This window comes from Rhea americana, unplaced genomic scaffold (genome assembly GCF_003343005.1).
Source record: "Rhea americana isolate MKP2758 unplaced genomic scaffold, rheAme1 scaffold_7, whole genome shotgun sequence".
NCBI classification, from domain to species: Eukaryota; Metazoa; Chordata; class Aves; order Rheiformes; family Rheidae; genus Rhea; species Rhea americana.
Genome location: NW_028186867.1, coordinates 6,808,717 through 6,875,176, shown reverse-complemented (window position 1 = coordinate 6,875,176; position 66,460 = coordinate 6,808,717). Strand labels below are relative to the sequence as shown.

Genomic DNA, 66,460 nt, shown 5'->3' with positions numbered 1-66,460 from the left:
AAAAAAAAAACCTAAAGCTGTTCAAGATAACCTCATTTACACATTTTTGGGTTCTTTCTTTAGGATTCAGTTTCTTTAGCTGCCACTAAAATCAGGAACCTAGATCGCCCCCTCTAAGGAAAAGCCATGGAAAGAGGACTCCAACACAATAACAGGAAATAGATCTTTATCAGGTGCTGTCTGTTACGAAGTGGGGACCTAACAATGAGAGAAAAAGTGCTAACATAGACCTCTGAGCTAGCACAGACCTCTTTTCTCTGCATTCAACTTCCATTTTGCAGGAGACTACTTGAAAGTGAGAGCTTTCCTGAGAGATCAAGTCCTGGACTAGCAGGAATATAATGACCTGATGACCTCTCAGGAGGTCCTCTCAAACTGTGTGCCACATGCGAAGAAGAGGTATGAGGATAAGACTGCGTAGGGTTAGAAAGGTGCTGGAGTGAGCGCATAGAGCCTGTAATGAAATGTTTAAGGGAAAGGGRCACTTTCCCTTCAGGTACCAAGGAGAAGCTATGATAACTGCCCAGGTGAGTTTTGTAGCAGAACTCARCAGCTCTGAGGAAGTTAATTCAGTATTTATAAATGCTTTGGAAGAGGGAGATTCTGTTTCTGTTGCTGGAGGTAAGGTTTCTATTGAACAGAGTGAAAATAAATGTGTAATATATTTAATATAACAATACGATCYGGAGAACTTGAGATAACTTTGTTTAGACTCTCTGGCAGGTTGCAGTCTAGTTAATTTTTTAGAGAAAAAAAYGTGCAAAACTTTTACATTTTGGGTTTGGATTAAATTTGTTCACAAACTTAGTCTGTTATTTAACTTTGAATTTCGTGTCAATAGCACATATCTGTAAAAGGGTCTGTTTTAATCTCAATGTCTCCTTTCTTAATATTTCGGTGCTGGTTTGGTCCTAAAACCTATACTTTGTGTAGTAAGATGTTGCGAATGCTTTAGTTATATTTCTGGAGAAAATCGGGAACTTCCTAGTCACATCAAAATTTTAAGATAAATGCTTCCACCATGATCAAAAAAAAAAAAAAGGTAGATATATAGAGAACAGATGATTCTTGCAAGAGAGTATAACGTTGATTAATTAATTAATCTAATTAATTAATTAACTAATGTTACCAGTCAGCATAATTATTAGCCAGAGTTTGGGATAGCTATTGACTAAAGGGTAGGATGGAGCTACTTAACTGTTACTGTTACATGACATATGGCAGGGCAGAGTAGAATAAGTTTATTATATCCACAAGCTTTTTTCCTGTTAAGCAAGTCTTCTTTTAAAGATTAGGCATACTTAATATAATTATCATTCAAAAATATATAGCTGCACTTATCTGTTGAGATAAGAGTGATTTGGATATACTTTTGTATTTGCTGTAACATCTGAACATACTTTAGGAAAGCAGTTACTGAAAGATACTATGATGTAGTTCTAAGCCACAGCAACTTTTGACAAATGGTAAGTGTTTTGTTTAAACAATCAAATACAAAAGTAATTACTATTATAATATAACAAGCAGGAAGTTTTCATCTAAATTCCATAAATACAAGTAAGACACAGGAAAYTGGTCTTCGGGGGCTGTTCCTATAGCAGAGCAGTCCAGATAATTGAGTTTGTTCAGTAAATGAAATATAATATAAAGGGATTGGATTGTTATCCATGCAATCATCTTGGTGTGGATTGGTGTCTCCTTGAACGACTATTGATAGTTCAGTGTGCTGTATAGGAAATCTCATAAGTAAGATTTAAAGATGAAAAATTCAGATATAAGACATCTTCACATTTTCCCTTATAAAATAAAGGTAGGATGAAAAATAGTTGAGTGGAGATGTATATGTTTGAACATCTAGGCTGGAAAAAGTCTTACCTAGAACRTCTTTCCCACTGGAAAAAATAAACTGAAAAATATTCTGAAATAAAATTCAACATGTGCAAGATCTTCTAAAATAACCCCCAAACTATAAATGTCTTTCTAAAAATTTGATCAAACTCAAGCTAATGTTATTAGATTTCCATTGATTGCAATAGAAAGTGGATCAGAAATGATTTTTTTTTCTTAAAACCAAAAGAAATGCATAATTTTAGACACAAGCAGTAGACAATGTTTGCAAACTTATATCTTCTTTTTTTTTAGGAATTAAAAGATCCTTGTATTCAATTTTCACAGGTGAAATAGGCATAGATAAATCTATATTCATAGAGTACTATTTATTATTTAAAATTGCTCACTTTTGTTCAATATAAAACCAAAAACCTTCAAAGGGGGGAAAAAAAAGTGGCAAGTAAACCATACAGGGAATGTACGCTGCTGTCAGAAAACTGAAATTAWTTGAATTTAATTCCTCTGCCTCTGCCACAAACCTTGATTTCTTGGCTACAGTTTTGATAAGGGTCTTCCTTACGATTTTCTCCGTACTTCTGCATCTTGATCTTGATAGAGCTTAGTAGCATAGTTGCTCAAAGGAAAAGTAACAGAGYAAAATTTAAAGATTATTAAAGATGAGTAAACAGAACTTGCATGGAGCTGTTGAAATGCTTGACGGGAGCAGGAGCAYGCCAGGAGATCTAAGAAGGAAGTTCTTGGAGTGTTTCCTCGTCATATTTCTCTCCCAAGAGTTTTCCTCATAATTTGATTCTCAAAGGCAATCTAATCACTTTTGACACCACTAAGCACTTCTGGGTTCAGTTCCCTGGTCTGCCACTTMTGGCAATGTTCAGCAGTCTTAGTGTATCCCAGGTTATTTATTTTAAATAAAAAGTATTTTCGTACTTATTCAGTTCACAAAGATGAAGTGAGATTGAAATATTTTAAATGTTTATATAAATATATAAAATATATTATAATTTTAACATATAATTTTATGTGTTTATATATTTCTAAAGTACATAGACATCTACAAATGAAATGACACACATAGACATGCAAATATAAATATGTGTACAGATTACTCACAATTATATTGGTACTTGTAAATGAAAGAAGAAAGTCTAATATCTCAGTTCAGGTAAGATCTTTGCCTCTTGCTTTTGCATTGATTTATTCCTTTAAAATTCTCTTATTTTTTAAAAGGTATGAAGAAAGGAAATCTCTTGGCTATTCTGCAATTTTAAGGGACCTTCCCATTCAACATACTTGGTTAAAGGAATCATTGGTGTTAGCTGGTCTATTCGCCTGCATTATAGTAAAATGTATTTGTCTCAGATGTGTATACAAATGTATAATGCTGCATATATATTGTGTATATCTTTACACAGGTAACCTAATATTTATGGAGGACATTATTTTTAAAGTGTTTCTAACCAGATGCGCTTTGTGCTCATTTTTTCATTTGTCTGACCATCTCTAAACATTTTATTTTATCCATTTTCATAATGATTCCAYTGACAGGCAACTTCAAAAGCTTTCTACCAGTCGTCTTGTTGTGTAGGATGCAAAGGGATCCGTCATCTCAGCTAGCATCCCTGCCATGAGCCATTTATCGCAACAAAAGGCACTGTGTTAACGACACGGCTCATCATCAGTCAGGCCGGATGCAGAAGATGTCAGATCCACTGCTGGGGAACAAGGACAATTTGGTCTTTGCTTTTTGAAATGGAAAGATGGCAGCAGCTGAGAACAAAGTCACCTGTAAATTGGTTGATGATTTTCTACTTCTGCTCACAGTAAATTCCTATTCTTAACCTCTTCTTTTCCTGTTTTTCTTTTTGTTTTCTTTTCTGTTTTTTTTTTTTTCCTTTTGTCTTCAGTGGTCACCTTAATTTTAATGAGCCTAGGCATTTTAGTTTACACCACATTTTAAATTTGAAGGAATTTTATAAATACAAATTCCTACTGCTTTCATTATGCTGAAGTTCCTCAGTACTGAGGAAATTAGAAATATTTTATAGAAGTCTCCAGAAAACGGTGAGTCTGCCTGCTGTTGATATATTTCCTTTAATGTTTTGGTCTTCCTTTTGGTAAGGTTATCATTAATGTTGGCAAGAAACACCTTTACGCTTTCCTAGAAGAACATCAGTTTTAACAAGTAGTTGGGATTCAGCATTCCAAGACAGGAAATGCTTGTACAGAAATTTCAAATACTTTTCACAATTCTTCTTCGTTGCAAGAATTTGTAAAATGTTTGATTACCGGTATGTTAGCTTATTGTTACATTCTTTATTATTTCATTTTTTTCTTAAATATATTTCCAAGCAGAACTGAAACTTACCTTTCACTGAGGATTTCAACATGACATATGGCTTTTTGCATTGAACTTTGGAGGGATAATATTTCTGAAAACAAAGAACTGATGCACAATAAGACCCCGGATTTACATTAACGGTTTCTGAACTAGGTGAATAACCCATTAGCTTGTGAACACRTGTATGCCTTATTTAATTGCAACCGGCATTTACTTGCACTTACTTTAGACATTTTCTTAAAATTAAGTGTGATCATAAGGGTTAAAGAATCAGMGCCTTCACAGATAAAAGTGAGACATGTAAATTATTCGCATTCAGCTAAAGCGTTCAGTATAGAGTCTCAGGAAAATTGGACTAAAAATTAATTCAGTTTAGTTTGAATATACAAACTCTTCTGTGGTTTGAAGATTGTTCAAAGGAGTTTGGTAAACAGTTAAGTAGCAAGTATCAAACTAGGTTAAGGTGTCTAGTGAGGTACCATAGGGATCTCTATTAGGTTTTATTTATTTAAGTGTCATTAAGATCTAGAAGAGGAATTCTGTTAGGGAGGCATATAAAATGAATGTTAATGGCCATAGTTTAATTAAATTCACAGTTAATGCTAAATTGGAAAGTTGTGAACAATAGAGAAATGATAAAGAAGGAGATAAGTGTAAGGACAGGAGAAAGGAAACAGGATCAATTTGAGAAGATCTGATACATGTGGGGAAAAATATTGTAATGCAGAAGTCAGTGTCTGTCCCATAGGAGGAAGAGGCAAATAACGCCAAGAGATTTAGGAGTGATAGTGCATAGTAAAAAGCTCCCACAACTTTTTCTTTTTAATATATCTGCATTCAGAAATTATATGCCCTGGGTTGTTCTCAGTACTACTTCTATGTGCTGCCATGTGACATTGTTTTTTCTTATGTTGAGATCCCTTTTATTGGGAAGTTACTGATTCATCCATGCAATGGACTTCAAGGTTAAAAAAAAAAAAAAAAAAAAAAAAAAAAAAAAAAGGTAACTTCTCAGAATGTTGGAAGAAACAAGAATTAGCTGTGCAAGGAGTTACTTTAGGCCATAAAGATACGATGTAAGGAAGGGTATTCTTTTGGACAGTAAAGAACATTTTAGTTATGGGTAATAGGATGAAAGTAAAAAAGAAAAAAAAAATACCTGAGCTAATACTGTGAGAATGTATGTGTTGATCTGAGGTGGAGGGCTACGGAAACACTGACTTTTTAACAACACAGTCCTCAGAATTTAGAATGATTCTGCCTGACGGTGAGAAATTTTCCTACCTGCAGAGCAGAAAAGCTTATTGCCAGTAATTTCCTCGACAGAGAACAAACCTGAGCAAGTCTTATCTTTTCTGGCTCTGACTGCTAGGTTTATATGGCACAGACTTCCTACATGAAAAATGCCAAAAAGGAGTCTGTAGTGTCTGGTTTACGTGCTTCTGTGCTCTGCTAGGTGACAATATTTCCTGAGTTTTGTTAATTTGTTTTTGTTTGTCAGCTGTGCATACTACAGCACCCGTAGCCGTATCGCTTGCTTTCCCTTGGAACATGCCGAGCCGATCCTCGCCAGTTTGAAAGAGGTAATTGTAATTGTTCTGTGGCTCTGGGGAGCAGGACGGCACTGATTTCAGCACAAAAGTTAAAAGGAGAATTCATTTGTTATTTTGTGTAYCTTACTGACGTCTATTCCTTCCATAGGCCCCTCTGATTTATCATCCTAAAGCTACAGAATGGCTGTAGCTGATGTTGTGTCAAAGCTGCAAGGGGAATAGCTAACAGCTGTGCAGGGATTGTATTGGGGAGGGGGGAAAAAAGCATCCTATATTTTCACTCGTTCCTTTCTAGTTGTAGTTGGAAATGGTACTAACAGATGCAGTTTAGCAGTTCACATGAATTAGGAGCTTTCTGCCTCAAACATAACTTGTCCAAAGGAACACTTAGATCTGATGATTAACACAAGATGGTTAAGCTACAACCTAAGAGCTGAAAATCATCTAATGTTATCTAATCAGCTCTGTATTTTGCTGTTTAACATATTATTTTCTTTCTCCATTTAATTCTAGAACTTGTGACTCTTCTGTATGTGAATACATCTTTGACATCACTTCCTTCACTTTTGCCCAAAAGCTAAGATAGAAAACACATGAGGGCAGACTCCAAAATAAGGCATTAGCCACTGAAATGAACTGAAGCGACCGAAAACGCTAACACAGCTGCCCGCAACTCTGAAGATGCTACAACTTTTTCTCATTGAACACTCCTAAGAAACTGAAGTTCTGTGTGTGCCAAGAAGCATCTTGGTCATGACAGCACAGTTTAGCTGAGGCCTCAAGCTGGAGCCTGAGAGGGATTGGGAGGGCAGTCTTCCTCTGCCGAAGGCTACTGAAGCATTCAGCAAAGCCTGTGTTCAAGGGTACGCTTAAAGCCCTTAACAGGAGAAAAAAATCTGCAYGGATCACAAGAGCTATTGCCACTTTTTTTCTACAGCGTGGCAATAGCAGGAGATGGTTTGAGCACGCTTGTCRTACAACAGTGTAATAGCTAGAAAGAATTTGTTCAGGATGTGGGAGGACCACATTCAACTTTTTTCTGACAGGATTCAAAAACCCACATAACCACTTCCCCTAGGAGTGCCCTGTTTTTTRCGTTTTTTACAATTACAGTTTCAGATAAAACACATAGTTTATGTGTTTAATCCAAYGACAATTTCAGATAAAACACACAAACAATCCCTTATATCAAACAGTCACTGAATAAAATACAACCAAATACAACAAGCCTCAGATTTCAGTAGATAGACCTTGAAATTTCCTATTCCTCCTCCTCTCTCTCTCCTTTTCCCTCCATCCAATTCCATCACACCTACTAGTTAAGCTCTAGTACACTGTGTGTTTGGACTCACGTTGTAAGATATCCAAATCTGCTTGCAGTGGTTGGATGTCTTTTTTTTTGTGTGTGTATGTCTAATTTATCTTYAAGATTTCATTCTGGGAGGTGAATAAATTTGCAAAATTGGGCAATATAGTTTCTTGATCCTTGTTTGGTATGTAGATACATCTGCTCTACAAGGGGGAGTGCTGGTGGCACAAACAGCATCCCTCTGAGAAAAAAGAGGTAAAGCTGTGTGTAAGCAGCTGAACTGTAACACTGATACATGACTTCAACATCTGTCCAGATACAACTGTGCAAAACATAGCAGAATACCTGCTGTTTACATTTTGAGAGCACTGAGATTGGTATTTTCTAGGAAACTTCGTTATTAAAAGCATGATAGCCAGCTGTAGTCACACACCTTAGTGAGTGAATATTAAAGCTGAAGTGAATAGCAAACAACCTGAATTAGCAAAAACATGCCTACAGCTACTACTTTTAAAGATTTTTTTTTAACTTCTATTTCTTCTGGTGTCTATGATAAATGACAGAAAAAAACATTCTTGCATTTTCCTCCTTATCCTTTTCCTTTCCATGGCTCAAGGACCTCCCCAAGGCACAGTCTGTAGCTCACAGGTATTTGTTCCTTTTATATGAACATAGGCCTTGACATTAGCAGGAGAGAGATATTTTCCTCCTGCAAGTTACAATTAAGAAATCAGGAGCAAGTGCAGACTGTCCTTATTAGACTGATTAAGACTTGCTAAAGTTAGCATCTCATTTTTACGTTATACATCAAGGCCTTATCTACTCAAGAAATTTGGAATGCTGTAGTGAGATCAAGAGAGAGTGTCTTTATCCTAGAACAGCAGTGTCCAAMTGGGTACTCATACCAGTTTATCTGTTTTGAAGAAAATCAAATGCTGGTACTACCATGTGTGTACTGATGTAAGTATAAGTCAGACCTACATAAAATGTGTCATACTCATGCMTGGAAAATTCTGTGGGCTTTGATTAGTATGCAGGGAGGATAAATTCAACTAAAAATGTTTTCCAAATAATTAAAAATATTTCTGACAATCACACTATCATTTGAAAGAATAACATTCCAATTTTCGTATAAAAACTTGGATATGGTCTCCCACAGCTGTGGTTTTGTTTTTAACTTCCAAAGAGGCTTTTTATGAAAAATCAAGCTGAGGTGTCTGCCATTTTTGTTTTGTGCAATTTTATAAAGATAGATTGCTTATAAATTCCCCAATTCTAGTATTGTTCTGTGAAAGTGCTTAAAAATTAATTCTTTCTCATGAACTTTCAAGGGTCATAYTTACTCAACCCTCCAACATAGCAAACCAGGCAAATGTTCTTTGTCATTTAAAAATGATCCCATTTTCAGTGGAAACTGGTCTAGCTCCAAATATTCACCTGACTCAGTGAGATTTTTGCTGATTGCTTCTTCTGTTTCAAAGGACCAAATAGCCTTGAGTTGCAGATGGTTTGACATTTAGCTATGAACGATTCCTCCTGTTGAGAGCATATGTTTTGGGGCCTTCATGCAAGAGGAAAAGTGTAAGTGCAGGGCATAGATTTTCATAGACAGAACGAGTAGGATCTAATGTTGCACTCTAAGGKTACATAGATGCTGAACTTGGACACATAGTGCAGGTGTATCTGAGGTGACTTTAACTTATCAGTGTGCTAAAGAATAGTACTGTGCCTGTGTTCACACTGCTTTCAGCAGTTGAKGACTTAAGAAAGCTCTGAACAATCTTGGAGAGTCTGTACTGAGGTCCCTGCCACTGTAACAAGATAGATATTGATAGTGGAATAACTTGGTTTAAAGTTAGCTTAGATATCTAACTGCACAAGTGACAGTCACCTCCTTGGTCCCAAGATTCTTGTACTGGGTTTCTGGATTTAGAGATGGGACCATGTGCAGGCAGTGGGTTGCCCGTGGCTTTGTCAGGAAGATGCTGCTGGGTGCAGGGCTTCAGAGTAATTCCTGTACTCTAATTTTCTCTAATAAGGGCATACACATACTTCTTTTTTTGTGAAAATCTGCACTACAATGAACCATTTTGCCATGTTTCCCTTGTGATATTTTCCATGCATTATTCTTGGAGGAACAGAAAAAGTAAAGCTATGGCATTTAACAGAAGTAAGGAGGTTGGAGAAAATTTCCTGCCATGCCCACAAGGCATTGCTGGAGACAGGCAGTGAGGTGGATTAGCTTTACTTTCACATTAGCTTTTGGTATTTGGTTATTATAGAGAAATATCATCATCAGTAGCTCTTCAGTCCCTGGTTGTCCCAGAGTCCCTTCTCAGAAGGGTTTCCCAAAGTAGAATGGATGCCATACTTTCATGACTTTCCAAGGCTTTTCCAGTTTCCAGGTAAATAAGCATTTAATTTTGGATGGAACATTAGCCCTTACAAAAAGAATTACTGTATCTTCAGATTCATCATAGCTTCCTTATCAGTGGATTTCTGTAGACTAAAAAGGATGGCCCATGTTTCCTACCTTCATGTCCTGCTTCCTGCCCATCCAATWTATGGAGACTTAGATCTGGGAAGTCCCCAGAGGAATGATGGCACACAGCAGTAATTCAWGGCCTTATTCTGTATCTAGTGAACTTTGAATGAAGCATGACTCTGAAAACTGTTGTTTAGTACAAACATCATAAAAAATAAATACAAAAACAAAACTAGCTTTAAAACTTTAGTCAGTCCTCTAGATTTTATTTGAAAATTCATAAAAGAAAATAAAAAGAAAGAATGAAAAGAGTGAGGGGAAATAGTGGCATGCAACAGAACATTTCACGCTTCAATTTAAAACATTGTTTTTCAAAGGAAATGTAACTTGAAATAACCATGCAGTTAGGAAGCAGAAGCAAGTGTTGTACAAACACRGAGTTGTATGTGAAAGTAATTCTTATCTTACTGCCTGTACTAGTTTCATRATAAAATAAAACAAATTCAGATCAGATACAAAGGGAAAATGGAGCTCAAACCTCTGGAGTGCGTGGGTCAGGGCCTAAAAATGATTTAAATCGGAGAATTCAGCTGACTGCAGTAGGGAACATGCTCTCCTTGTGCCTCTGTATAGGTCAGGACTAGCAAACACACTATTAAGAGTGGTAACCCCAGTTCATTTTTAAGGACTGTTTACAGATCAAAGTGCTGGACATCATGTTTAAACAGCCCCAACTTTAATGCCATATAARGGACTCTCAAAATATTTCCTTTTTACGATGATCCAAAGCATTCATAGAATCATAGAATCAGTAAGGCTGGAAGGGACCTCTGGAGATCATCTAGTCCAACCTCCTTGCTCAGCAGGGTCACCTATAGCATGGTAGACAGGGTTGCATCCAGGCGGGCCTTGAAGATCTCCAGAGAAGGAGACTCCACAACCTCTCTGGGCAACCTGGTCCAGTGCTCCGTCACTCTCACAGTGAAGAAATTCCCCCTCATGTTCAGGCGGAACTTCCTGTGCTTCAATTTCTGCCCATTGCCTCTTGTCCTGTCACATGGGACAACTGAAAAGAGTTTGTCCCCATYGCCTTGACACCCTCCCTTCAGGTACTTATTGATCAGATCCCCCCTCAGTCTTCTCTTCCCCAGGCTGAAGAGGCCCAGCTCTCACAGCCGTTCCTCATAGGGCAGGTGCTGCAGCCCTCTGATCATCTTCGTAGGCCTACACTGGACTCTCTGCAGTAGCTCCATGTCTCTCTTGTATCAGGGAGCCCAGAATTGGACACAGTGCTCGAGATGAGGCCTCCCCAGGGCTGAGGAGAGGGGCAGGATCATCTCTCTCCACCTGCTGGCAACACTCTTCCTAAGGCAGCCCAGGAGACCATTGGCCTTCCTGGCCACAAGGGCACACTGCTGGCTCATGGTCAGCCTGTCATCCACCAGCACTCCCAGGTTCTTCTCCACAGAGCTGCTCTCCAGAAGGTCAGCCCCCAGCTTGTACTGGTGCCTAGGGTTATTCCTCCCCAGGTGCAGGACTCTGCACTTGCCCTTGTTGAACCTCATGAGGTTCCTCTCCGCCCAACTCTCCAGCCTGTCCAGGTCTCTGATTGGCAGCACAGCCCTCAGGTGTATCAGCCACTCCTCCCAGCTTGGTAGCATCAGCAAACTTGCTGAGGAGGCACTCTGTCCCCTCATCCAGGTCATTGATGAAAAAGTTGAAGAGGATGGGACCCAGTACTGAGCCCTTGGAGACACCACTAGCCACAGGCCTCCAACTAGACTCCMCGCCACTGATGACAACCCTCTGAGCTCTGCCTTTCAGCCAGTTCTCAGTCCACCTCACTCTCCACTCATCTAACCCACACTTCCAGAGCTTCTCTAGGAGGATGTTATGGGAGACAGTTTCAAAAGCCTTGCTGAAATCAAGATACACAGTCCACTGCTCTGCCTTCATCTACCCAGACAGTCCTTCCATCATAGAAGGCTCTCAGATTGGTTAAGTGGGATTTCCCCTTGGTGAATCCATACTGGCTACTCCTGATCACCTTCTTTTCCTCCATATGCCTGGAGACGACATTCAGAATGAGCTGTTCCATCACCTTTCCAGGGATGGAGRTGAGGCTGACCAGCCTATAGTTTCCTGGGTCCTCCTTCTTGCCCTTCTTGAAGACTGGAGTGACACTGGCTTTCTTCYAGTCCTCAGGYACCTCTCCAGTTCTCTAGGACCTTTCAAAGATGATGGAGAGTGGYTTGGCAACAACATCTKCCAGCTCCCTCAGTACCYGTGGGTGCATCCCATCCGGGCTCATGGATTTGTGGATGTCTAGCCTGCCCAGAAGGTCTCTAATCCTATCCTCCTCAACCAAAGAAAASTCTTCCCTTCTCTGGACTTTCTCCCTTACATCCAGGCTGCAGGATTCATGAGGGCTGCCCTTAGCAGTGAAGACTGAAGCARAGAAGGCRTTCAGTAATTCTGCCTTCTCTGTATCCCTTGTCACCAGGGCCCCTGCCCCAYTCAGTAGCRGGCCCACATTTTCCCTAGTCCTCCTCTTGCTGCTGATGTATYTGAAGAAGCCCTTCCTGTTGTCCTTGACATCCCTTGCMAGACTCAATTSCAGCTGGGCCTTAGCCTTCCTCGCCACATCTCCACATACTCTGACTGCAGTCCTGCAATTCTCCCARGTAGCCTGTCCCCTCTTCCACAKTCTGTGTACWTTCTTCTTCTGTCTGAATTTGGCCAAGAGCTCCTTGTTCACCCATGCAGGTCTCCTGCCCCCTTTGAAGCACTTCTTACTCATAGRGAYGCACYGCTCTTGAGCTTGGAGGAAGTGATGTTTGAATACTAGCCAGCTCTCACAGACCCCCCTTCCTTCTAGGGCCTTAACYSATGRGAYTCCACCARKTAGGTCTCTGAAGAGCCTGAAGTCCGCTCTCCTGAAGTCSAGGGTTGCAGTCCTGCTTGTTGCCTTWCTTCTTTCYTGCAGGATCCTGAACTCCACCATCTCSTGGTCACTGCAGCCAAGGCTGCCCCCARCMYTCACATCTCTAACCAGYCYCTCTCTGTTGGTAAGGACAAGGTCCAGCAGGACAYCCTTCCTCGTAGGCTCCTCCACCATTTGYGACAAGAAGTTATCRCCAATGCACTGCAGGAGCCTCCTGGAYTGYTTGTSCCTTGCTGTGTAGTCCCTCCAGCAGATGTCAGGGTGGCTGAAGTCCCCCATGAGAACCAGGGCCTGTGATCGTGAGGYTACCTCCAGCTGTCTATARAAGGCCTCATCCACTTTCYCTTCCTGGTAAAAAATACTTATGGTGCATTCTTGGCACCATAAGTATTGCTCCTAATAGCGAATGGTGCATATGCAAAAATACATATTTAAAAGTTCTTCACTGTAGCTCGTAACACCTCAAGTGGATATCAGAAAAAATTCTAGTTATATCATCCGTAGGACTAAAAAAATCCTCCTAGTTCATTCAGACAGCTTCTGAGTCCACTACAATAACTGGCTAATATTCTGTAGATTGTCCCATGGATTTTAACAAAAATTTGTATGAATAGATCTACTGAACACAGTGAATAARGAAATCACAGTTGGCTCTCAGTAGCTCACAGGTGGCCCTTCTCTGTGCTCTGGGTCAGTGCCCTCATTTTGTTGAAGCCAAGATTTTCTCCTGCTGTCTCTTCCCTGCTCCTTCCAGCCCCTCCATTATGTCTTCAGGAATCCTTTCTCCTGAATGCCTGCTTTACTCCTTTCTTTTCTCTTAGGGGCAAAGATGCTATCGTGTGCAAAGAAGTTCTYGATCCATAATTCAGTAGAGACTGGGAATGCGTTCCAAGGAAGTATCATTATTCATTTTGTCCTTTTTGTGCTCTCTTAGGAAATATTAGGCTGGATGGACCTTTGATATGACCTACTATGATACTCCTAGGTTCATATGCTTTTCTTCTTATCTCCAGCCATCACTGCACTGGTGCACACTTTAATAAATTATGTAGAGCTTTGAATCATGCAGTGTTTCACTTCTAAACAACCTAAARCTGAGATACAAACAGCAATAGCTCAGAAGCAACAGCAACATTCTTCCAGATGGTATGTTTTCTCCAGAAAGAGTTCTTCAAAATAAATGGGCTTTGCAGTGTGGTTTGAAGGTGACTGCATTCAAGTCAGGATGAACTACAGTGAGAAATAGATTCTTTAGTAATCCCTTTCAGTGAAATCACTCTGATTTCTGTCACTGGATAGCACAGCATGAGGTTGGTGTCACAAGCTGTTTCCATTTTCAGTAGCAGAAGAGGTAATCATTACTTTCCAGGGCTTTCTCAGTTTCCAGGTRAATAACCGTTTAACTTTGGATGGAGCATTAGCCCTGAAAAAAAGAACTACTTCATCTTATTCATAAAGGATATTTGATATGAGTAATTTCCTGTCATTTAACAGCCCAGAACCTCCATTTTTCACTGTTTGAGCTTAGTAGTACTATCTTTGGCCTACAACGTTCAGACTAATTATGTTCTTAGATGCACCATATTTCCTCTCAATGAACTCTAAAAGTTAGTGGAAATTAGGAGAGTAGACATTAATCCACACATCTAGGAATTTCTGTACTACTTGTTTCCTTCTAAATACACCAAAGGCAATGGTCGTCACTGACACCTCAGTCCTGGATAGTCTGAAYGTCTTGACTTCAATTCTCTAGCACTAGTCTGAAAATGTGACCATAGTCAATGCAACAGTGCATGTGGAAATAAATACAGCATGGCATGTGAATCAGGATCTATTCATTCGGTGCTTGAATAGAACAGCAAAACTGACCTACAAGRTGTCTCAGTCTGTGTAAAGTACAATACCTCTTGCCATCCCAAATCTGAGCTTTGTTTTGTGCTTCGCACATTGTCTTAGTTACACTATCATGCTGTCAGTCAATGAATATGTTTTTCCACTTGTGAAAAGCATAGCGGGAATTTTCAGATCCGTGCTTATGTGGTAAAATTTGAAGTTACAGAACCGAGCAGAGTTTAGTCAAACTTAGCAAATATTTAAGTATGACTCAATGTATAAATATTAGTAGCAATCAGCTTAAGTCATTACTGGGTCAGAAATAAGGGTTTTGTAAATGGAAATGCTTTCAATTTGGAAAATGGAAACGCAAGGAAATCAACATCCTTCTGTCTTATAAAATAGTTCAGAAAAAAGATACTGGAAAACAAGTGGTCATTATTCTTACCTCAGGTTTAGTTCCCAGAAGGCCAAAGTGTCTTCAGTTCCCATCAATTTCCATTTGAGTTGACAGAGATTCACTCAATGTCCCACAGAGTCTGCTTCTTACACCTGTGTGGGGTTTCTTTCATCCTCTAAAGCACAGATGGCCAACTTCCATATTCTTAAAGCTATTTTTATTCCCAGCCAGGTGTTAAGGGGCAAAACAAACATAGACACATTGTTTCAGCACTGCTTCAATCCACCAGACCAAACCTGGGTCTGCATCATATCCCTCCCAAACATGATACATCCACAGGCCAATTGCTGACTGGCTAGTGTTCCCTAAGCCAAAAACATGTCCTTACAGACTGAGTCCTTGCCCTTAGTCATCTGTTGACTATTTTGGCACAAGAATCTTCCAAGGCTCTTCCTTTTATTCTTCATACCTTAAGGATCTGAGTGATTAGATTCCAACCTCCTTTCCAAACCACCATTTTCACAAAACTGGCACTGTTTCTGCTAGTGACAACACCTTTCTGACAAATGAATTTCTTCCTGCAAATTATTCTGAAAAGTTCTGTAATACTAATCTAGCATAGCCCCAGCAAACAGCATTACCCTTTGAAATCTTTGCTGAGGATTACTTGTCTGATTACTTTCCTCTCTTTTTTTTTAACATCAGCATGCTTTTTGCATTTTCCTTGGTTTCAATTGAGATGATGTTTTAAAAGTATCACCTAGAAAAGTCTCTCTGAACTATCTCCTTCTCTCAGGAAAAAGGCAAATCATTTTTTATAATAATTGCTACAGGTATCTTCTACTTTTTAATTATAGTCACAGTAAATTAAAATAACCATCATAATTGTAATTAAATGAAATGAAAAGACTTTAAAGCTAAAGGGCTAGCGTCTACTTTAAGAATTACATGAATGGAAAATTGTGTGGCATAACTTCACTGACAGCATTGGTGCTGATTTCAGTCATATCCACTGAAAATCGGAGGAGATAGGAGTCTCAACATTAAAATCTAGAAGGCCTACAAGGAAGAGTGACTTATTGTCTTTGCACATTATGATCTATTTCTCTACCTTTTCCAGTCAAGTACATTCATAACTGTATCAAAAGTCTAAGCATCAACAAACTGGGGGCTCAAGGATTTCCTGGAGGTGAATGTGCCTAAGTAGGATGCAATTATCAGGCACAGAGAAGATCTGTAACTGGCAAGATTTTAACTGATGGATGGGCAAGATTTTCCCCTTTTTATTCTAGATAGCCAATATCCTTTTGACCAAGTCACAACTAATGTTTATGAACTATCCTTGTGAGTCTAACTACCACCTTTCCTATATTAGTTAGAAAAAATCGAACTGGAAATAAGGTACAAGTTTTAACTGTCCTGATAAATAATCATCAGGACTACTTCATTACCTCACATGGAGTCCTTAAGACAAGACAGGTTATTTTCCCAAAATATTTGTTCCAACATAACCACCCACATCACAGAACTAGATGCAGTTAAAGGATATGGGCTTTGTTGTGCACCTGGTCAGAGCAGATGCTTGTACCACTTCCCTTTGACTTTAAGGACATATGAATCAAACCGGTGCTTTGGTTTATTTCCAAAGAAACTAAGTAAAACAATCAGGGACAGCCCCTGAACAAACAAAATGGGCTGCCTTGCACTGGTGGAAGTAAATTAATTTAAAATGTATTTTGACACCTAAACTGAACCTAGAAAAAGAAAGCTTCCCTTTCATTGGTAAGCTCCACCTTACCTGTTTAAAAAAAATTACCACAGATGAAGTTTCCTTTTTTAACAATAAACTATTTAGTAAATGTTGTGCTTCAGCTTCTCACCTTTACAGCCAAATCATTAATTATGACCTTTTTAGTGCTGTTATTAAGCAGTTCCCTTCTTCTCCTTCAAATTATTTTTCTTTTCTAACAGAGAACTTTCTGTGCTGGTGGCTCATAGGCCGGAGCAGTTGTAACTTGTAAGTAGCATCCATAGATCAAAGAGGAGAGAAAAAAAAAGTTTACTAGAAAGGGATAGTGCAGCAAAGATAGAAGGAGGCTGTACATGGAAAGGCAAAATGATGATTTCTCTTTCTTTGTCCCTGCTATCAGCCAGGATTGTTTATAGATGGCTCTGCGTGGAAGGTARGGGAGATCCACTGAACTTCAAAAGTTTAAACTGGACAAATCTCTGCCWTCTTAAGGGAGATCAGAAGGCTGCTGGCATCTCTCTGGCAGGTGGGCACCAAAAGCGAGAGCGATGGGCTGCTGCGACCACCCCYTCATGTCAGGGCTGCTCCCAGCCCTCGCTCTGGTGGCAGCAGCTGGGTCAGGGCAACATGACACCAGGGAGTCCAGCGCTGAGGGTGGGATTCTCAGCAGAGTCCGTGGTGCTCAGCTGGGATTCCTGGTGATCGTCCTGGTGTTTGCCCTGATGCAGCTCACAAGAAGGAGGAATGACTTTCCTGTTCTGATTGAAGAGGACATCGTGGTATGTCACCCCCTGCATTAGTCCCTGGGTGCCAGAAGGGAGGAGAAGGAGYGGTGGGTTTTCTGCTCTTTGAAGGGATGAGTGTGGTATTATGTTTGCTTAATTACACATGCATCAGGCTTAAAGAAAGTACTTTTATTCAGAGATGCAATGCTGATGTGTTCTGTACAAGGGCTGAAGCCACTTTTGCCCTTGGGAGAGCATTGACTGAAGGGTAACTGCAGGCTGGCCCATTCCACGCTGCCATTCACGYGACACACACAACTTGGCGGGGAACTTTTTCCATTTTCTGATGAATCTTCAGGGCTTTTGGTAAGGGAGCTGCTTGTAAATTAATGCAACGTGATGAGCAGAGGTGAGAGACAATCTGCTTATAGTTATCTGTGACATTAAAACCAGGATACTTTTCTTTTCTCTCTCAGTCAATTAGTTTTAAACTAACTTCCTTCCTTCCTTCCTTCCTTCCTTCCTTCCTTCCTTCCTTCCTTCCTTCCTTCCTTCCTTTTTTCGTTCCTTTTTTCTTTCCTCTTCGTTTTAGTTGCTAAAAAAGTTGGAATCACCTTAGGAAAAATGAAGCAGAGATCTGCTGCCACCTTCTGGTCCCGCGTGGAAATCCTTCCCCAGCCGATACACAGAAATGGTGCTGTGTGGTAGAAGTGGTTGTGTTTCACTAAACGGTGAAAATACCCTTCTGCATCTGCAGCCTTACATGATATTAGATTTGATTAAAAATACACTGAGAGATTCGGAGAGAATATGTTATTGAGCCAAATATTGAGGAAAGGGGTCACAATCCACAAAAACATTACGTGCCAAATCCTCTTGTAGGTACCCAAAGTCRCCAGTGAACTCAGCTGGAATTTGAAGTTTTGTGTATCTTGCCCGTAACTGGAAACAGCCAGAGAATCCAGTTCAGTCGGAGCAGTCACAAGGACTTTTAAGCTCCTCACTATTTCAACATAGTGAGAAGCTGTTATATTTGTAGTTTGTCATATTTGGCGTGGCAGGAATGGAACAGGACATGTGTGAAGATATTCCTGCTGATGGACTTTCTAAAACACTCAGAAGGCTATCCCTCGGTTGCTCTCTAATCACTTATTTCAAACTTCGAAATAGTCTGGTATGTAAATACTGATAATAGCTAAATATAATAGAAAGTCGCCACATAACACATATATACACCGTAACCATCTGTCAGGATATTTTCCTGGGTCTTCAACATCAAAAATCTGACCTTTACCACCTGAAATAAAGGCTCTTCTGTCTATAGGCAAAGTAGCAGGCTGCACAGTAATTTTGGCCAGCCACAAGAAAGGCAGCTATAACCAACCCCTTCTCAGAGGCATCATCAATATTACTAATCCTTTCAAACCCCTGACTAAGGCCTCCTGAAACCATTAGACAGGCCTTACGATCATCAGTGCTTAAAAGAACAAAAAAGCTACTTTTTTTTTATCTGTTCTTTGAATCTTTAGGATTCTGTGTTTTAAATTTTCATCAATCAGCCTWGCAGATGATTTTTAGTGGAAACTCAGGTTCTCCGGTGACTACCTGGCTACAGGAGCTGAGGCTTTAAGAGGAAAAAAAAACCCTGGCATGTATTGCATGGTTTCCTATAAAATCGTAAGAGTCAGCAGCATGAGTGTAAGCGTTTCGCAGCCCACCAAAGCAAGGAGAAAATCAGAGCCCCTCTGAGACACCATTTAAGAATTGGTGGTGTCTCACGCAGACTTGCAGCAGGGCCATCAGTGGTAACGGGACCCCCGACTCGACGGACAGCTGAGCTATGTAATCTGTGACCGGCCACCAGAGCAGACGAGACTCYGCGCACAAGGACGTTTTCACGTGCTTAGCCAGGAACAAATCCTGTCTGTGCCGCGGAGCGTGTGGTTCCCTGCTCTTGCAGGGCCCAGCACTGCTCCCCTGCCTCCCTACCCTTCAGGCAGGCAGAGCCTGACTTCACACGGGCTTCTGGGCGCGCTTCCGTCCGGCTGGCTCTGCTGCAGGACGGGAGCAGGGTGCCGTGGAGGGCCCCGAATCATGCAGCTGAGATTTGCATTTACCTGACAGGCAGTAATGAAATCAAAAGGCTTTCGTGAGCTCGGGACAGTGAGTGGGGGCCTTCAGCTTTTCRCCGCGGAGCCGAGTGGGGCCTGATGTGCAGGAAATGCTGAGCATCCACCCTCTGGAAATCAAGAACTATGACGAACTCTAAAAGCAAAGCTCTGACAGTGCTAGCCACTTTTGAAAATCTCAGCAGGAGTTTTTAATCAGGGTTAGGCTTGTAATGAAGAGACAAGTAATGATTTCCTATAGTCTGTAAAATACTGATGAGGGTAAAGTAAACATTGCTATACAGGGTTACAGAGTCAATTTCCTATCACTTTTCACTAGGACTATTGTAGCGAAACATTTGGGAAACCACATGTTGTGCTAAAATAACCCTAAACACTAGCAACATTTCCCTTTTAGGAAAATAGACTTGTGAATGATTTAAAGCCTGATCTGGTAAATTGGCCCCTCTTTTACTCTGAAAAGGAATAGAGGAGAAGGGGGAAGGTGCCAAAACTGTATTGCACATTACCAGATTTCCAGGATTCTGCATTTTCTTACTCATTAAACTTCACATTGAATATGCATCATTTCTCTGCACACAGTTCCAGCCCTAGGGATTGCACAGTCCAAATGTATTTTAATTAAATTATTTATTATTTAAATTAATTTAATTACAAAAAATAACAGACCCTGCACATGTTTGAAAATGCCATGCTGTATAACTAAATCTTGAGTAATTGTTAAATTTCTTGCAGGCCTCCTGCTAGGAAGTACTGTTTTTCTTTAAAAGTGAGAACACTATTATATCCGTCAGTGGAAAGTTTACACATTGTATTTCTTCTTTCATATGCCGTTAAACATGAGGCTCTCTCATTTCCCCCTTTCTTCAGAAGGCAGGAGACCCATCTGGTAATATTCTGCAGATCAGCATTTCTTAAGGAGATTTTGATTTAAGTGGTGGTTTTGTGGAAGGCAACGAAAACGAAACTTATGAACCTGGGTTACAACACTATGTCTTGAGTTGTTATTAAAGTTATTCCATGCGTATTCCATGCAAAAGATAGAGTTGTCTTGAAGYTGCAGGGAATAAGTAAGAGGTATTCTCTTAATTCTCATCTCACTGTATTTTGGACTTGCAGCAAAGAAAAAATATCTGGTATTTGGATAGCTCTTGACTTGCCAGCTAATTTTGTTTTAAGAGTTGAAAACTTATGTGGATGAAAGCTGCTTCACAAGCCCATGTTTGTTACAGTTAAAAAAAAAAAGAAAAAAAAAAGAAAAAATAAGAGAGAGGGAAAAGAGAACATTTTCAATATTGGTAAGTGTCTGTGTGTCTTCAATTCTGTTTTTACAGCTGGCACTTGGTGCACAGGTGCTGAGATACTGTAAGAAGGGTGTTTCCCATTTCCTTCCCTGGATAGAGTTAAGTGGGGGACATCAGAGTGACCCTCCTTTCCTTTCTGCCTCTGAGCAGGGAATCTAGAGCAGAATGTGTGAATACTGGGAATTAAGATTTCTTGGCTGAGAGGATGAAGCTAAGATTTTGCTATGGAACAATGTTCCAGCAAAGATTGGGAATCTTTTCAGAAATTTCCTCTTGGAAAAAACTTTTCACCAGAAGTGAGATTCAGAATACGAATATATCTCGACCCCTAACGACCCATAATTACTCCAGACTTCTGTCTCCTCTTCAGCAGAGCTTGGTTTCCGTAAAAGAGAGCAATGCACAAAATCCACTAGCGAATTTGCTGTTTCTGTTCTGTTGGGTGTTTTGTATGGATTTTAGTCAATTACTGCAGTGATAGACAAAAATTGAAACGTTCAGTATTGGTATCAGCCAGCTCGAAGTTTGTACAGGAAATGCCAAGTCAAATCAGTGATCTATATAATCCACAATTTGTTTCTAAGAAAAGCTAGTGACAGTCTTGGTCACTTAAGTAATTGCATCATCTGCAAATATTACCATCTCAGTGCTTGACTTCCTACCCTGATGACTAACAATTATATAGAATAGTAGAACTATTAGTTCTACTATTAAACTAATAGTTCTACTATTAAAAAGCTCTAAGAGGCAGCCAAATGTTAAGGTGTGCAGTGATGGAAAATGGGCTTTTAACTTTAGCCTGGATTCGTACAGCCTAACTTCAGGAAATTAACTAAAGTCCAAAATTGCAACTGTACCCTAAATTGCTTTGCAGTTGATGAAGAGAGAAAAGCACTTGTAGAAGATGAGTAATCCTGTCTAAGTGTCCCAACTGCAAACTAAAAATAGTCTACCTGGAAAAGTCTACCTTTTCCCGTCTCACTATAAGGAAAGGCCAGCATGACTATTCTCCTGGCAGCATTAACAGACAATTTATGGTGAATGGTAATTTTTTATTTCTCACCATAAAACAGCTTGTTTGATTGACTGGCTTTGGTCAGAGACTTAGCCAAAGGTTTTCTGAAAGGCCAAACAAAAGGCGTCCATTCTTCACATTCATATTTTGGTGACGTAGTCAAAGATTTTCAGTTTACAGATTATAGATAAGTGGTTTTTCCCTATCTGCCAACTTCACTTCTCATTTAAACTAACCTAACGCTACTGATGTAGGTTGAAAAGCTATTTCTTATTTACACCGATAGTAATGATAATGATTGATGTGTCCACACATACTATTTGTTATCTGTAATGAACTTGAACTTTCTGTTTCCCAGTTTCTGTTTCTGTGGTTTCTACTTTCTGTGAGCTTTAAAATCTCCTGTTCTTCTTTGCAATGGTTTCTAACTCTCTCTACCCCTACCTCCGATCTTTGTCCTCGTTCTCTTGTATTTACTCTTCAGTACTTGTTATTTAAATATAGACTGATAGAATAAGACTGACTTTAGCTTTCATCCAGAATGATACCATGGGTATATATTTACCCCATGCTGTAAGGGCCAAAAGTGTTTCCCTGTTAATGAAAGCATTACCTTCTCTCTAAAAAGCTGTTTCCTCCATGAGTTCAGCAGAGCTCACAATTTGTAGGTACAGGGGTGAACTGTAAGACACTTTAGTTAAAAGCTTCAAAGCAAGAATCTGGAAACATCTCATCCTCTTAAAACACTTAAATGATTTCTGATTCCATAAGATTTTCTATCCCTAGATTAAAAAGACATGTAAGAAGCCCATCTCTTGCCACTAAATTAAACACTCCTCCCCTTTTCTTTCCCCTCCACCCCCATGCCAAAACCTAGCTTTCCTCATCAGGAGTGTTGTGAAGGCAGGGATGAAACACTACAAAGTCTGGATATGCATTTTGCGTACTTTTTGAACCTAAAATAAAGTCCCAACTGTGGAGCTTGATGTGCCTCATATAATCCCAGGTCCTAGAGACAGGGCGCACACAGATGTGATAGCTGATACCTTTGGCTCCTGAGAATAGTGGCACCAGGGAAGTTATGACTCAGAATAATCCTACCAGATGGAGCTATGCTTTAGAAAGAGCTGCTCATTTGGCCCTTCTCGATGGGAAAGAAAAGGCTGGAGAAAGGGGAGGGGGGATGAATTTGAAGGAAAAAGTGATGACTCCACAAAAAATGAGTGGGCTTTGCTGAAAATGAGGTGAGCCTTGGGGCAAAGCAATAATAGAATAGTAACTTAAATTGATAAAATACCTTTCAGCATGGTCTCAAAGCACTGCACAGTTATTAAAACCTAATGCCAAATTTAGCACTACAATAAAAAGACAAAACAAAAGCAGTTCCACAGTATACTGAAATATATAATAATATACCAAAAATAGAGTAACTCTAAACCCTGAACAATCTTATTTTCTCCTTAAGTTTGGAAATATGAAGTGATTTTCAGGGCATTGAGTACTGGCCTATGAGTTTTTTTATTTATTTATTTATTTTTTTTTTTATAAAGAGGGCCATTAAGAAAGTAGATAGTACACTTCTTTAGGTAGGGGGCAAACTGTGGGCCAAAAGCAAATTGAGTTTTTGTGATTTGTAAATTCCCTAAACTCTGGGAAACTGTTATTTAACATTGCTCATAGACTCAACGTTTAAGGCGATTCAAGAGTTTGCTCTTGGAGGGGAAAGTAGGGAAGAAAAATTTGGACTTTTTCATTACGTCACAAGTTACTGGGCTTAGCGAAAGGATTAGTTTGTGAAGTGTGAAATAGATCTAGGTTATCCAGGAAAGTGGGCTACATGGCTGTGATAGTCCTTTCTAGTTTCAAGAATGTGTGTATCTTTCAGTAATTAAAGTGATTTATTTATTGGGGATATTAGTAGAGCTGAGACCTTGCAGAGGAGATTTCTTTTGCACCTTAAATCTGGCCTAGACATCCCATGCTTTCCTTACAGTTAGTGGAAAGAAATAGGCTTTTTCATACATCATTCACTTGACTCGCTTAGACATCTCTATTAGGAGGTGATGAATTGTGTCCTAGAAATGCCTATTTCTCTCCATCAGTTTAAAGGACGTTTAGTGGGACAGTCAAATATATAGAGCTCTACATTTGGTCAGTTGAATTTGGTCAGCCCCCATGGGATCGGGGCTGCAGGGCACAGAAACATTTCCCATTGTGTAGAAAGGGTAGAAGAAGAGAATGGCAGAAAATACAGTGCTGGTTGAAGCTTTAAATATCTACCCTGGAAGATAAGGCATGTGGTTAAGACACCACCAAGTATTTCTCATGTACCACCAAGTAATTTTGAAGTAGGTAATGAACACATCCACTTCTGAGACACTTGCATAAAACTTCCTTTGTGTTTGACCATACTGAATGCGGTTAACCGAATCAGAACTGCATTCAGTTATTAAAATATTTATTGCTGATGTCTTTGTAATTTATAAAACAAACTGTGTTCCCTCTCTCTCTCTCTCTCTCAACGCACACACACACCCCTTTCTCTCTCCTTCCTATTTGTTGCCCAGTGAGAAGCCAAATGTTGGAAGTATAATGAAGTGTTCTATTTTTTAAAAATGTTATTTAGTGATTTGTACATAATGGAAAAAAATCATCAAAATGATATAGAAATGAGGTTGGTTGATTTGTACCACTTGAGTAAATATATTGTGATTCCTAAAGCTGGAGAAAAATGCACAACCTGCAACCCCTTAAAATGCATAACTTAGAGAAAACACATTACCCCTTCTTCTCTGACTTAACCTTAGTAAACTGATATCTAAATTGGCAGTGGAACCAAGATTTAGCAGATTTAAAATCAAGCTGAAAGGGACTAAGAATAGGATTAGTAGTCTATAGACACATACTGATTAAAAAACTCCCAAACTACAGTTAGGAATGGAACTGGAAAATAAAAGCAAGTGTGTTTAAAACATAAAGGCAGAAATAATCTAAGAATTAGCTGTTTCGCACAAGGTACAAAGGAGAGAGAGATTTGTTAAATAGTTGAAGCCACCATACACTATTTTCTGCAACTGAAAACAAAAGCAAAAGTCAGGCCTGCACTCATAGGGTCGCTAACCTGCCTCCTTCCTTTTCAAAGAAGCCCAGGACTATGAGAGTAAGACAGTTCAAAATATTTTTTTTTTTTATTTTTTTTATTATTATTATTATTTGCAATTGGGTTGGAAAGTTTCCTGATCTTCATTTGGACATTTGGAAGGACATGAGGCATAAGTATGTCAGGACCATCTGTAGCCTGCTATGAGAAAAATGAAGGCATGAAAGACAATATAGTCCATCTTAGAAAAATAAATGAAACACAGAGGATACTTTCATTTGAACACCCTTTGTAATGTCAACAACAGAAACACATCAAAGAGGAGAAAAAAGAGAAAAATAAAGAAATGTTGTTCTGGAGAAACTGAATTTAGTACAAAATGGACAGAGAATTACAACCTGAATCTTCCAGAAAGAGTGAAAATCTTCACCATTTTATAGAAATGAAATTTTTTAAATCTAAAAAAAAAGAAGGCACCACAGAACAAAAAAGAAAAAGCGTGGTATATTAAAATCATGAAGCTGTATTTATTTGAGGGAACCTGGGTATAATTGAATAATAATATAAGAAAGGAGAAAAAGTAGAAGGCAAAGATATCAATACTGACAGTAAAATTAGTGTAATTGGTAACAAAAATATAAAGAAAATGGGATTGGAAAAGCATAATTCTAAACCCCCAAAGAAAGGCAAGAAAGATGAATTCGGAGTAAAATGGGAAATGAATTGGAGGATACCCTGAAACATGGAAGTGAGGAGTATCCCTCCCAGTTCTGCCCAGCCACAAATCTCTGCATAAACAATATAATGCTGCAGCTTCACTTTGGGTGGCAAAAGGGAATCCTCCAGGGGAACCTCCYGCTGGGAGTTGAAAAAAGGATGAATGTTCATCACCAACAAAGAATGAGTGTGAATTTCTGTGTTAGGGGAAAGGAGGCTGTGAAAAAGATTATTTAGGGATCCAAGTGGATAGGAAATTAGATKGAGCAAATAGCAAGGGGTGGAGAATAATGTGAGGAGATACATTTAGCTGGCTGGGTTTGTGGCTAATGAAGACAATTTTAGAGGCAGGTTGTATAAAATGGTGAAGGAGGACCAAAAGAGTAACCCAGGTATACCGGGAGACTGAGAAGTAACCAGGACATTCATTATCTCTGTATTGTAAAGAATTAAAGTCAGTTTTAACGTATATACTCGGTATTATAGCTCAACTCTTTATTGGCAGGTCTTAGTCTGACAGGGTTCATAGAAATAAAAAGGATAAAAAAATATGGGCTGATAAACTGTGTACTTGTAAGTCAATAAAAACTGTACCTATGCAAGTTAGAGGTCCAAATGGCCCTGTCAAGAGAAAGAAGGTTTTACAAGCAATACAGGTTGGGAGACCAGGTAAATACACTGTTAAAAGAAATCCATTTTCAAGATGAAGATAAAAAATAACTATGAAAAACACAGGCACACACAGTACATTGTTCTCTACAAGAGCTGACTGAGAGAATGAAAGCTACTTAATCAGCTAAAAGTCACTTTTTTTTAGGAGGTGTCTGATGAATGAAGAAGCAAATTAAAGGTCATCTAAAAAGGAACAAAAGATAATAGTTTTCTTATGAGTCATAGGCAGAATCTTTTTTTTTTTTATTTATTTTTTATTCTTGTTAAGGATCCTGAATAAATAAAGGTAGCAGGAGACTGTTGAAATTGTCCCTTGGGTGATCAAGGGAGTTGAGAATTGGGCAAGGAAAAATATGAGAAAAGCTAGTAAATTGCTAGTAAAACAATATCTGAACAACATTTGGAGAATAAGGAATTTTTGAATTAGAATTTTCATTTACTGTTCAGTAGCACAATACAGATTTTAGAACGGATATAGTCCCTGTCTTTTCTGCCTTAGCAAATCAGATTCTCTTCAATAATCAGCTGTCGTCATCAATTAGACTTTGTGTTAGTACACAGTAATCAACAAGCAAACAGCGCACACGGAGACTGAACAGAGCTGTATTCTGTGACCTCAGAAATATGAAAAAAAATACACAGGGCTTCTCAGAAATTTTTAAAAGAAAATGCTAAAGATGAAATAGATTAAAAATGCTGTGGGCTTCTGTCAAACAATAATGAAAGAAATCTTTGTTACTGAAGTTCCCCATCTTTATAAAAGAGAACAAGAACTAAGGAGAAACAATAGCTGTCAGAATCCTGGAGTTAGAATTAGCATAGCTGGTCCAAAAATTACAAGAAAATGTCGAAAGTCAGAGGAAATTTGGCCTCCTGCAAAGCAGTAAAAAGGAGCACACTTTGAGGTACATTTGAACCTAACAAACAAACAAAAGCTAAAAAGAAAAGGACAGACAGTTCTGTAGCAAGAGAAAATGGCTAGTTTGGTGGTGATTTTAATGAGAAATAGTAAGAGACAAGTACTTATTTCACAAGAGGCACTATATATTTTGAGTAAATCTATGAAGGATGTCAAATATCTAAACTAGAGGCAGGAGGAAGAAACTGTCTTAATTTTTTATATCTGCCTCAGCTGAAAATAGAAAATAGAGAATTTCTGCAGAGCTATATTACACAGAACACCTTTATTAAGAACCTGAAGACAAACGTGATAACAGAATTTTAGAAAGTTCGGAGAAAAGCTAATGGTTTAAGGGACAAACTCTTTCCTTTCCAAGGAATAAAGATAACTTTCAGAGTCTGAAGCTGGAAAATAAATGAACAAATTCCAAAAATATGAGTAATATGCTCGGAGTACTGCATTTTCTGTTGATGATGAAAACACACTGAGGTAAAAGAATAAAACAAATTTTAGAAAGGTTTTGGAGATAAAACAAGGAGTTACATTTTATACTTTTTATAGGAATCCTTTTTTTTGTGATAGATTTAACAAAAGTAATGCACATTTTGACTGCTGTTGTTTCCACTACTCCTGGAACAGTCAGCTTTAATAATTTTCAGACAAAAGGAATAGGCACGCATCAGGGATGGAACATGAAGATTAGAACAGGTAGCACATATTCTTTGTATAAGGTCAGCTTTTTCTTTAAAAGTTGTGGTATTGTAAACGTGCAGATTTAGCTTTACTCCTCAATAGAAAATAGACAAGGACAATCTAGAAATGTTAGATGACTGCATTTCTGAGGAACTTTAGCTGGAATGGGAAAAACACCTATAAATTTAATCGAGCTAAAAATGTCTAGACATAAACCTTACAGGAAAATGTGAGAAGAGTTGAAGGTGTCTGTTGCAGCCTTCGGAAGAGACACCTTACTCGACATGCTATGTAAAATAGAATCTTTCTTAACGATCACAAACATTTTGTCCTCATGACTGTCAGATAAAAACTAAACTTGATACAATGGTGATATTGGAAATGAGATACTTTGACTAACCAGCCCTCCCCATAACCAGTACTCCTCTGAAATAATGAAAGACTTCAAGTAATGGGAAGGAAGAAAGATTTTTCAAAAGGGTAAGAGCTGCTACTTGGACAGGAAATGTGTTTCTTAAATTTCTTTTCCTTTTTCTTTTCAAAGTTGACTTTAAGGACAACAGCACTTTAAAAGGTGGGCATGAATGCCACCTGGAAGAGGGGCAAGAGTGACCAAGCGTGTGAATACTGCATTATACAGACTTTCAAAGAAGAGCATTTTCACAGCTTCCTCAGCCTAGTGGCCCCTTCTTTCACTCAGCTCAGTTGAAGGATGATATAAATCAATGTACAAAACTTTATTCATAGCAGAATGGCCCAGAATGATGTCAGGAATTTGTTCTCTTAGAAGTCTGCCAGGAGAGAAATTCTGACCAATAAAAGGTAAAAGCCACTAATTTAGTCAAGTAATTTGCATATTTCTGGATAATTTTGAAGAGTTGCTTCATCCATCTGTACTAACCAGCTTCGCAAAAAATAATGAATTATCACCAAGAAACTTCTGATGACTTCTAAAGAGGAAATATTCTCTCTTCTAATCTTTCCAAATGAGAACTTTTAAGGTAAAAATGAACATAGTAAAACTCTTATTTAAGCACTCCTATTGAACTCAAGAGGAAAAATGTTATTTTTTACATAGAATGCAGAAAAGAAAAATCTTTCAAAAAGCATGAAGAGGAAGGAGTGAATAAAGAGATTTAAGCAGAATATGACTTTGGAAGAAAACTTTAGGAAGGTTCTGAGCTGAAACGGGAATAAAAATATATATTTTCCATCTTTGTGTTGCAAAGGGAAGGGTTTTGAAATAGGATGCAGATGGAAACTGTCTCCAATTTTGGGGCCCAATACATTTCCTATCAGTAATATGATTTTTGGGAGTTGATGTGGAGCAAGAAGCTCCTTTCTCTGTCTCTGATGGTTATGTTCAGAAATTCAAGCATGTAAGAGAGAAATGATCAAAATAACAATCATTATAGTGGGGGGCAATATCCTTCCTTGCAGGTCTCTTAAGCCCTTATCTAAAGATATTTATGCAGAACAGAAAAGAAAAAAAAAATCAGCCAACATTTTAGTGAATAGTTTCTSGTAAAGATGCTGCTCAAATGTGGAAGGAAATTTTCATTCCTCTTTCTTCTGCTAGTCAAGAAAATACATAAGTGATGATAAAGGAATGATTCTGCCATGGCAGATTGCTAGAAAAGAGGCAAGAGAGGCAGGCATATATAGAAATATGGATCTTTTTCCCATGTAGTATGTACAAAACATTCAGTAAGCCTAAACCCCAAGTCAGATATTTTGAATATCAATGGTGATATTGGATRATGTAAAGTTTTCTTAGACAGTGAAGAAGATTCAAGCTTCAGAAAAGTTGTTGCTAATTATTTCTTCTGTAAAATTGTAATAACTCAGCTTCAGACAATTGTCTAGTTATGCTGTGAGTGTTTGGGGGATTACATGTGACTGTTGCCTGCACTGCCTGAACAGAAAAAGGTCGTTGAGAGATCCAAGAGTTGTAGGCACCATTCTTGAATGACTTTCTTACAAAACTTGCAACTAACTCTGGAGATTTACAATTTTGCATTTGGATAACACCACACTTAATAAGGCGGAACACATGAGTATGAAGGTGGAAGCCTTTTTAGCAAAAGTTGCTGCTATTGTTTCTTGTGGAAATGCTGTCTGTATTGCTGCTGGGAAATAAAATTCGTTCCTAATCCTCTGACCTTAAGCTGTTGTACAGGTGATATTCAGCTGGGCTACCCAAGCAGCTAGATTCAGAGGAGAAATGTGAAAGGATGAGTGAGAGACACTCACTAAGACGACGAAGAACTAGTTAAAAAAGAGAGAAACTTACATAGATAATTGASAAAGTTGCTTAAGATGTGTTTGATGCTACTGAAGAATAAAGGACTATTCCCCTGAAAGGGAGTGGGACTGGTTAATAACTCATTTTATATAAGTTACATTTGACAGAAAAAGAAGAAAAATGATTCCTACAGCATCATCTATGGAATAGAACTGCAAAAATATGTCCATCAAAAGATGTCATAGTACTTTTGCACCCTGTAATATTTTCACTCTAAGTTTGGACGGAAAAAGAAACACCAAAAATCTTGTTTCCTGAAAGGTATCAGGATCTAAGATTTTTTTTTTTCTTGCTCAAATGTGGGCAACTTTCAAAACAAGCTCTGCTAAAATACCTAGTGGCTAAAGAATGCCCTTGTCAAAGGAAACAGATCTGAAGACATTTTGATTACACAAAGATTTGAAGTCTGCAGTCTTTCACTACAATAGGTACTGGGATGARTGTTCTCAGTTGGACAATATAGCTGCTCTCTGTTAGGCAGTCTTAAATACCGATTCTGTGTTTTCTAAGCCCTGTTTCAAGCCTGCTAGCCTTAAGAGGTTAGCATCCTCTATCTTAGTTTATGTTGACTTATCCAGATCCTCAAGGGCCAAGTAGTTTTTCAAAGAAGAGCACAATAGGCACCATCCATATCCCAGCTCTGAAGGGAAACCTGAAAAGGCAATTAATGCAGAGGTGAATTAAAAAGGAAAAAAGAAAAAAAGAAAGAAAAAAAAGGAGTGCATTAGGCTAATAATGATTTTGAGAAAATAGATGTTTTTATTGATGAGGGATGCTTAGTTTATATATCTTTTGTTTCAGTTTGCCAATACCTGTTATACAGCCTTCTTTTTTGTTATTAACATTTTAATATGAGAATATAACTACAGAAATCTTAATTTCATTAGCTTCCTCTCAGAGAATAACTTACTTCTTCCCTCTCCCTCAGAAGTTTAGAGAGGGCATTAAATACATTTCAGTTGCTTTGCTTAAGCATAAATATAATTCTTGATAACTATCGGTGTTCTCAGTAGTAACAAAATCACAGGATAGTTCTTGTAGGAAACAAAAATTATCTCCAAGCAGCAATGCAGTGTCCAGAGCACTGAAGAGCTCACTCTAGAATCAACAGAGTGGCTGACTAGGTTCTCGTTAGAGTCAAATTTAATAGAAAACAGTGTAGGACTGGAATAGGATTCAGAAAAGCCCATGTGAACATTTAGACATATTGACATGGAAATGTTAAGCTCCCAGTTGACCACAGGGACTAAAATGTCCCATTTCTCTGCGGCAGAAAGTACCTGCATATCTCCTCTAAGATGGCACATCAGACCCCCAGCTGCCCTGTCTCAAAGTTGCCCTAACGCACCAAGTGCTGCGTGAGCGAGAGCAGGATGAGCTGCATGGCCACATCTCTTTCGCACAGGCATCAGGAGTCCTCTTCGGCCACTCTGTTGCCATCTCTCCTCCCTGCCGTCCCCCTTCTGATGCAACATATGCCAAGGAGGTTTTAGGGGGAGCAGCTCTTCTTGGGGCAGCAAGCGAAAGCTGCCACGGGCTTCTCTCTCAGCAACAGTGTAGTTCACTATGTTTGTAAACATGGCAGGAACTCMTGTGTCTTTCCCTCTCCCTTCCCCATCAAATCAGAGTTCCCTTGCTGACATCTATATCCATTAGGTCTTCTAACTCAATTTCACTCACCCTAAAGTAATAGARCCCAATTTCATCCCCTTCCCTCCTACACAGCAGTGCTCTTGCCTGAGATCGGAGACGCCAATACAAGCCTAATAAACATTAGCAGCGTTGGAGCCTAAYTTTTTCCTGAACAGACCCCTTATTTAGTTTGATTCTTTTTGTCACGTCATCCATCACAGCCATTGGTTTTAGCCTGTTCCTGTGATTCAGTTACATTTAATGCAGCAGTTCAGCTAATTATATGGCCTTGTACACACAGCAAAAGTTTGTCTTGTTTGCTGTTTGCTGAGTTAACATTTTATGACTAAGCACCAATGACCATCACTATTCAGACTCCTGACAAAGAGAAAAATAATCGCTTGCACTGTTTCACACCAGAAAYGGGGATCATTCAAGAGAAGTACACCACTCAGCTGAGAATTGTTAAACAGACTTGTTTACAGGGTGAAATTTCATATGAAGCAGAAGTTCCTATTTTACCAAACATAAAACAACAATAAAGTCACCTAAAAAACAAAACAAAGTCCTGCCTGCATACCATTTGGCAATTTGCTTCAGCACTAACCTGCTTAATCAAGAAACTCAATAAAAAAATATTAATTTTGTGTAGAAAAATCCAGCATATCTGCCATTCCATTTTGTGACCTTTCCACATTTCAGCCAGCGCTGGCCTTTGTCAGGTTTATATACTCTTGAATTTATTCTGACAAAGTCCAATGCTGTTCAAACCACAAGGGGTACTTACTTGACTACTAATACCCAAAACAAAAAYGCTGTTCTCCAGCATGGACTGCAAGATTAAGCTTGATGACTAACAAATAACTTACTAGATGAAATGATACTCTGTGCATATAATATGTAAAAATACAAATATATATACTTCCATGCACATATATATGAAAATATACATTCACATACATTTACTTGTAGACAAGAATATATTCATTTCCTCTCAAGAAAAAATATAACTCACTCCGAATAATTTTTCTAGAAAGAGCTAAATTAGTTTACCAGGGAAATCAGTTGCTTTTTCAACATTATAAAAAAATCAGGTATAAAATATTCCAGAAGACAAACATTTTATCAGCTGCATTTGCCAAATGATCTAGGCACCTAAAGGTGTGATTAGACCTTGAGAAGGACTTGTAGAAGTGTTTAACCAGTTTCATTCTCTAAAATGCTTTTGTTAATCTCAGGAGGTAATTATTTCCTCTTACCCATATTAACAAATTTCTTCCCATTGCATTTTGATGAGAAAAATATACATGTTAATAGTAGGGGAAATGCTTCAGAAAATGACAATAAAATGAACCACACTAGTTSACGTCAGTGTTAGGGGACAAAATACTACCGTAAGTCAACTTGTAAAATGCTCAGCTTGTGTGCTCTCTTCTACCTGAAATTTTTATTCTTTTGAAAAATATAATTTCTCTGGCAACCTAGTCTAACCCCTATCCAGAACAAAATAGAAGATCTTCTGACCTTTAATCCTGTCTCTTTCAGCTACAGCAAAAGAAAATAGCTAGATCCACCTAGACATTGCCAGTTTGGTGCAGAAACAACTGAAGTCCTTCAGCCACTGTGGTGAAGCAGATTGAACCAACTGATGCTATCTTCAGTGAAGTCAACAGTAATTTCTTTTTCTTTTTACAGATTATGCTGGGCTTTGAACTAACATATTTGACAATCTTAAGGTACATTTTGAAAAAAAGTTAACCTAGGAGAGAAACCATCATAAGGAAGTTGGACAAAAAAAAACAGCTGCTAAGACACTGGTAGAATAGTCACATTTATTGGGAAAATCTGCCTGATAATATACAATTTGTCTCAGACTTYTGTTTTGTTTGCACAACAGTCAAATCTAAGTGGATATGACTGCCATGTTGTACTGACAGTAATACTTTCAATTATAAATGTCTAGCATCTTTCACTCTGAGCTTATGCTTTCAGTTACTATAAACTTTTTCCTGRAGAGCACTGCCCATGTTTTCCCACCTCTGTGATTAGAATTTGAGGGAAGTTTCAGGAAGATAGATCATTAATTTCTAAAAATCACTTTAAAGAAATAGTTTTGTCAAAGACTTGAAATGAAAATAGAACTATTTTTCCTGCTTCTAGTCTATGAAAAAGGCCTGAAATGTCAAAAGAAATATTATTAGACCTAAAAAATAATTGTTATTTTCCCTAGGGAAAGACAAAAATTAATTTGTGTATGCTCAAGGTACAAGCCTCTGGAAATCTCCTTTGCAGAGCTTGTTAAGAGGATGACTCCTCTAATCCCTGAAAAATCCATGTGCGCATGCTCATGAAAATAAGGCAAATACAAACTTCAGCCTCAAATTGCTCATTACCCACCTTTTCCATAGAGTATGCTCAAGGCCTGCAGCACTTTCTGCATGCTGGTTCTGTTCACCTTTCTTAGCTTCTGGGGAATATAAAGATTTATTGAATTCCACAGTTACATGCAATTCACACGCATGACCTGCGCCTCATTCCATGCATAAAACCAGCAATACAGTAGCACAAAAAGTATTAATTTCATACAAGGCAATGGTGTTTTCAACGGTGTCCAAAGAGGGGCTCTTTCTGGTTCTTCCACGTACTTATCAGGTTATACTAAATAAAGAAATTAGAGAAACTCTGGCATTTCTTAACTTGAGATCTGGGAACYTTCCACTCTTAACATTCAACAATCATAGGCTTACTTCATACTGTAAACTTCTGTTTATTACCCCAYAATACACTTAAGAAACAAATGCTAAGATTACAAAGTCACAATATAAAGAGAGAAGTAAGAGAAATGCATTRGCCTATGTGTATGCATTGTGATGCAGTCTTTAATTACACAGCCACCTCTAATTTGCCTCGTAGGACCCCTGACTCATTCAGTGCACAAGACAGACTGTGCTCACAGAATGAGCAGTCACRCAATATTTCTTTTTTTCCTTATCTTTTAATATATGTCCCCACACCTAATTTTCTGCACACCATCCAAACCTTGYGCTGAATACATAATTATTCATTTCCTAATGGGCTTTTCCCTGGTGCTTTTTTTTTCACAGTATCCTCGTTATTAACAGACATTAATGAATTTATCTTCATAATGTCCCTGTGGTATCATTCTCCCCATTTTACAGATAGSGAATTGTCAAAAGTGCCAGCTAATTTGGGGTGGTAATTTGAGATGCCTCAGGTCTGATTTCTCAGAGTATGTACTAGTATGTATACTCAGAATAGTGTTGCTATTTKTCTTAGTGACTACTGTGAAAGCTCAGCAAAATCTCAGGCTCTGTATCCAGAATATATCAGAATATAAGAACAGGAATTGTTTATGATTTTCCTAGAARATTTTTGAAAAAGGCAGGACGGAATGTAGTTTTCCATAAACATTCAATTACTTCTGTCACAGTCCCTTTTGTTCTTCTGCTTCATTCAGTGYCCRCTTCCAAAGCATCAAGCGATCTTCAGTCATAAAACAAAACTGATTCCTTCCTAAGCACWGTTCATCCTATTTTTTCAGTCAAAWGGGAATCTTAYGATCTTTTATTTCAATCCTCAGGCATAACACRTGTTCATATAGTGAYGAATTAAGCTTAACTTCTTTCGGACATTTTCTAATGTTGGACTACAGAGCAGYTTTGCAACTTCAAGATTCTTTTAATTCTTTTACGCCTTCTGTCTTTGAATTAACTAATTTAAGCATAGAGAATATGGGAAAAAATCTTGAATAGTACTCATGTATGCATGTGTGCACACACAAACAAACTCAGTCAAGTAGAATTGGGGTTGTCATACTTGCAGAGCTGCGCTTTATTACTCAAGGTATGGTAGAAAATAGAAACAGGAGAAATGTTTACTGTGTGGACCTCCCACTGGAAGAGGATAGAGGAATACATTTGACTAATGACTTTGGTCCTGTGATGGCAGAAATACTGAGGTTTGAGAGCAGTTGATTTTGCACAGGTAGAATTACTGGAGCATGCAGATATATTGAGGGATCAATAAGAAAGTKGTCACCCTCTAATTTCCCCCCTTTCTCTACCTCTGTAGTATATAYTCTTGATCACAGGGCACCTATGTAGCCTCATTGTTCCTCCATTTGATACAGCTGGACCCAGCCTCTGTGTCATGCTCTGGGGAAACATATCCTAATGCCTCTGCATTAGCCACTCCTGGCCACAAGAGTGTTCCTGCTCCTCCCTAGCACTAACTCTTCCTTTGTTATTGTTGTTGTTGTTGTTSTTGTTCTTGTTTTTCTTGTTTCCTTCTTGTGTCCTGCCTCAGCAGTTCCTGCTGATTGCTGATTCTCTTTATCTTCCCCTAAACTTCCTCTTTAACACTTGCCTCCATTCAACCATCATCTCTACTACATTCGACTCATAACACCTTCTTTTTCACCACATCTTTCAAACTTCTATCTTCCATTCATCTATCCTACCTGCTGACCCCTTCCCCTATATTGTACTGGGTTTCCAAGTCAGGCTGGTGCCCTGGCAGGCTGCGGGGACAAGAAAGTGACCTGGATGAAGGGACAGAGTGCCTCCTCAGCAAGTTTGTTGATGATACCAAGCTGGGAGGAGTGGCTGACACACCTGAGGGCTGTGATGCCAATCAGAGAGACCTGGACAGGCTGGAGAGTTGGGCGGAGAGGAACCTCATGAGGTTCAACAAGGGCAAGTGCAGAGTTCCGCACCTAGGGAGAAATAACCCCATGTACCTGGACAGGCTGGTTGGCCAACCTTCTGGAAAGCAGCTCTGCGGAGAAGGACTTGGGAGTGCTGGTGGATGACAAGCTGACCATGAGCCAGCAATGTGCCCTTGTGGCCAGAAAGGCCAATGGTAGTGCATTGGGAAGAGTGTTGCCAGCAGGTCAAGGGAGGTGATCYTGCCCCTCTCCTCAGCCCTGGGGAGCCCTCATCTGGGCTCCCCAGGACAAGAGAGACATGGAGCTACTGSAGAGAGTCCAGTGTAGGGCTACRAAGATGATCAGAGGGCTGGAGCACCTCATAGGGCAGGTGCTCCAGCCTATCTCATATCTCCTCTATACTTGATACGCTATAAATTCATTCTAAACACTACCAGAGCTCTGTTAGAAACTAAGGAAGAATATTTGGTCATTATTTTGTATAGCTATTGCAAACCGTGAAATAAYAAAGTTGACAGATGTTTGTTTAAAATTCCTCAATGAAGATAGTATGTGTCTGGTTCCTATTTTTAAAATTCAGTTTGGTAAAATTCTCTTTACCCACGTTTCTCTCTTCACCCACTGAAACTCTCTCTAGAGCAACACAATAGATTATGTTGGTTACTCTATCATAGCAACATGATAAACTAAATGAACTCATATAATCGATGYATGGGTATGGCACTTACTACCAAAATATGCTTCTGTAAAAATAAGATCTACTGCACAAGTTACAGTGAACGTTTTATATTTTTGACCAGCAACTTTTTTAATAAGGTTGAAATATGTTCCATCTCTGATGTCATGGAKCTGATAGTCGAATATGGATTCAGGCTCATAAATATGGATATTCAGCTTTAAAAAGTTTCTGAATATTTGTAAAAGCTTTGAAAAAATAAATTATTCAGATAAAAATATTTTTGAATAAACCAGACCAGAAAAGTCCTGCCTGAAAAGATTACAAGTAAAAACAACACRGAATGTCTCAACCCACATTAAAAATATTCATACTTGGTATGTTTTCATTTACTTTTATTTATTTTCATCTTTCAGAGAATTGTATTAAATAATAGTATCTTATTTATTGAGATCAAAAGAATCTGCATTTAATATTTCATAGGGACAATTGTCTGTGTGGTCTCATATTATCTTATTGGAACATCAAGGCTTGTTTCGGATTTCTGCTAGTACCCCCTTGGGCAGATCCCATGTTCACATGGAAGCTATTGGTTGAGATTCGGTACCGACTTTCATGTGGATAAAGGAGAAAAAGACTGTCTCATACCTACAACCGGACCACCAGGGGATGCTTTGAAGACGAGAGGCAAAACATAACCTATATGTGAATGATTACTTAGGACCTTCTTTCATGTGATTGCTCAGAAGTCTTGTTTCTAATGGAGAAACTTGACAACAGGCCTGGTGAAATCTGACATGTCCTATTACCTTCTTTGCTGCTTTCCTACAAGTGTAGGCATATTTGGAAAAGTCCTTTTAATGAATAGCTGTTGTATATAGGAATGATCTTTCTGACAGATTTGTACACTAGGTATTGACATTCTTCRTGTGTATTTTGCAAAAGCCCCACATAGCCTTCTAGTTTATATGCGATCATTTTCCATAATGTATTTAGCATATCTATGTCAGATTCCAGTTCCTCCTGTAGAAAAAGCAAAATACATAAGAGCCACAGTGTCAGCTACACTCTTGGATATTTGRGTAGAATTTATTTCTTCCAAATTCATCCACATAAGATTTAGTGGTCTAGTCTCAGCTGGTTGTCTTAGCTTCACTGTAACTAACCAGCTGAAAGGCAGAGCTCAGAGGGTTGTGATCTGTGGCRCAGAGTCTAGTTGGAGGCCTGTAACTAATGGTGTCCCCCAGGGGTCAATACTGGGTCTAGTAATACTCAACTTATTCATCAATGAGCTGGATGAAGGGACAGAGTACTCCTCAGCAAGTTTGCTGATGATACCAAGCTGGGAGGAGTGGGTGACACACCTGAGGGCTGTGATGCCAATCAGAGAGACCTGGACAGGCTGGAGAGTTGGGCGGAGAGGAACCTCCTGAGGTTCAATAGGGGCAAATTCAGRTTCCTGCACCTAGGGAGAAATAACCCTAGGCACCAACATAGTTTGGGGGCTGACCTTCTGGAAAGCAGTTCTGCAGAGAAGGACCTGGGAGTTTGGGTGGAAAAGTCAACCATGAGCCAGCAATGTGCCCTTGTGGCAAACAAGGCCAATGGTCTTCTGGGGTGCATTAGGAAGACTGTTGCCAGCAGGTTGAGGGATCCTGCCCCTCTCCTCAGCCCTGGGGAGGCCTCACCTCAAGTACTGTGTCCAGTTCTGGGCTCCCCAGTCCAAGACATACATGGAGCTACTGGAGAGAGTCCAGCGTAGGGCTACAAAGATGATCAGATGGCTGGAGTACCTGCCGTATGAGGAACGACTGCGAGAGCTGGGCCTGTTTAGCCTGGGGAAGAGAAGACTGAGGGGGGAATCTTGTCAATGTGTATAAGTACCTGAAGGGAGGGTGTCAAGGTGATGGGGACAAACTTTTCAGTTGTCCTGTGTGACAGGACAAGAGGCAATGGGCAGAAATTGAAGCACGGGAATTTCCACCTGAAGGTGAGGAGGAATTTCTTTCTTGTGAGAGTGACAGAGCCCTGGACCAGGTTGCCCAGAGAGGTTTTGGAGTCTCCTTCTCTGGAGATATTCAGAATCCRCCTGGATGTGATCCTGTCTTTAGGTGACCAGAGGGAACTTAGATACCCAATTCACATTTGATATAAAAAGTGAAATGTGATTCAGTCTTGTGTGCCCAGGYATCTTGTGCCATTTGAGATGCCTTCTAGTATTGGAGATATCTACAATAATTAAAGCAGTTTGCATATTGTTTACTAAATTAATATTTTCAGCAATTTCTAGTGTTTGCAGGAAACCTGCAGAAATAAAATTACCTCTTTATCTTCATCAAAATTTTCAACTTGCAGTGTTAGTTCTTCTSATCAACAAGACTCTTTATCCCCAACTGTCTAGTACTTTTTATTGCCCTCCTTCTTACCACATACATGCCCATATTCTCTAGTCTTAGGATCTCTTAAGGCTTCCTCCACTTAAAAAGCTAATTTGCTGAAGCATTGAACTAACKTTTAAGCAAAATAACATAGAGCATTGTGATGATATTTTTCCAGAATACTTAGAGGTAGCTGACTGTATTGTACTACAAGAACAGAAACACATCTGATATTACTAAGATGCTTTATGTGTTGTTGTGTGGTCCAATAACTTATCTGTATCTCAGAGCACATATTTTTTATTAGATTTGCTAAATAATTTTCCCCTTCAAGCTGACTTTTCTTGTAAAGTGTCTTCCTTATTATAAAGACMGAGTTGTAAACCCCTACGTAAATGCTGACAGAATGTATGAATATCATCAGTGCATTTGTATTTGATCTTTAACTCTTGCTTCATGTAGATCCCTGAGCATAAATCACATCAAAACATCAAAAATTGTTTAATTACTACTGTTTYAGAGCTAAGGTTACTATACCATCTGTGCTGTCCACCCTTTGTYTCACTTATGTCTCTGTTCCTGTTTTAATTCAGTTATTGGTCCTCTGCAACGGACTCTGTCTATGTACAGTGTCTAGTACAACATTATCCAACATTCCATTGCCTCTTAAATATTATCTTACTAAGTGTGATAAACAGTAATAATTTATTATACTATTCTTACATACTTGCACCAGTGCAGGTCAAAAAAATGTATAAACTATGTATTTTGCATTTGCTTGCAGGTAAAATTTGTGGGAAATAAGTTRTTTATCTTTAGGTAGTGACCTTGAAAGGCTGGAGAAGTGGGAGCACAGGAGTCTCATGAAGTTCAGAAAAGGGAAATACAAAGTCCTACCCCTGGGGAGGAATAATACCACATACCTGTACACAGTGGGGGGCCAACCACCTGGAAATCAGCTTTGCAGATGGGGGTTCTGGYTGAAGACAAGTTGRACATGTGCCAGCAATGCACCTTAGCAGCAAAGAAAGGCCAACAGCATCMTGGGCTGCATTAGGTAGAGYATTGCCAGCGRGTCAAAGGARGTAATCCTTCCCCTCTGCTCAGCACTGCTGAGGCCAGCAACTCGAGCAACCTGGAGTGCTGCATCCAGTTCTGGKCTCCCCGGGTCAAGAGACACATGGATGTACTAGAGGGAGTCCAACAAAGGGCTACAAAGATGATAAAGAGACTGGAGCATCTGTCATAAGAGGAGCAGCTGAGAGAGCTGGGACTGTTTAGCCCAGAAAAGAGAAGGCTCAGAGGGATCTTATCAATGTGTGTAACTATCTGATGGGACAGAGTGAAGAAGACAAAGCCAAACTCTTCTCAGCTACACCCAGTGATAGGACAAGAGACAATGGAGAAAAATTGAAACATAGGAAATTCCGTTTGAAAATAAGAAAAAGCTTTTTTATTTTTTTTTTACTGTGAGAGTGGTGAAACACTGGAATAGGTTGCCGGAGAGGTTGTGGAGTCTCCATCCTTGGATATAATCCAAACTCAATTTGACACATCCTTGAGTAACCTACTCTAGCTCTGAGCAGGGGGGTTGGTCTAGACGATCTCCAGAGGTGCCTTCCAACCCCAATTATGCTGTGACTCCATGTGTTTCTGTGATTTCTCTTCTGGCTAAATCAGATCATAAGTTTGAAAATGAAAGATTCTTTGCCCTCTTGCAGAAGGAGAAAAAGGGAAGAAGAACATACTCTCTTTGACTTTGATCTTTTTTTTAGCTTTTATTATTTTCTAGAAGTGACTAAGTGTCTTTTCTAAATGATATTTGGAAGTCTAGAATAAAATTTAAATTTGAACAGCTAATGGAGGATGTCCATTATATAAATCTTATATAATATATCTTATATTACATTATAAATCTTCTGACTTTGTGGTGCAAAATCAGGTAGAAACTGATATAAGCAGGGCTTTTAGATTTCACTTTTAAAAATGTCCTTCCAGTYAGAATGCTCTTCCTTTTCTTGAAAGAATCATTTAATTTTTCCATGAATGTCCCTGTTGCTGCATAAGCAGCATTGGAACAAAAGGCTATGTGAATCCTCTGTCTTTCAACTCCTTTGGCTTCTCAGCTTCAAAAAGCCACATCAAAACATCTTGCAGAAGACAGAACAAACATCAATGGATTTTCTTTCAGTATTCAACAGATATCACGCTCTGCCAACTGCCCAGTGCAGTACAAGCAAATGCTGCCAAATTCTTCCTTGACATACAACAGAGCCCACTAATACTGAGGTAGCTTTAGCTGCACTTTGCAATATTTATTTGCTAGATTTATTTAAGACACTTTCACATCAGATCAAGTGGTACCATAAAATGCTGGTGTATGATATTGAGGAAAAATCCTACTGCTTAAAACACATCATTCAGTTCTCTGAACGTTGCCTTTTAAATCTACAATACTTAGGTGCACTCATTTGCTTCCCAATCCYCTGCGTTCACCGCTGTTGATAGCCCTCCTGTTGAGTCCCATGATAGCAGGAATAGCACCTAGTGCCAGGTTGTAAGCCTTAAAAACAATTTTGATTTGACCRATTTCAACCTGAGATGCAGAATGACTTCACAGCTTTAAGTTTAATCAAAATTAAAAAGAAATACTTCTCTCTGACTGCCTGTGTTTTTAATTTATGCCTTATTAACTGTGCTACCTGTTTAAGTTTGTGAGGGTGGCAACTCTGAGACTTTTCTAATGTGGAGATCTCCAATATGTGGGTGTTCAAACCCTTTATGTTGTTGATTGTGATCTGACACCTTCTGTAAAATAGCATGCCAGAAATCTGAGACATTTGCATGCATTGAGATACCGTGAGAGATAAGTCTACTCTCAACCATCTGCTCAACCCTTTGTTTACTGCTGCTCTTTGTACTGAAATTCAAATATTTTATAGTGAAGGGRAAAACAATGCAGTAGGAGCCCCTATCTCATCTTTAGTCTTTTTATGAACAACATCTGCAGAATATGATAGGAAACAAAAACATCTGTTTGAAGTGGCTTTGCTGCATTTTGCCTTTACAGTGGCTCACATGCAAACCTGAAGCCATACTGTCTTGGGATGTTTCTCCTTTTTTATATATAGAAAGCCCTGGAAAAACTTGATGCTCAAAGGTAAGATATTCAGAGCTGGAGTAGGTATTAGTAGGCCCAGAATTAGCCTGATTCAGCTTCATAGCTTCTGGATGAAAAATCTTTTGGATAGAAATTAAGATTGAGGTTTTGGCTATCTAATGAGAGATAAGTCCAAAAGCTTTTTCCACTTTTTCCRGTGGTAACATTATTCCTCATGGCAAAATCTGCTATAAAGTAGAGGCAGAATTTTGTCTTTGTCTATCACTTTCATCTGGTCTATGACAATTTAATTCACTGGAAACATGAATGTTTGYCCAGAAGACAAGTATGCATGGTTCTGTTGGACTGTTGTATATCTGCCCTGGAAACCCACCTTGCCTTCCACCTCTCAGGAGCTGATGCTTCTGTGACCTGGTAAACGGCTGTTGTGTCCCATTGCTTCTACGAATGCATTTAATCAGTGGRAAAAGGCAGAATTAATGTTTGAAAATCAGCCTTTTAAGAATTTCAGATGAAAAGTATTACTAGTTGTTATTATTGGCCAGACTTTGTTTTCCTGTTTAGGCCTTTTTATACAGACAAAGTGACCTCAGTGGGTGAGTGATACTTGAATTCATGATCTGGCAATAACAAGCACCTGACTTTAGTCATGTAACTTCCCATCTTGTGATTTGTGTACTTGAAAGCATTTAAGAAACTGTTATGTTTCACTGTACACTTTCTACACAGTGCTCAGCTTGGAGGCCTAAAGGGTGCCAGATAAGAGAAGGTGGGAGAAGGTTGAAAATTTCCTTTCATCTTATTAGGAGCAGGTATTGATTCTACTCTTCTCCAGTCCGTTTATTCTTTTAGCTCAGCCATTAGAGGACTTACAGAACATGTAAAAGTCAAACTCTTACTGCTCCTCTTTTTGGCAAGAGGGACCTCCTATAGGTCTTAAAAGTCACTGTGTGTTTATGTGGGTTATTCTCACCTTCTTTTGAAGTTCAGTCCTTTCACACACACACAAACACACACACACACACGTGCGTGCACAAACACACACACACAAAGTATTCTAGACTGGCTGGGTTAGAGGGAGGAAGAGGATACACAGCTCTGGAGCCCAGAGAAAAGGTTCACACCAAAACAAGGTCTGATCCTTTTTCCATGGACTTCATACTACCCTAAAGAGTTACTTGATGAAACAGAACTGTCTATATCAGAGCTATTTATCAACCCATCTGTTTTCCTGTTAAAGACTGAACATGACTATGTTCTTCACATTAATAACTACCCAAGAACATAACAGCAGAGACTTTTTAGAAGTCTTTTCAGAACAATACAGTGCAGGAAGCTATTTAAATAATTATAGTTCTTGAGCATATCGATACCAGGAAAAACAGGAAGGAAGAAAGCAGAGTATAGCCATGAGAGAATATTTGTTCTTATTATTGTCTGTATAGTTATAAAATTATATAACTCTAAAAGGTAAAGTCCTAGCCACTTGATATTCATTCATAATAGTGATGGATAGTGACTAGTACTCTACGCTTTATAATATTTCTGACATTCCTAATATTGTATCGTTGGTATGATATCATTGGTATTACTAGCATTACTTCAGTTATTTCAGAAATCTTTTATAGAATCTAGTATAGGAGACTGATAATGTTTTATTAGTACTACTTTATTACCTTACTTATTGATTATTGGTGGAAAAAATCATACTTTGAGATTACAGTAAGCTCTTATCACTCAGGTATCAATAAACATAAGTGAGCTCTAGTCTATCCTATGGCAGTCTGTGACATGCTGCTTGTGAAAACACAGCACCTAAGGGCTTGACTGTCTTCTGATCACTGCAAAGGGAATATAGAATAGTTTGGAAAACTATTGCTTTGATATAAGGGTTCCTTAAAACTACTCTGCCAAACCGGTCCCTCAGCTCAGGCAATAGCTTGCAAAGCTATTTTGATAGTTTTCAAAGAAGCTGTATGCCTGACTACTATCCCCCAGCTAGAAGCAGATTAAAATCATTTTGGCCCCTCTTAAAATGACCAACCTGCCCAGTTCTCTGATGCATGATGTTATATGTGTGGTTTACTGTAACATCCTATGCTATATTATATTTAATATATAAATAATATATAATTCATATATAATATATATAATAGAKCTACATTTATTTCTTCGTTTTTACATATATAGTATTCTCACATATTTATTTATTGGTAAATAGAAACTGTTATCCAGAAATGCAAAAAACTATTCTGTGTTATTTTAAGTTTCTAGTTCTTCCTTCTCATCCTCTCTCATCTAACTTCTTTATGCTCTTTACCTACCTCACCCACTACTCTTCTTTTTTTTAAGTAGATAATTTAATTATGGAGATGTTATATATATTTGTATAGCACTTCTGAAAACAGTTCGTTGATGTTGTATGCATGTCTGAGGACAGAGAACATCAGACTGAGAGATTGTCTCATCAGAGCAGGAAGCAAGTTGTAGTCTCTCACTTTTTTTCTACAGTATTACCTGCTATGTACAAAGCTGATAATGCTATTGACCTCTTTTATAAACATGGTTTGACATCTACTGACAGAAACTACTGCTTAAGACCTGAATGAACCAGTAAACCAAAAGGATCTCATAAGAAGGAAAATGAAGCATGGGATTGTCTATGGAAAATTAAAGGTGTAAGTGCAGTAGATATTCCTTTCATCCCTCTTCTGACACCATTTTCAGTTTGTCCAAATATATAGAGCGAGACCTGTTTTCGTATGGATTATGCTATTTCTTTCTCTTGTTGACACTTCTCCTCAAAGTCTAGGAAATCAGAAGCTTCAGGCACAATCTAATCCTGGATATTTCATCTCTACAACTAATCTCAGAGATTTCATTTTGAGAAAGAAACTGTGTCATTTCATTACGAAACGAAAGTGGGCTTCCTCAGCTGCAGCCAGGGATGATGAAGTGAGAGTGTGCACGTCTGCTGAGGCGCCGCTGGGAGGAGCTGGCAGGTTTGCTCCTCTGCCTCTCATGCCTTCTCCAGAGGTGGCCTTGATAGCTCAGCTCCAGCAGCCTTGTGGCGGTCTCAGCATTTCCTCATGGGCTTTCAGCAATGCCTCTAAGGAGGAAGGAGGCAGAGCTTGCTGCTCTGGTCCTCTTCTGGGCTACGGGGAGCTCAAGGAAAGCTTTCTCCCACATACACCTGGTTCCTCCCAGGGAAGAGCTCTGCCCCCTCCCCACTAGGAACGTCAGGGCAGAGAGCAGAGAAGAACCACAATAAGTTGCAACTTTTCATTTTCACYGCAGATTTAGGGCTCCACTTACTGCCTCAGCTTGGATCCACTAAGGGCCTGGTTATTGCTCAGAGGCAGTGTACACCTGCTGTTTCCTATCTACATAATCTTGTGTCGGGAATTGCCAGCAAGAAATATGCAGTAGCAAGCTCTTGAAGTGACTGCCTATGCACGGGGGATGTGCAGAAGTCGAGTCAGTGACAGACATCTGCTCAGTGACAGAAGATTAGTTAGAGCTATGCTTTCTTTTTACACCCAAAGGACTATTGCCCTTTATATTTTGAAAAGTTTAGACCTACATGGCAGTCATTTTATACTTGTTGTATAAGGAAGCTTATTGTATTTAATCCACTATACTTTCTTGTCTACTGTACTTGTATCCAGTCTACTGAATACTTTCAAGTATTCAGTGAGCATGATCCTCCTCCATTTTCATCTTCACAGATCAGTTTTCTTTCAGGAAAAGGAAAAATAAAATAAACTGTGCTTTGTGTCACTACATTTAGTGATGGTAAAAATCTAATCCATGAAAAAAGTAAGGATGTTTTTGAAAGCTTTTACAAATAACCTGTTAGAAATCTTTAGGTTTGCTACAAAATAAGCAACAATATTCTGCTCAAAATTATGCGTTCAATAATTGTGCAAAAATATATTTCCAAAGAAATTATAAAACTCTAACATAATTAAAAAAAATGAAGGAAAATAGAAGTTGAAAGACTAGTTCCAATAGGTCCTGTTTTTATTTTATTTTTTTAATGTATCATTTCCTCCTATTCTTGTCACTGAAAATCAGACATCAAATGCAAAGAAAACAGTAGAGATGTTCATCTAGCAATGTAAACTGGCTCAGCACAAGTATAGCCAGGCACGTATTGCCTGAGAAATAAAAATACAGTCTATTTGTTCTACTGTTATGAAAATATATGAAAATATAGTTCAATTAGTCTGGACTACCATATGATACACAGTTTCTCCTTTTCTGTGGGTCATAATTAGGAACAAGATGTAGCATCTGAGGAACTCAGGCCTTTGAAGAACATGACAACTTTTGAATAAATAAAGAGGATGATATGAAAGTTGCCGTGTACCTTTCTTCTCACTGTGGGGAGTTGAACATGCCTTTTCCTGTCTGGCCATTTAGTTTGCTCATTTGTAACTAGGCTTGCATGAATCACTGGAAACTTATTCTGTCTGAATAGCTGTGTAACCATCTGGGAAAGTAGAGAAGAGAAGAGGAGATGAGATGAAATGAGACAAGACAAAAGCTGAGCTGAGCCAAACCTTGTCTTTAACCTCTTCAGAGGGAAGAAAAAATGATGACAAAATAATGGAAAATGGCAGACAGGAAATTAGGAAAGCCTCACATTATGTCGCTGCTTGGGAAGGCAACTGAAAGCAGCAATCCAGTGTGTGACTCAAATGAGCCATCAAGGAGCAAAGGCTCTTGAATTTTGCTTGCAGTGCTACCCAGAGCTCTCCTGCGAAGTGAGCATTAGGCAAGCAGGCATAACTTCATCTGAGAAAGTTTCATCTTTATAGTGAAGARAAGGGCCTTCTTATGTGAACAGCAAGGTAATATGCAGCCTTTTGTCAAAATCTCAGAGAACTGAAAGTTTTGTTAAAATACCTGTCTCTTCTGAGGGAGCTATCTTAGATGCGTCTGGACCTGTCTTGGAATCAAAGCAATGCTCTTGCAAGTCTATATTCCTATTTTCATATAGGCATTTTGCTTCYCTTTCAGACACTTTTTACTTGGGTCCAGATTCTCAAACTCTGATCTTTCTGATTGTTCTCCTGCTAAGTGGCAATTCAGTCTGAAACCAGATGTGCCCCAGAGCCTCTGCTCCAGCTGTTCACTTCAGGAGCTTGGGCGGAGGGTGACGCTGCTGTCCTTCAGCCTATGTACCCACGTTTCCTTCCTTCATAAGCAGTTCCAGGTGTCACCAAGGGCTGCTAGGACCCCATCAGCTATGGACTACTGTGGGCACCAGGAGTGAYGAGCTCAGAAGTCTGCTTAGGGTCCTTGCGACAGTCAGGTCTCAGGATCAATGAGTATTGCTAATCTAACCACACCTATATGTTGGGTCCCYCTGAGACTGCATGTTGTATCATGTTTAACAGAATCAGCATCAGTACTGGACCTGGGGGGCTTTGCTACTGCTTAACTTATGTTCTTCATCTCTCTATGGGCACTTTTTCATAGTTTCCAGAAAACAAAAGTCCTTTTTTGGTAAACTGTCTTGTTTTGAATTTGAATACACCCCTCCTTGTTGTATTCTCTTCATAAGAAATSTTTTTAAAATAAATATTTTAGGTAGATGAGTTTTTAAATTTTTATTTATAGCCTATTATAGACATACTTGTATATATATGCAAAAATAATCTATTAAATATAATAAAAATATTATACTTTTTGTGTTAAAAATAAGTATTATTTCAGYTCAGGATGACTGCTGAAATGGTATGTTCRAATATRAATTTCTTCTTTTTTTCTCCAAAGTGAAATTTCAACAGAATATTATGAAAATTTTTGCCTTTAGACAGAATAATATTTSTACAACAGAAAATGGTTCWACTAAGATATCTARCTAGCACTATAAATTGCCATATATATACATGAATCAAACACGAAGTAACTAAACAATAAATTCTGGGCTTTCTTTTGCATTTTATTTTTTAATCATCACTGGGACAGGTTGTTACCTACTGCAAGTCAATGTAATTTCTTTGATTATCATGCAATAATGCCAATTTACACCAGCTGAGAAGAGCTGAACTGGATTCTAATAAAAATTATAAGATTATATATAAKTAATAATAGTTTGTATTAATTKTTTWTATTAATTTAAACTGCATTGCATTCTTACTATGCTTTGAAACTTTGAAAACTTACATTTATCAAAACTTTCCAGAAATGAGGGATGCTCAACTGTTTTAGATAGGAAAAGGCAGGAAATTTGCCAAGCCTATGATAAATCCTGTTCATTTTGTTAAGGTAACATCAAGAAAAACTTGAGGAATGTRCCTGAACTGTCCACCCAGTTAAGTTCCCTAGATATGGGTCAGAAAAATTTGTTGATTTTTCCCTGCAATGCAAACTGCGTCACCTAGAAAYGGATTTTGGAAGCTGATGGATCCATATTACTATACATCTTCCGCAGGAGACCTATACTTGAAGTTTTTAAGTACTGAATTATAAATATTTTACTAACCAGTGTAATTTTGTGATTTGAACAGTATCCAAATTACATTATATATTAGTTAATACAAGTGTGCAGTTGGCAAAGCTTAGTCAACCAATAAAGTTACTCAATGACTTTATACCATGGAYGCTTTAAGTGCTACAATTTGTCTACAGTATTTGTTTTCAAGCAGTATGTAACTTAARTTTTGCTGATGATACCAAGCTGGGAGGAGTGGGTGACACACCTGAGGGCTGTGATGCCATTTGGAGAGTTGGGCGGAGAGGAACCTCATGAAGTTTAASAAGGGCAAGCGCAGAGYCCTGCACCTAGGGAAAAATAACCCYAGGCACCAGTACAGTTTGGGGGSCGACCTTYTGGAGAGCAGCTCTGCAGAGAAGGACCTGGGAGCGCTGGTGGATGACAGGTTGACCATGAGCCAGCAATGTRCCCTTGTGACCAAGAAGGCCAACRGTATCCTGGGGTGCATTGGGAAGAGTGTTGCCAGCAGGTGGAGGGAGGTGATCCTGTCCCTCTACTCAGCCCTGGGGAGGCCTCAYCTCRAGTMCTGTGTCCAGTTCTGGGCTCCCCAGTCCAAGAGAGASAKGGAGCTACTGSARAGAGTCCAGTGTAGGGCTACAAAGATGATCAGAGGGCTGGAGCACCTGYCCTATGAGGAACRGCTGYKAGAGCTGGGCCKGTTCAGCCTGGGGAAGAGAAGACKGAGGGGGKATCTGATCAATAAGTACCTGAAGGGAGTGTGTCAAGGGRACGGGGACAAACTCTTTTCAGTTGTCCTATGTGACAGGACAAGAGGCAATGGGCAGMAATTGAAGCACAGGAAGTTCYRCCTGAASGTGAGGGGGAATTTCTTCACTGTGAGAGTGACGGAGCRCTGGACCAGGTTGCCCAAAGAGGTTATGGAGTCTCCTTCTCTGGAGATCTTCAAGGCCTGCCTGGATGCAACCCTGTCTACCATGCTCTAGGTGACCTTGCTGAGCAGGGAGGCTGGACTAGATGATCTCCAGAGGTCCCTTCCAACCTTATCAGTTCTATGATTCTATGATTCTATGATTCTAAGTGATACAGAGAAACTTACCAAATAGTCAAGATTTGGTTTCTGAGGTCTAATTATATTTTATATTGCATTTTAAAATTAGAATCATATATATTTTAAAGATGTTATGTTTTAGAAGATGTTAGAACATAGTATGAGAATAAAAAACTGATATATGCAATATGAACAAATCCTAAGTACAATCTACAACTGCTAATTGAATTAAAATACGATTTGAAATAAATGCAACTCAGTTAAATATAAACATCATTCAYAATAAACCTGCTTTCTACAAGAAATTGCTTATTCATATGAAGGGAAAACCCTAAGGTCATATCACTGTGGACTTGATCTCAGAGGAAGCCCAAAGAGCYCTAGCTGTCTACACAGAACTACTTGCAGGATAAAGCCTGATGCAATTCTGTACATTCTCACTTTTTTATTCTCGGATACAGATACTGTACTTTATCTTTTTGAAGACCTTTGATGCATACAATGAAGCACAAAGTTTCACACTGGAGAAGAAATTTCCAAAGCAAGAAATTTTAAAATGAGGATAATGTACAAAGCAATATCTTGACCCCATGAAAATGAGGAGTATATGGTTGGGTATTTGTGAGATGACCACTATGAGGAAAAAAATCTCTTTATTTTCTCTATTATTTTCTCTGTGATATAATTTTCACTGGCCATGCACAATCCATAAGCACAATGACCGAGTCCAGGCTGCATAGTGGAGTATCACTTGTTCTCCTTCATTCCAAGCAGGAAAATGGGGCTTAGTTTAGACCTAGAAATAAGCCCAGTGAGAACATTAAATCCTAATGTTATAAATTATCAGATATTTATTTCATATACTGAGCCTGCCCAAGTCATCATAAGTTCTGGGCAAGCACAGATCAAAAACCAAGTAACATAGCCTGGTATTTTATGTGAGTCTGCCTACAATAATCTCTTATTTTATTCAGTCACTCTCCTAAACTCACTACAATGTGATCAAGTTGTGATGCTRTTTTCTAACACCTACTATATTATGCAGATGTTATAACATCACATACATATCATCATTCATTAAGATCTGGAAGCCATCAAGAGAAACTGTAGTATTGGATGTTGGCATCAGGCAGGCATTTTGAGATGTTTGAGGCATTTTGGGATGGTTATTTTCAGCCGCTCCTGAAAAGTTGATGATGATATCCTTAGATCTCTCCTTGTCAACATTCTTTTTGTCTTCTTCGTGGCTTTCTTCCTCAATGGTGCACTCTGATTCTTCATATTCTAGCTTGGTTTGCACCATTGCATGCTCAGTTTTGTCTATCCATTCCTAGGAGAATAGAAATGTTAATACTGGCAAGTTCTTAGATATCATTTAGAAGGAGTCTAGATTTTCCTTCAGTAATGACATTTTCCCCAGCTCAACTACAATGGCAATGATGAAAAGGAAGCAATATAGGCAAGCTGGACGTAAGACAGAAGAAACAGAGAGAGGGAAGGAATGAAGGAAGGGAAAAACAGAGGAAGGGAGAGAAGAGAGCTGGAATCCACAAATGAATACAAACTCCTGCTAACTATGGAGAAATGTAACACTGAAGGAATCTTCCTATATAATCAGAGCCTGTAGAAATCTTTGGATGTGAAAAATACCAGGTGATCCTTGGTAAACTTGCACACAGCTCTGACTTAATCCAGATTCAGACTGAGTTTACAGGGAGATTTACACAACATAGCATTTTTGGATTAATGCTTTGGTATTAATTTGCATTTATATCTTCCTTCTTTTGGTTTGGTTTAAACCTATCTTACATAAGGAAAGCTTTCAGTTTTTCCTAAATATTTGACTTGTCTACTTACTATAACAGAATTAATACAGAATAATATATCACATATGTAATGTCATGGATTTGAGGAACAGTTAAAGTCTAAAACTTAAACTGCATATGATGTATTCATTTGATGACTATTCTGTTTCTAAAGGCTTAGTGAGCATAGACCTCTGTGCTAAGAGAGGATGCTTCCTACTGGAGTGAAAGACTAAGGTCCTTGCTGCCTCAGCACTAAGGCTCACTGCACTTGGCAGACATAAAGGGCAAGAATCTGCCTCAGAGTGGGGCAAGTTCCCCCAGCTGTCACATCCAGGAATAGAAACAAATTCCATTCTGACATCTCACCAGATAGTATTGCTGTTTCTCTGGACACCCTGAGAGTCTTTTCTTGAATTTTTTCTGTCTATTCCTACAAAAAATGTCTTCATGCAGTGCTGAAGTAGCACTATACTGACTGTACGGACAGTGGCATTTGATCTGTAGAAATCTCATGGTCACATCGCACCAGGGAAGGGCTGTTCCCTTAGGTCAGAGACCACCCATGGTAAATGTCAGCACAGAACATAGGTGACAATGACACCTATGACATCAGTGACAATTTCCAAATCATTCACAACATAGTACAGTTCACAGTCATGCTGTGAAAAGAGCATTTACCTGGAAATTTCCATTATGGTCATTAAAGAGATCAGCAAATACATATTTAGGATCTGGTATAACAGGCATGACTGACTTTGGAAGTCTGCAAAGAAGAAAGAAAAATACACATGTTCTGTGACAGTATATTCATTCATGTATGCCTCCACTTGAACAAAGTTTTGTAGCCACTGATATAATTAACATGACAGTCCTCTAGGCTTGATATCTTTTAAATGTGTGTTAAAGTCAAAAAGCAATATTGTAGAGCAGTCACTTGATTGGTTTGAGGCCAGGTATGATTTATGTAATAGAACAGAATGATGAGGCCATCAGACTAAGAGTGATTTTTCTGCTGTCTTTTCAATTAGTCTCATCCTTGTAAAATTTAGAATACATCCAGACTTCCAGCTAATCAGTAAGTAGCATTTTGCTCCATACAATATATAGTTAGAGCTTAAAATTCCAAGGTCAGATTCCCCCAACCTGGGGAGATGGTGCAGCAAACAGCCATACTGACTTACTTAGTAAACATAAACACAAATATAAACTTAGACATATGAGAGAAAAAAATGAACCTATAACTTAGAAAGATTATCTGAGCTCTGTATTTTCAACCTATTTTCTGCAGTACTGGATCTATGTCTTTTTTTGCACAGAAAAAAAGCCCAAATTTCTGGGCCTTTGCAGTAGATTTTTTAATTGCAGATTCTAATCATGAACTGAGTCAATAAACTGCAAATCCAAACATTAATATAGTCTTATTAAAGTTGAATGCACTCAGCTTAACATCAGCCTGGTGCAAACAGACGTTGAGTCTGATGAAGTTGCACAAAGAAAYGGTTGCACAAGAAGTTGGTTCTGAAGTGACCAATAGCAAAAACAACTGGCTTCCAAATATTCAGCTGCTAAGGAAGAATAGAAGTGAAGTGGAAGGGAAAGAATTTTGTCCTGAAGAGTTGCATTATACCAGAATTACTCTCTCTGTTTTTGAAAATGAAAAGTCTTGAGGTTTGAAAGACCAGGATGCATTAGCCCTCAAATAGTAATTAAGCTATTAACTTCTACATCTTGATGTTAACTTAATTTATCAGATAAGAATCTTAAGTGCTAAAAGATTTAAGCTTGAATGATTGCTTTATTTTCATGAAATGAATATTTAACAGTGACCACTGAAATTATATTTACCTCTGCCATTTACACAGAAGAATCAAGAGGAGAAATATCATTAGAAGTACTGCCAGAATACAACTTAAAAGAATTACCGYGTTTGACTGAGATTTTATGTCATCATCACATGAATCTAGGAATAATTACAGAAAAGAATGTGAAAACTTTCTTGTTTGCTTTAACAATAAATACTCTTAAGCATGCTAGTACATTGACTTTTCTTTTTTAAAAAAAATGCTTAGGAACAATTAAGACAAATTCAACTGAAACTGAAAAGAAAAGGAATCCGCAAACCATGCAATAAAATAGTATTGTGCTTTTATTTATCTAAATTACCCTTGTACAGGACACAGGAGGGGGCTTAAGGACAAAGAGTAAAAGTATTTGGAATGAATCAAGTTAAATATTCCTTGTGTTCACCACACCACACTGACAGTGATGCAGCAATTTTGGGTAAAATCTATCTTACCTACACCTACTTGCAATCACCAAATCTGCTAGTGTTATTTTATAGGTAGCTTAAATTTCTTATTTCGTGAGATAAAATTATTAATTCCCAAGATAAAGCAAACAAACAACCCCTCATCCCTCCCAACAAACAAACAAAAAAACCCCCAAATCACAAGCACTTACATCTTAGAAAGCAGCTAGTGTCAGGACATAATTCAACACACTGGTATATAAACTAATGCATTTATGCATCTTTCAGTATTCTCAGTGTTTTTCCTGCAGCTTTTATAACGCCACCTCAAAACTGCCTTACACTAATGATGGTCTGCTCTGCAAATAGATACTATAAGAACTAAAATGAATTATTCATACAAGAACAACTGTCCTATAAGTAGYGCCCCACAGTCACTTTGTTCCCTGTAGCAGCCTGTTCCACCTGCTTCTTTTGTTCAGCCTGACAAAAAGCCACAAGAAAAACTGTGATCTCCCCTTAAGGTATTTGCATTCAGTATTTGTGAAACTTCTTGAGCATATCTTTGTTCATGGCTTCCTCTGATGGTATATTAGGAGACAATAAAGACTTATTCAGATTCTGAAGAGAAATGCTTGCCTCATTGACTCTGCCAGTGTCATTTCTGAACCAGGGACATCCAGAACGGCTAAACCGTGAGTCTATCCCTTCTCTGCTTTTCATCCTTGCAGTTGTCTGCMGGCTGCTTATGGTCAAATGGTCCAGGTAGGGCTGGCATGTGCTTCCCTCTGAGAGGCACAGAAGGGGACATTGTCCTCTGTGTTTTCTCGAGGACATTTGCCAGCGATACCTGAGGACATGCTTACGGGTTCACAGTCTGCAAGGAGATGAAGCTTCCTTGTGGTTACTGCTAATGCAAGCTACACAGACCTCTACCCCAGAATTTCAGTCCAGCTCTGTGGATTTTCTTCAGGTGAGTTAATAGCCCATTTGATTTTGGAGAACTTAGATCTGGGTACACTGGACATCTGAATGTTTCATATTTTTGATAAAACTTAGTAGATGGCATTTTGTGGATAGCTGATATGAACATGTTGGGATGGTGTAGAGTCTTTATTACATTAAAATTTTTCCTTTAGTTTTGATAGCTAGTAGAAATATTGTTTCCCTCAGAGGCCTAAACAAAGGCAATTGCTATCAATTAACTGTGCCTGTCTCATGCAAAATTAATTCTGATAATGATTTTCCTTCATCTCTTTTCCCCTATCCCCCCATTTTGATTGACCTAGTACATTCTATTAAGAAGGCTATGATGTRGTTGCTCTGCCTATGGATCATTTAGCTATGCTTTCTGGTCCTGTAGCTCAACTTGATAAACATTTGAAATAAACTACCATAAAAAATGGTGTATTAAAGATTTTCTTAGAGTTCAGGTTGGATATGCATATATCATCTATCACCAGAGTGCCTGCTTTGCTACACACACATACAGATATATATGGAGATACATACATACATACATACATATATATATATATGTATATATGCATACACCATACATCACATTACTTTCATTGGAGGACCCTAAACACAACTGTAACACAAATAATATGGAAATCTTTTTAACCTTACTGAGCATTGTGTAAATTAGTAGCATCAAGTGTTATAAGGAACAGTGTGGATGAGAATTAAAAATAGGCAATCAGCATTCCATATGAACTTCCTTTGACAGTGTTAGATGCAGCGTGATAGAGTGCTATGTCAACTAGATGCACCTGTCTAGCCTCTCTTGCAGTCCTTCTCCCCTTCCCCATTTGCATTGAGAGAGTATATGAATGTAGCACAGCTGTTACCTAATGATGTACCATTCATCCAAAATGTTTCTGCTTCCCAGTCACTGCTGTAATTAACTACGTTGCATAAAGGTACTAGCCTCTTCAGTCTGACCCGGAAAGAATAGCATTTCCTTGGATCAAAGCCTTGCTCTCCAACACTGCAACACTTAGAACTTCTAGACTGAGAAGGAAGGTATATTATAATTATTTATGGTTCAAAAGAGCTTCAGAGTACTACATTTTATCATGATCATGGGAAGAATAAGAGATAGGCCAACCCCAAACTCCAGAATAAAATTTTAACTTCTCTGAATTTTTGAGAACTCCATTTCTTGACTGACTYGTCTCCATTCATACCCATTCCTCATTGTTCGATACTGAGTTGAAAGACATAACGGTCAATACATATAGTACTGCTACATTTACTATTTGTAACATGCAAAAGAGACTTCAAACAAAAAATATTTAGAAGATAYGTGTGAGCCTGAAAAGATTTAAGTCAATGAAGTAATATTAAGATACACTTACTAGCTAACTTCAAAATAAATAAAAAGCCTCTGTCACCTCTTTTCTTCCATTCTCTTTCCTGTTTTTTTTAACTTTTTTTCTTTTCTATCTGGCTTTCTGCTGATATCTCTCAAGACTTTACTATTCTGAATGTATGACCTTAGATTGTTCTCAGGTCTTTCTGAAAGCAAGAAGTCATAACTCAAAAATTATAGAAATCTAACTGTTATAGAAATCTAGCTGTTTCCTGCTACTAGCTATTTTTTAAAGTATGGGATGGGAGGAYAATATGAAAACAACTCTATTTTACATTCTGTAGTGATGATTCTTCCAGCTCCTTCCACACTGACTAAAAATGTCATGTCCAACTTACTTGCCACCCTTTGTCGAACTTGCTTTTGTACTGAAGCTCAAGTTTTAAGCACTTCACAGCTCTCTTTGGTTCATTACAGCTAACAGTAACGGTGTCATCTTTCCACAGGAAGGTCACATTTTCTGGTGGATTTGGCTTTACTAAAGAGAAAACAAACAAATTATGCAATAATCTCTTTAAAATGAATTACCTTAATATAGTTTATATCACTGCTATTCCTTCCTTCCCTCAATCCATCTCTGAGTAGTAAGCCAAGAAAGTGGTCAGTCTTCTTGAAGGATGCACTTTTTCAGTTGACCTTCTTACTGAACAACAAAATGAAGTTTGACACCATGACACCTTTCCCCATTCAAAGTCCCACATTTAGAGGGACTAACTTACTTCAGGAGCCTACTGCAAATACTTAAGTAAGAACTCTAGTCCCCTCAGACTCCTCAGTCAAGAGAAAGAAAGAGGCTTCTTCAGAAGTAGAAGCTTAAATTACGGGCCCTAAATCACTTTATAGGGAAGTCTATCTCCCTTCGTGAACAATAGAGGGAACCTAGAGAGACAAGTCTCCTTATTTACACAGCAGGGTTAAGTAGTTAAAGATATCATTTTTGTGGTATGTTCTTCAATTACCTAAATGTAGGCAAACACCAATTTATATGCTTTAGAGTATCTATGACTCTGGAATAGGACTAGCAAATACTGTCCCATATAATCTACAAGACACGCATTCTGGAGGCCAGACAGGATACGTTAGGGCACTTGAAATGGGACTGGGAGCCTATCTGTGGACAACTGAACCTACTCCTCACTATTTTCAAGTGGTCCACAGAAAAGGCAATGGTTTGACCTATGTAATTGGATAGTTTTCAGTAGTGGAAAGTAGAGGTATGAGAAGAGCATTATTTGTGTCTTCAGCCCTTCTAGATCCTTTTTCATATTACAAAAACCCTGTCCTCCTAGTTTTGAGGCTTAAGGTTGGTCTCTATTATTTGTGTTGTGTTATCTAACCCTCTTAAATTTCATGTTAACATCAGTGGTAGTTTAATTGCCTAAATTTACAGATGAGCCTCCAGCTTTCCTTGAACCACCAGATGTTCATATAATTAGGAGATGTAAAATACTCTTAAAGATAGTTGCCATTACAGATTTTTGATTAATCCTTTTTGCTAAAGAATAAGCACTAATAATATATTTGGAAAATTATGACTTTGGATAATTTCTGCCTGGTATATCTTATGCCTATTTTTTATCAGAAAAATCACTCTAAACACTGTAACTGCAGGAAATTCTAGATGATGCCAATAAGCTAATCTCATAATAATGTGAAATATATATTTCTGGTGGAATTAATAAAAACAGGAAAAAGGAATTCCTACTAGCAATGAGGAGAATATCCCTTTTATTCTATCAGGCTATAACATAACCAATTGATTAATTTCTCCTGAAATATTTGATAATTTCAGCTTCTCAGATTAGAAATAGTTTGCTGCATCATGTCTCACGGAAGATGACGAAAGAATGAAAGGTTGAAAATACACATTCCTGGTATGTATACCGAGCAGGTCTGAACTAAACTATGCACACTCACATATTTAAGTATTTTAATTTTAGTTTTGAAACTGTGTTTTAGGACAATTTTTTCTAACTATATAACCCTACTTAGCTGCAGCTGCATCCAAGCCTATGTAAAAGCTGATGACAGCAAGGGATGAAAATCAGCCTTGGTAATTCCAAAAATCTGTAGTTTGTTTTTGGCACACACTAGTAACATTTACACGGATACATACGCGGATACAACTGATTTTCTCTCGGACTAAGGACAACTAGAGGAATTCTTGAAGACACTAGGACTATCAAAAGACACAGTCGTGTTATTGCACACTTACTATAAAAATCAGATTTTAGTGTTTTAGAAAAAAGCTCTTTGCTTCTATTACTGTTCATGATTGAGATGAAAAGGGTGGATCCTTCTGTCTTAAACAAACATCCAGAATTAAACCCTTGGTCCAAGAGATAGGTGGGACATGACTTCCAAACTTTGTGTTGGCCTCCTTCAAATCTACAAATGAAAAAATAATGGTGAATGGAGATACTCTGTTAGCAGTTAATACAAATAAATTCTTTGCTCACTGATTTTTTTTTCTTTAATACTCTTGCAAAAGGAAGGAACTTTTTGAGGCTGGAAATTTGACAGTGTTGTGAGGAAATTCAGCACCCCAACCTTACTGACTTTCCAGTCCTTGTTTCTCATGCAGTCTGAAATTTTCAAGTTTCTTTCAGGTTCTTTTACCTTAATAAGAGAACACTGTGCTCAAACGGATGTGATTTTCATGTTCCTATTTCCAAGATTGTACTGCTAAAAGTTATTTCTCATATACCAACCATAAAGAAAAGGAAAGATCAAACTGTATGACTGCCTTTAAATGTTAAATTTCTGTTTATTAAGTCAATTAATAAGTAAAATATACAGGCATATGTGGAAAAAAATCACAATCAGCAGTCTAATTAACATTACCATTTAACATAAAGACAAAACAAGGTTTTCCTATATTGTCTTCTATAACTCATTATACAACAGATTTACTGATTTATACACTTTTGTGCAGTGTGTGAACATAAGTTTAATGCTGGATGATTAAAAAAAAATTAAGAGTATTTTCAGGTCACAGATGACTCAGAAGGACCGAGCTATTTCAGTCTTCTGGAGTAAATCCTTCAAGGAAGGAAAAATAGGCATCATCAATACTCACGTGTAAGAAAATGACACATTCTCGCCAGGAAATAGTTCTCTTGCTGCCCATGTGATCTGCATCTGCTCATTGTTGAAGTTGACTATAGAGGTGCTGACGGTGCCTTTCCGACCTGTCCCAGTGCATTGACAGAGAACACCGTTTCAACGACTGTCAGAAACATCATCTGGCATTTGCAGACAGTCAATGTTTCAAAAATAATTTTACCATAGGCTCAGATGATTGATTATAAAATGAGAGAAGAATATCTATAAAGATAGGAAACAGGATAAAATAACCTAGAGAGGCTGAAACTAAAACTATAAACTAACAAAATGAAAACATCCATAGCAACATGAAAGAACACCCCACGGTCCTTGGGCCTAAAGGTATAGAGCTGTTTACATGTATGCAATGCAAGAGACATAAGCCTTGAGGCTGACTTTCTTCTGGAATGTCTTAGATTTTTCTGCTAAGCAAAACTATTTGGGAACTACTGCCAAGTGGAACCTGTGTGTAAACTGTCTAATGTTTGCTTTAAGAAACAAGGGACTTACACTACAAGTCAAGACCAAATGAGTAATGTAGAAGCACCCATGGTAACCTAGAGTAGATCAGCAGAAATGGGTGAACTGTGTACATTATCTATGTTCTAGCCAATCCTACCTCATAGACTTTTCCCAAACCAAGGTCATTTTATGTCCTGTGGCTATACACAGATATCATTCCCTTTTGTGATCTTGTTTTCATTATAGCTTTTCCTTCTTTCTAGAGATTTAGGTGTTTTAATTCTATATCTATTGGGATTCCACAATCAAACGTTGAAGGTAGCACTTACATGTGAAATATGCTTATCTTRAGCAGCCAGAAGCTTTGGAAGAGTATGATATATCAAGGGGAAACAGGTTTTATTTATTCTGAGCTCTGTGAGATGTGTAACTCTGTTTAGTTGAATGAACAGAGGAAGAAAAGGTACCTTGAATATCAGCAATGAACTGCTTGAGTGTGAAATTTACAGGCTGCTATCTCCAGGCATGAAGCACCAACCACTAGAAACTTCTGCAGGAGCACTCCTACCTAGCAGGAGAATAGTCTTTTGTCTCTGATCCATTTACATTTTATGCCACTCTGGCATTTTGAAGGGTCTTAAAAAGTTAATAACAAAAATTTAATAACATTTCTTATGAGATTTTRTCACAGAGGGTGACCCTGAAAGTTTATGGGAATCAGGCCTAATACCTTCCATGTTGCTATACTTTTGCTAACTAATCAACAAGAAGTATGTGAAAAAGGTATGTGGAAACACCCTAGTTCAAATAGCCATATTGTCTAACTAATTTCAGGGCTACATGGCTCTGTCTGTGGAACTAACAGCTTCTGTATTTAGGACTAGTCAAAATATCTTTGTATATTTTGTGGGGTATTGTGTCATAATACGTCATTTTATCAAAACCATTCCAGAGACAATTTTGACAGATCCAAGAAGGATCAAGTGATCTGCTGATTAGATTATATCCTAGACTGTGGCAGGTCTAGCTCCAGGTCCCTACTACATGATTCACAGATCTTTACTAAAAAAAGATTATGCTTTTACTCAAGAGAAAGACTTAAATCTAACTCAACCATATCCTAACTAATGTCTACAGCTTATTCCTGTATTGATTTCTCAAACTGAAAATCTCATCTGCTTTTCTGAGGAAYGGAGAGGTCAGTACAATTATATGCTGAAATAAAAACCGAATTTCTAGACCTCAAAAGCTATCATAAAATAGTATTTATCTAGTTAGTTCTAGCTCTGTTAGATGAGCCTAGCTCTTGTCTCCTAATCCCTCAAGGCCATTATAAGCGTTCTGCAGCATATCTGAGGGATTGTCTTGTCTTTAACTGAAACCACTAAGCAATATGATGGTAAGAGTGCCTGGCAATGGTTTATTGGTCTACAAACACAGTTTGATGCTCTTAATTCTTATGGACAAAATTCTAATATGCCTGTGCCATGTCATATATAGCRTTATGGCTAGTGTCACTGAAATCCACAAGACTACTTAAAAGTAAAATTTAGATATTATAAAAAATAGTTAAAATAGCTAAATATATTTATAATATGATTTTTCAATTTTTAAATAAAACTATAATATTTTTGAAAGAATGCAAATATTAGTGTATAGAGAATACTATACTCCTTTGAGATCCTTTTTATAATTATAGAATCAATCCTTGCAATTCCCTTTAGAAATATCTATGTACTTTCCACTTTGTGATAATTAGTCTGATTGCAGATATTTTCATGTTAAGAAAGAGCTGTTAATGTCCATGCCTTAGAAAAGAAGATAAAAACATAAAGATTGCTCTCATGCTTAATCATATATTTTCAGGGCTATGTGCTTCTATTGCTACGTGCATGATGGTTAAGCACAAGAAGAGGTGGTGAAATGGTGCTTGTAGGGCATCTTCTTGGGTCATTTTGAAACTAAATATGAAGGAAATTCTGCAGTTTAATTTCAGAAGGTGGCTGAGCTTCTCTGCGCAGAGCTATGCACACAAGTCCTTCTGCGCTTCACAGCAAGATTTTGAAAAGACACCCACTCTAGTTAATAGGACATAACAAACAGTGGGTACTTAAGAGTCCTCTCCACAATGTAGTCAAGTAATCCAGGCTGTCCATTGGATCCTTACCAGAAAAAGAGTGCTAGTTCAAAGCTGTCACTTGGACTTGAGCACATAGACAACCCCTTTGAAAAACACAGCAGTGATATTTTCCATTATTTGGGTGATGGACCCGATGCCCTGCATTTATCCCACTATTCACTAACCCTGAGGTTGCAGCAGTGGTCCTTGGCCATAAAAGAACTACTTCCAATGAACTCTACTGTTAATCAAATGATCCTGATGGGGTTTTGTTATGAGATTGGTGTCACATTGCTCAGCAGAGGAGAGTTGGTATTATCTAAAATTAATGGAATATTCAATTTCTTTGGACTTCAAGTGGCTTAGTCAAGTCATGGCTGATTCTAGAGATGAATAATAAGGAAACCAGAGTGATTGTATTGGATTCCCACACAGAAAGAAGTGGACACTCAATAAAACTTGAGGGTCAGATCTGAGTGGCCTGTTGGAGGGCAACAAAAGCTGCCAATTCGTTCTGATCCATGGACAACACTAATTTTTCTTTGGTTTTTGAGWTACAGTAAGACAGCTATTTAGTAAAGACTAGACTTCAGAGATGCACACTAACTCTTGGTTTGGTCAGTATGTGGTTTTTGGATGACATAGAAACATGTTGATTTTGCTCCAGTCCTGCAGTGATTTACACAAGGACTTAACTTGACACACTCYGAGTAGTCTGCTTGACTTCAGCAGGATTATTCAAAGCACATAAACTTAACCACACACATAAATCTTTCTAGGATCAGATCTTTTTTATGCAAAAAAACCCTACAGGCCAGCTACATATTTTGAATTGGAACTCTGGGATTTTAACATTTAAATTCAACCTCTAGCAAGTGCAGTTATTTAGGGGCACACGTTATTAAATACTCTAAAAATAAATAGAATCATTTAATAGAAATGGAAAGGGACTTGTAATAAATTCTTTGTTGACATATACACATTCTTTCCTGCACTCTAGTTTTTAAGAACTTTATAAGAAAGCAGTGTTAATATAATCAATAAACTACTTTGAAATACATTTGTCTACAGAGAATGGAATTTAAAATACTTTAAAAATAATATTTATTGTTAAAGTTTGTCCTTGTAGAGCTCCAGTCAGCACAGTTTTCTATTATACTTTCACATTTCATGTATTTTGTAGTGTTTTTGAATGTAATGTGAGCTGTTTTGTGCAAGTGTTCTCTCAGTAACATTTGTGTGTATCTTATCAAATCAGAGCATAAATATGTTGTAGTATTCACATTTCTTTGCTTTTTCAGCATGTAAGGATGCACATCTTATATTAATTTTTTAAAGTTTTGTAGCTGGGCTCAAATTGCCACCAAATAGTCTGAAGATATGTAGGTTACCTGAAGTGTAATATTTCCTTCTGATGATCCTTTGCCGCTAACTGGAAGGGTATTATTTTTCTTTTTGTGGAGCACCTATGCTTTTGGAGGCAGAATCATTCCCATCTTTTGTTAATGGAAAATAATAAAGAGAATAGGAATACAATAGGAAAGAATGTAAAGAGGAATAAAGAGAAAGAAAAAAACAGGGCATATTTCTCCCTTTTCTTTATAATGAACCTTTTATGAATCCACCTCTAACACCTTGGAACTTTTTCTGCTAATGTGGTAGTTCATCCACAGCAATTATTTGAAACATGTTTCTACTCATGGCCCTACAGTTAGGCAACAGCCCAAAGTAATACATTTACCATTACTCTCTATAATTTTAATGATTTTAAGTATTATGATAATGGATAGATGGAAAGGACAAAAATACAATGAAAAGGCAATACCCGGGTCAAAGAGTGGGGACAGCTCCTTTCTGTCAGAGGCTGGCTTGCTGGTCTGGCTAGGTATGCAGATAGAAGCATGTTGCCGTGCTATATGTAGGATATATATCAGGGTCCTGGAACATGAGCTCTGGAGAGAAATCTCTGACTCTAAATCTTAGGTAAAACCTGAGGGAACTGGTAAGGCTCCACACAACACCTCAACCTCATACATCCTGCTGAGCACTTAGCTCTTCTTGGGACAGAGAAGCATGGAAAAGACCAGTGTTGCACATGCAGAAAGCATTTTCACAAGGGAAAAAAAAAAAAGAAAAAAAAAGAAATTTCCTTCTTGCAGTAAATTTTGCAAACACAACCACGAGCAAGAATACAGGTAAGTACATTCCATCTCCAAGTCACCTTTCAAAGATTATTACAAAAAAAAACTATTATTACTGAAAAGGAACATTGTAAAAAGCATGAATGTAATGGAACAGATCAAAAAAAGAAAGGAAAGGGAGTGAAAAAAATCCCGGTCTGCAAAGATAACAGAACGGAACATAAATGTACTGGAACTGTTGTAACCTCATTGAAACATTATAAAAAAGAAAAACCACTTTTGATTTCCTTACACTGATGAAACCTGATAAGTAACCACATGTTGAACTTCCACATGTTGCAGCACACTGTATAGAAGTAACTGGAGAGCAAGACCCAGATCTGAGTCTACAGTGTTAGTTACGCTTAATACTACTTATCGATGAGAACAGTTTCATTTCAGCAAAAGGAACACATGTAGGCGAAAGTGCAGCTCTGTGTGCATAAGACTGTTGAACTGAATGTCTGCGRCTGACACTAAATAGAAAGTCCCTTTCATAGAAAGGGGACAGGACAGCAAGAGAGAGATTTTTATAGACATATTTTGGAACGAGGCGTACTCCTTATAACATGCTCCTTTTATCCCATCAAATCAATGTTTTTTTGGTAGAAAATGATGTTAGCTAACTATGGTTAGACATCACCACACTTTGCATTAAATGACTGCTGTAACTGTAATTTTTCAGCTGCCATCCCACAAAGTACGTGCCATCAGTACAGCATGGCCATACGATGCTGCCAGGTCAGGACAGTGGGGAGACGGTTGCATCCACTCACAGGAGTGCAGGTGACTCACAACAGCAATTAACACTGAAGAATCAGGCAGTGCTGCACAGCTGAAAATTATACTTACTGTATGTACAGCAGAAAAGAGAATTGATTTATAGGATGWTGAGTAAAGTATTTCTTTCTCCTTACAAATTAATGAATTACAGGTACCTTATGATAAATTAACAAGACTGAAGATTAGATTAATAGCTCATGTTTTGATCTTTATATTAGATTTCTGCATTAATCCATTTATTTTTAGCATGCTGCAAGTATTGATACTGCAAATTAACATATGAAACAGAGACATTCTTATATTTAGATAACCAAGTAAACAGGCATAAATGTCTATTTTAATCTTGCTTTCTAGTAATACTCTTACCTTAATACTTTCTCAGACACAAGACATTACTGGACATTTCCCATTTTGCTCATTCCTCCAGAACAGTAAAGCTTAAGTCTTACCTGGAATCTGTTTTATCCATCTTTGTTCAATGGAGAAGATTGTAGGKTTTTTTGGATGCAGTTCACTCTATCAAAATCTGTATCTTGGACAGTAAGCACTCCTGCTTAAAAATTTGAATATTTCTTTCTTTAACATTGAACACAAAATTACTGGCTTCTTCCTTCATTTTTATTTGGGGAACATTCAAATAAAGCTGTTACTATCATCTTTTTTTTTTCTTTTGAAGAGGACACACTCATCTCTATAAGATACCAGTTTCTGTTTGATTGATACTTTTCAACAAAAAAGTACTGAATATAGTAATATATGAGAGAAGGTACTCACAGAAATATTACTATTTAATATATGCATTTCTTGAATAAATACCTGTGAACTTACCGGCTGATTGTGACTGAGAGGCCACCAGGTAGCCCAATATGAAGATCGCTGAACACGCTTCAAAGGTTAGTCTCATGGTTGGAATGCCACAACAGACTGTGAAGAGATGAGTAATCGTAATCTCTGGACTTTACCATTTGATCACTTTATACCAGAGTCTGGAGGGAACTAGAGGAAATGACTACAGGAAATAAAAAAAATTGACATAGCTCTAGCTATAAAAAATAAGAAGTGCAGGATTTCTGTACGCACACTTCTTCATATTTTATTAAAAAATCAAAGAAATTATTTCCCAGAATACCAGTATCTATCTTGCCAATACTTTGCCTTGTATCTTTTCACAGTTTTATCAGAAGTCCCCACAGCACTGGTCCAAATAAGGGAAAGAAGTGGCTGGGTATCTGCGATCGTATCRTATCAAGCATGACCCCACTGACCTAGACGTGCCCACTGACCTGAGAGCAGGAGAAGTATAAACTGCCTAGCTTCTTCATTATGAATTGGCAGCTAAATAT

General features: G+C 38.2%; 1 protein-coding gene across 1 annotated transcript; it reads right to left on the bottom strand.

Moving 5' to 3' along the window:
* Positions 1–51,083: 51,083 nt before the first annotated feature.
* On the bottom strand, positions 51,084–66,021 carry CRLF2 (cytokine receptor like factor 2). Its single transcript, XM_085321508.1, has 8 exons — positions 65,946–66,021; positions 59,548–59,659; positions 58,684–58,856; positions 56,807–56,946; positions 55,945–56,107; positions 53,689–53,803; positions 52,522–52,606; positions 51,084–51,365 (listed from the first exon to the last, which is right to left on the bottom strand). Exons 1-8 carry the CDS (start codon positions 66,019–66,021, stop codon positions 51,084–51,086), a joined length of 1,146 nt encoding a protein of 381 aa, XP_085177634.1.
* Positions 66,022–66,460: the final 439 nt, after the last annotated feature.